This window comes from Callospermophilus lateralis, chromosome 5 (genome assembly GCF_048772815.1).
Source record: "Callospermophilus lateralis isolate mCalLat2 chromosome 5, mCalLat2.hap1, whole genome shotgun sequence".
Classification (NCBI taxonomy): Eukaryota; Metazoa; Chordata; class Mammalia; order Rodentia; family Sciuridae; genus Callospermophilus; species Callospermophilus lateralis.
The window spans coordinates 133208115-133280203 of NC_135309.1; positions in this window are offsets into that span (position 1 = coordinate 133208115).

The following is a 72089-nucleotide window of genomic DNA, read 5'->3' on the forward strand; positions in this document are numbered from 1 at the left end:
AAATTTAAGAAAACATCTAATTCTCAATCACTCAATCTGTATTTACCATCATAGTTAACCAACCTGCTTTCTTCCTGATTTCTTCTGAGTTTTCACTTCTAATTTTTTTCATATTAACTATAAGTTTATAAATTGTCTTTAATCCTTTTTGAAAAAAGGCAGATTAATATGCACAGGGAAGTAAAAATATCCTTGTAGAATTTAATTTTAATATACCATTTTATTTATCAGCTTACCAAATTAAAAAAAAAAAAACCCTTCTCTATTCTGATTTATTTATAGGAGTATTGACTTTTATAATGTACATTAGGCCCAATTCAGGTAAATGGAACAAAAACTGCTGCAGTTAAGATCTTATGTATTTTAAGTTCACCGATATAATTGTGAAAAATGCTCAGGAAGGAGGGAGGTATAATGGGGAACATATTCTCTCAGGCATCATAACTGCTTCTAAAGGTTCTCACTAGACCAGTTTAGCTTGCATTAGAATCACCCCCAAAGACTTGTTAAAGCAGAAGGCTAGTGGAGCCTGAGGGTTGCATGAGTTCACAGCTGAGGGGATTCTATCCATTTGGAAACTTTCTTCTACTCTAATCCTCCTAGTGGCAAATGTTTGTTTTGGTTATTCTTGAATCCTCACTAAATCTGTCTCATATCTAGAAGATGCTTAATTCAGAACTATTAAAAAAATAATGAGTCTAACATTTTGTGATCATAATAATTCAAAAGGATTAGATTAAACCTCACTTATCATGAGGGTCAGAAACTGAAAAGGAATCTCTTAATGTCATCTCTCAGTTTAGCCTTTGACTTACGTAATCAGGGAATCTCAATTTTGCATGTGAAATAATCATCTTTCTTCAATGAAACCTATTATGTGTGTGTGTGTGTGTGTGTGTGTGTGTGTGTGTGTATATATATATATATATATATATATATATATATATATATATAACATCTCTTTTTTAAATGCAAGTAATCTGAATAGAATTGGATATTTTAGATTGGTACAACTAAGAGAAAGAATATGATTAATTTTTTTGCAATTTTCCATTGGTATATTGTTTGTAATTACAGTTTGACTGTTTGTCAAATGATAATTTCATTAATAGTTTTTATTTAAGTACTCATGGAGATATATTTTTTTCTTTAATTTTGCATGCTACTCTTACTAAAATAAAATTTTAAAACAAAACATAATTCCTTTTATACAAACCTAATCATAATTTTAACAAGGCAGATAAAGTTAATCAGAAGTTATTCCTTCATGGAAAGTTATTTTTCCACAATAATTAAGGTAATAATTGACTCACGCTAACAAAATTATTTCTGTTTATTTCTGACCACCCAGCTGTGTTACATTTTCTACATTTTCTTGCAGGTTTGGCTAAAATCACTAAATTCTTGGCAAATAAATGTGGCTGAAAAAGTTAAAAGCTCTCTCCAGGCCTGGTCCATGAGGACCTCCCAGAGGATCCACCAACCCTGTGTTTCCATCAGTTGGGGATGCACATGGCTTTCATGTCCTGGAGCTTGGTAGAAATAAAAGATTAGAAGAGGCTGTTCTCTGAATGACAACATGGTGCAGAATTATCAACCACTCCAACTAAAGTTTCACTAGGAATAAAACTTTTTTTTATTAAAAAATTAAATTGAGAGTTTGTGTGTTGGAGCTGCTAGTATTTCTTCAAATAATATAAAAATTAGGACCTTGAAATGGGCTCTGGTCCTCATGTTCTGAAGTACTTAAATTTTGGTAGGATTATCACCAGTAGTAATTAAAAAGGCAGACAAGTCATATAATAAGATGATTTGATGGGAAAGACAGGTGGAATTTGTAAAAAGTGTCTTCTGGAGGTGGGGCTATTCGTGGCTGCCTTCATAAAAATACTATGCAAATGAGATTAGCTCAGTATATCCTGATATTTAAGCAAGGATCAAAGGGACTAGAGGCTAGGGTGTTACAGTTTGTGAAGAATGAGTAAAATTGGATTCTTATAACTTGAAAATATTTTTAAATAAAATTTTATAAACATACTTCTTAAGCTGTGCTAGTTGGAAAAAAACAAATGTTTTATATTACCAAACAACTTGCCTTACATCTACACTCAACTCTTTGTTCTAGAACACCTCAATGTTTAGTACTAACCTGAGAGGGAACATGAGCAGAGAGATGAGATGTTAACAAAAGTCAGAGGGTTTAGATTTTGTCCAGGTAATAACTTGGTGGGTTTATGGTCATATTGAACTGATTAAAAACTAATCAATCAGAAATCTACTCATTTTGTGGAAAAATCTTCTTGCAAAGAAACAATAATCCCCAACTAAAATAGGGTTGACCCTTTGAGTCTCAATCAACCTTTGAATCCTTAGGCTTACACATGTAGGTAGCAGGTTATGAGAGTCACAAAGAACAGTTTATTCATCAGTTCTTATTCCAGATGGAACAGATGGAGGTTTTTTATTTGTTTGTTTGTTTGTTTGTTTGTTTGTTTTGTACTGGGGACTGAACTCAGGGGCACTTGGCCACTGAGCCACATCACCAGCCCTATCTTTTTCATATTTTATTTAGAGTCAGGTTCTCAATGAGTTGCTTAGTGCCTTACCATTGCTGAGACTGGCTTTGAACTCATGATTCTGCTGTCTCAGCCTCCCCAGATGTTGGGACTACAGACAAGCACCAGATGGAGTTTTACAATTAAAAAGTGAAGAAGTAATATGGAATCTCAGTGTAGTTTTATTTTGCATTTATCTAATTGCTACAGATATTGAACATTTTTTCATATATTTATTAATCATTCATATTTCTTCTTTTGAGAAGGGTCTGCTAAGCTCCTTTACCCACTTATTGATTTTTCTTTCTTTCTTTCTTTTTTTTTTTTTTTTTTGTGTTAAGCTTTTTGAGTTTTTTGTATATCCTGGAAATTAACACCCTGAGTTACAGGTGGCAAAGATTTTTCTCCCATTCTGTAGGCTCTCTCTTTACACTCTTGATTTTTTCTTTTGCTATGAAGAAGCTTTTTAGTTTGACGCCCTCCATTTATTGATTGTTTAATTTTATGTCTTGTGCTTTAGGAGTCCTGTTCATGTCAGTTCCTGTGCCTATATGTTGAACTGTTGGACCTACCTTTTCTTCTAGAAGGTAAAGGGTTCTTGGTCTAGTTCCTAAGCATTTGATTCACACAAAGTTGTTTTTTTTTTTTTTTTTTTTTTTTTTTTTTTTGTAGGGTGGGAGATAGGAATTGACTTTTATTGTACTACATATGAATTTTCAGTTTTCCCAGTACCATTTGTTGAAGAAGCTCTCTTTTCTCCAGTATGTGTTTTTGGAGACTTTTTCTAGTATGATTTGCATCCAGCTTTGTTTTTATACAGTCAAAATGACAATTATCAGGAATATAAGTAACCACAAATATTGGCAAGGATGTGGGGAAAAGGGAAAGCTTATACATTTCTGGTAGGAATGTGAATTAGTGCGACCATTCTGGAAAGCAGTACGGCGATTCCTCAAAGTTCTAGTAATGGAACCACTGATTGGCCCACTTATCACACTCTTTGGTATATACACAAAAGACTTAAAATCAGCATATCAAAGGGACAAAGCCACATCAATGTTTATAGCAGCTCAATTCACCAATAGCTAAACTATGGAACAAAACTAGATGCTCACTAACAGAAGAATGGATAAAGAAATTGTGATAGATAGAAAGAATGGAATATTATTCAGCCATAAATAATGTTTTCTCTGACATGTTGAAACTAAATCACAATAAAGTGGGAAAGAGGAAGAAGAGAAGCTCAGTAGATTAGACAAAGGGGAATAAAAGGAAGGGATGACGATGGGATTAGTAGAAACAGTAGAATAAATCTAACATAATTTTCCTATGAACACATATAAAAATACCAAACTGAACTCACCATCATGCTTACTCACAAGAATGGGGTCCTAATTAGATTAAGATATACCTTATGTTTGCATAATTTTATCGAAATAGATTCTACTGTCATTTAAACCTAAGAAGAAGCAAACTTTTTTTTTTTTTCCAAATGAAGGGACCATCATCTAGTAGGTAAAGTTAGATGACTTAAATGATTAATGGACCAGTGTGTTCCTCTCATTTGACAGATTATTTCTCTTACCCAGGAAAATTTAAATATTGGTATGCATTGGTAACTTCTGTTTGTCTTCCATTTTTCTTTCTCCCTCAGGGAACTGATGTTGTGGTTATCCTATCCCAGTTCTGCCCCTGAATTTTGATGTATGATGGATGTGATTCCCTTTCAGATATTTTTTTTTGTTAGTTTGATTGTTTGTTTGTTTTTTTAAGAAGTTCAGCAATCCTGGTGTTTTCACACTTAGTTATGTCTTTAGGGTGAGATGAGTGTGTTTTATGTGAATGATGAAGATTGGAAGAGTTATTTGAGGAGGAGAAAAGAAAACCTGTTGGAGATTAACTCACGCTTTAGTTAACACATGTTTGAGTTTTCCTAGGCACATAACTAGATTAATTTCCCAAATTTCTCTGAGTCAAGGGCAGTCATTGACCAATTCTGTTCAGTGAAATCTAAGTGAGCTAATATAAGTGATTAGCTCATTTCCAGGCATGACCATAAATTCTCTCTTGTGATCAATTCTCCATTTGCTCTACCATCTGGCAGATGAACACAGAAATAAAAAAAAAAAAAAAAAAAAAAAAAAAAAAAAAAAAAAAAAAAAAAAAACTATTGAAAACCTTAGAGGAAAATTGAATTATATGTAGAAGTAACTAATCACTAAATGAATATGGGACAAATGTCCTCTCTCATCATAAATGATGTTAGATAAGAAATAAAAGTATCTGTGTTAAGCCACTGAGATACAGAAATTTATCCTTACTGCAGTGAATGACAATTACTCTACAAAAAAAAAACAAGTGAGCTACAATTTGGTTAAGATTTCATTCTGGCTACTAACATTGACTTTATTGTAAAAAGAACCACACATTGAATGTTGTCAAAAGTGAGAAAAATGATTATGCTTAATCATTATTATAAAGCAACACTGGAAAAATCCTTCTAGGTAACAAGGCTTGTGCCTTATAATTTTAAATGGGTATATGTTTTGATACAACAGTTGCAATTCTGGGACTATTTTTCCTAAGGAGAATTTGGAACAATAAATATAAACATAAGCATTTTATAACAGTGGAGCTTATACAGATGGAAAAGTACAAATCAAAAGGGGCCAGCTATATGTGTCTCAACATCTGCACACAAAGGAATGCAATATAATGGTTAAAAGGGTTTTGTGTATCTTCATGATGATTTATCCAAAGTGGTCTATAAATGAGGCACTTATGTGTGTAGTAACATGAATGGGATAAAGAAAAACAAAATATATTATTCTATTACTCTTTGAGTGATACAGACTACAAGCCAGAGCTTGAACAAGAAAATAGAATTATGCTGACTCTCATGACAAGGAGTTTCAGTGCCAAATGAGGACACATATGTAGGGAAGCTGGTTGCATGTGTTTTGGCCTTAAGAAGTAGATATTGAGGACAGGTCTTTTAACCTAGCTCAGATGGTCTGTGACAAGATGCTTCATTGTAGTTAAAGTTTTGACATTTTCAAAATTTCAATGTGGTATATCATATAGTATGTAAAAAGAATTTCATTCAATAATGGACATGAACTAGTTATTCACTGAGATTACTTGCTATAGTAATGCTTATTCTTTTGATGAGCAATTGCTGCTTTCATTATTAACATGCACAATGCTTTGTGCTAATTTATTATTTGTAAAACACGGTTACAAAGCTCTATATGTAGCATGTTTCCATTTTTTAAAACTTAGGTGAATGAGGTGGATAAAAAGAGGTTTTACAGAACACTTTTCCATTTGGATATGAGATTTATGGGTGAGTTCAAATTTGTTCTTTTTAAAATTTTAAATGCAAGTATATTTGTATGCACAAAAGAAACAAATGGTATACATTGAGATTAGATAGCCAACTTTTTATAAAAATCATGTTCCTAAATCACATGAAATAGAAGTACTACAATAAACTTTAAAATATACAAATTCAATACTATGAGGTTAATATTATGCTGTTAAAAATGTCACAACATAAAAATAGAACAAATAAAAATATTATTAGGAACTTAGTAGGTAAAGCTTTCATCTGTAGAAGAAGGACCATGACTATTGCCACCTGCCTGGGTTATTTCTCTAATGAGAGTGAGAAAGTTAATATTGTGGGGTCAGTTCCTACTATGTACCTGGAAGTCACTGTGCTTGACAGCATATGTCCATTTTCTCATTTAAATATTATAGTTGTTCAAAGAGGGAGAATAACACTCATTTTATCCACAAAAAAATTAAGGGCCATAAACAATGAGCAACTTAATCACAATCGTGTCATTGGAAAGCAAAGCAGTCAATGCAATAAAATAAATAATAGCTTTATGTAAAATGCAAACATGATAAATGTAGTCTTATACCTAAAAGGCATTCCATGTAAACCCTTTCTTGCAGAACAAAGTAAAAATTTAAATTTAAATGTAAAAACCTTGAATTTGTACTGACAGTTTTAAAATTTTCAAAACTTTTTAGCAATACATATATTCCAAGGAATTCAAATAGGGAATAAAATATATGCCTTGACTTTTTTTTTGGGGGGGGGACACCAGGGATTGAACTCTGGGGCATTTAACCACTGAGCCACATCAATGAGTTTTATTCAGTGCCTCGCTGTTGTTGAGACTGGCGTTGAACTTTCCATCCTCCTGCCTCAACTTCCAGAGCTTCTGAGATTACAAACATGTGCCACCCTACCTGGCTGAGTTGACTTTTTATACAAATTCTCCATTCACTTATGCTTTAAAATATTATTCATGTGGTGAATAATAATATTTTATGTGGTGCTGAGGATTGAACCCAGGTCCTTGCACATGGAGCCGAGCTCTCTACCACTGAGCCATAACCCCAGCACCCAAAACAAGCCCTAGTACTATGCATAATTAGAATAAGCTAATAAAAAATGAAACAAAATTTTAAAAAGGTTGGAATTGTACATGCAAGTACACAGTTGACAAATATGCACACAGTAAAAATATATTCCCCCTAAACGCAGCATGAGCCAGGATCCTATTTTAGAAAATTGTCAAACAAATTTTCATATTTAGGGTAATCCCTATGTGTATTATCTCTCTCTAATTCTCTTTCTCATTTTTTACCTAATGTCTAACTGCCCCATGATCAACAAACGCAAACTTGTTTAGGTGAATAAAAATGAGGAAATAACTCAGAAGTTACACACACACACACACACACACACACACACACACACACCACTAATACCCTAAATAGAGAACCAACAAATATAAAGCCTCAGCCCTAGTAGGCACTTAAGTATGTTAAATTAGGAGCTGAGCTTCAAAACAACAAATACCATACACATACACTGTGGTGAATGCAAATTGAGTAATTTTAAACAAGAGGAACTATTTTTAAAAGCCCTAAAATGAAGAGTAATTGCACACATTTAGATTACCATCAAATTTATAGGATTTAGCTTTCAAGTGAATTAAGCATTGAGGAAGGATGGATTTATTTGACAGTTTGTTAAAGAGCTCCTCTGAATTGCAATATTTGGGGTTGATATACACGTGTACAAGACCAACTACTTTGAAAATGAAGTGCTGTAAAAAATGTCAAGAGATCAATTTAGTGTAATCATTGCTCTGGACTTAAGCACTGTGGAATGAACTATAGTAAATTATTGAAGTGTCTCATTTTGAAGGGTACATTAAATAGCATTTAATTATATCTGTTCAAAACATGAAGGAATTTTTACTGCAACATCCAAAATATCTAAATTTAGATAGAAAAATCTGTTTGAAACAGTTTTGTATGCTCACAGAGAGACACTGAACATCTCAGAAACTTTCTGAATAAAGATACCATTAACTCTCAAAAGGAATACTTTCTCTTTAGTGGCTTATCTATTGCTAATCTTACCTCTAAGTTCTTATTGACTGTCTGCTCTAATTGTTGACATCTTAAACAATTTCTATTTACTCTTAGTTAGCATGTTGCCTATAGCTCTGTAGGGAGCCCCTTCCAATTCACATACTTAATTACTTCCATCTCTCCTGGGAAGTGTTACTCTGGCAGAAGGAAAAAGAAAGAGTTTACTACATGGTGCCATAAACTAGACAATGATAGTATACTAGGGATGTGAAAGAAGAAGGAAGAAAAATTATCTGAAACTTGGAAATGTGACACATGAACAATAACATGTCCTTGTAATGCCTTATTATTGTAGAATATTTGATGATTATCTAAATATCTTGAAGAATATCCTTTTGTCTTGTGCATTGCCTACTATTGATTTAGTAAATGTCAATATTTCTTTAAGTTATACAATAACTTATACATTTTTTTTTTTTGGTCAGGCCAAATGCAAATTGTTTTGCCCTGTAGAAAAGATACCATCCAGCATTATGGTTTTATTGTCCTGAAACACACCAGTTTTGTATCTAAGCGAATAGCTTCCTCTAGTCTTACATTCATGTTCAGGTTCATGTGCCCAAATCACCTATACTATCCTGTTCATTCCTTCATTGATTGATTTAATCACATTTTAGACATGCCCATTCTGAATTCTATGACAGTCATGATGCACTTCTCTCTTGCATGTAGATGAAGGTAAGTGATGTTTTCAGTATTTTAAAAATTAAACTCATGTTATACGCTTACTAATTTGCAATACATTTTGAAAATCTCAAGTTAGGTCATACCATAAACACTATTATTAGATTTCTTAACAACATGTTATCACTGTGGATTATCTCCACATTTGATTCCTTTCATTAGTATAGTATGATCAAAAGTCATATATGCATCACATTACATAAATCAAACAGTATTATGTTAATCAACTCTTGAGAACACAAGGGCATACTCAAAATAATTGCTCATAATTTATATGTTTGGTCTACTTTGGATCTATTTCTTCTTATTTCACCTAGAACATATTCTAAGTATAGAAATATCCCATGATTTCCATATGCAATTATAAGTAGTATTAAGTTAAATAAACATTGAATAATAAGACCCTGTTAATTACCAAACATATGCAAAAAACAAATTTGTTGTGGTCACTTTATTTAAAAAAAAATTACATCAGAAACTAATCTTCCTGGAATAAATAAACAAAGTGAATTATATGTGATAAAAATTCTATACACATTTTGAGAATTATAAATATTGAGTACTCCATGAAATGGAGTAACAGTTTGGATTATTGGTATAAATTATATAAACCTAAATTATATATGGAATATATAAAAACTTATTTCAATATTTTAAATTAGATTAAAAATTAGATTTGAATGTAAACTCCATAAGGTGTCTATACTTTGGAAAAATAGCATTAATATATATTCTTTGGAATAGGAATGAAAATAGAAAAAACTTTGAACAAAGTAACAAGAAGTGTTTGATTTAATATGTAATCACTGTTATCCTTCTATCACTATAACATGCTATTATCTTAAAATCAGTGCCCTAAGTCAACACCAAAAAGACACATATGTATGACCATGAAGTCTATTTTAGTATTCATAAGTCTTCCTTAATACAAGAAACAAAGGAGAATGTGAAATGTAACTGTAATATAACATTAGCAGTTATAAACATTACATCAGAAGCATATAATTATTTTTGTAAAACTACAATCATATTTATTTGCCCAGAGTGTTATCAAGTTGACAACAGGAATAACATGCTATTGAATGCATTTAATCCTTTGAAAGAAAATGTGTGCTTTGGCTTTTGGAAAAAGTTCATCATTTTTAATATAGGAAATAATGCATTAAATATATTTGGCTTAAAATATGCTACAGATGGCCCCAAAAGCAAATTCTAAATCCTCAATAGTTTGTAGTATCCCATCTTTGGTATTGCTTGGAGACTGCATTTTAAATAAGTTCTTCAGGTGATTGTTAAGAATGCTTGCATTCCATCCTTGTATAATTATATCAAGGATTCTTCTGTCATATAAAACTAAAATATATATTTAATAGTGCTTGGACACTGATGTCTGGAAAATTACTTTAGAACCTGTGGTATTCAGGCATGTGTTAAAAAATAACTGAAACAAAGACTGAGTTCAGACTGTGGAAAGCTCTGCTAGACCACTCTGAGTGAAGTGTTCAAGTCACTTACAAAATTAGCCAGTAGTCAGTACTCTGCAACCAGGTCACGAGCAACAGGTCTCCATACAATAACTATTTGTGAATTAATTATTGCACAAATCATTTCATTTTTATTAGGTATTAATGATTTATTTAATTTCTTTGTATGAGTTCTGCACTTGCATTTCTAAAGATTAAGGAAAAGTATTATAATAATTTTGTCCAGTCTACATTTTCAAAGTTGTTTCTTCTTTCATAATTATAAGTATTTACTATTTGTAGATAGAAGTACAGTTTGGATACATTGAGATTCAAACATCTATCTTTACTATCTGTTTTTTTTTGGGGGGGGAGGGGGAATAGGTTATTTTGTTTATCTAAGAATTTCATATAATTAAAAATTATATTTTATGTTTATGTCATATAGTGAATATAAATATTATATTTTAAATAGTATTGATGGTTGAAAATGTCAAGAATACTGGAATCTGGAAAAAAAAGAATCAGGGCTGAATGTTCTGTTTTTATAGCCAAATACATATTCTGGTTGAGCTTTTTCTTCTAAATGCAAAAAATAAACCTCAAATTTTAAATACATAGAATAGAGTTTTCAGAAGAAATGTGCTTACTCTTTAAAATATTAAATAATTCCATTGCTTTGTATTATGCTATGTTATTATAATACTTGATATTAAGCTACTATTCATGACATCTTTGTTTAAATTTCGTTTGACTTTTTGAAACATGGTTTAAGGAATGAAATTTGTTCTATGTGCTTTATAGGCCATAAAGTGTTTATTTCTTTTCAATATGTGATTATTTTTATGTGCAGTAAAGCATGGGTTGTCAGTTGAATATGTTGAAATGTATAATCTTTAAAGTTTTTATGGAGAATTCTTTGAATAGCACATCTTTCTCCATATATTTTCAACTGACAGTCAATGGGAATTCAAAATTATAGCTACAGTTGGAATCCATGTTCTACTAAAAAGTCTGAAAATAAATTCTGGGGTAAGGTCGCCTGTTTCAGGTCATCTCTTGCAATAAAAGACTGTTAACAAAATTGTTTTCGGTAAAGCTTTGATGATTCTGGCAGTTAAGCCTCTGAGGTAAGCTTAAGACTTATTAACGGAACAAAATGAAAACAGTGAAAAGTGAGTTAAACAACCCTGAAAGAAATTAACAATGTGGAAAAGTTAATAAATACTCCCTAACATAGCAATATTTTCCCCTTGAAGTTACTTCTTATTTTAACTTGAAATCTATCACTTTGTTTTTACCTGATAGAATTTTCCTCATAAAATATTTAAATAATAAGGATCATGCCTTTCATCCTTTAGTAAATATTTCATTTTTAAAAAATTGGTTTAATCACCTATCTCTTTGTCTCTGTTTGTGCAATAACAGTAACCAAACATACTAAATCAAGGTCATTAGATAGCAACATTTAGGGACAACCAACCATTGAACACAGACTGGGGACATCTAGTTAATTGGTTAAGTATAATTAATACTTCACATTATCAAGACATTATACATGCTTCTATGTCACTTCGGTATTTTGAGATGTCACAGCAGTTCCAATACAATAATAAAGTGTCACTGAAGAGCTATAAATGTATAATACCTCTGTCTGGTTTATCTACTGTATACCATATTAAAGGTGATCAGAGAACACTTTTAAAATGCATTCTGGTTCTGGAATACCTATGTTCAAACTCAAGATCTATATCTGACTTCCTACCTGGCTGAGAACAAGTAACAAAGTCACAGAGTCCTTCAACTTCACTTATTAAATGCATATATAATAGCATGTATTTTGGAAAGTTGTTGTGAATGATTATTACAAAATCATAATGGCATGGAGCTCACTTTTCTCAGAGTACTAGTTATTATCAAGCAAATAAGATGTACATATAATAGGATACCCATGAGTGGAAAGTAAGTCTGTAATGTGATTTCATACCAAGAATAGCATATTTGGTTTATGTTAGAATAAACACATTAGTTAAGAAAATTTACTAGTATATATTGCTTACAAATTAATTGTCAAACAAAGATAGAATATTTAACTCAAGAACAGGAACACTGAGATTAGAATACTTGGGCTCATATCCTATTCTTATACAATATGGCCCTGTTGTGTTCAGCATGCAAAAATCTTTAATCTCTGTTTATGTATATTTAAAATAAACCTCCTCTTGCATACTTGCTGTGAAGTACTTGATATAAAGCAAATATAACAGATTTTGAGCAGAGTGAATATTCAATGAAGGAGAGCATCTTTTATTGGTGTTCTTGTTATTATTAATGAATGATTTCATGTAATATTCAAAATGGTTTTAACCTAGAATTTTATGAGTTATTAACAGACTCATTTGGCATATTGAAACATGATCAGAAAGCTAATAGAACCATCACTGACTTGCCATGGTTTGCATCTGTAATGTCTACCAAAGACTTGTGTGTTGAAGAGTCAATCCCCTGTGTAGCAATATTCAGAGGTGGGCCTTTGGGCAAGTAATTTGATCACAAGGACTCTAAACTCATTAATGGATTAATCCATGGAGAGATTCATAGAAGGATGATATTATTAGGAGGTGGTGGAAGCTATATGAACTCAGGCCTAGTTGGTAGAAATGGGTCACTTGGGGCATGCCTTGGAAGGATATATTTGGTTCTTGTCCTTTTCCACTCTTTCTCTGTCTCTCTCCAGCTACCAGGAGGTGAGCAACAGTGCTCCACCATGCCCTCACCACCATTATGCTCTGCCTTGCCAAAGATCCATAGCAATGGAGTAAACTGAACAGGGAAAGAAACTCCTGAAGCCTTTCTGAAAACTTCCTTAAATTGTTTTTCTCAAGCATTTTATCACAGTGATGAAAAGTCAAGTAATACATCAGCCAATTGGAATTTGATCTCACATCTATTTGGCCCCAGAAGAATTCTCATTCCTTTACAACCACAGATCTAGGGAATCACAGAGGTGCTGGAGACCTTTTCAATGAGTCTGAAAGATCAAAGGTATTTCCATTATACTATATGACATTCCATCACTTTTCACTTTGAAAACGTACACTGGCGTTTTACTGAGTCTATGGGACAGGCAATATTGCAACAGAGCAAAAGCACAAGAGATGTGTGAAATGAGTTGCTTTCATATAATTCAAGTTAAAACAACAACAACAACAACAGCAACAAAAAGCATATCTGCAAAAATTTAAACCCATTCCACTCATTTTACTATATTTTTTTGTTCCTGAAATATGGGTATTTTCTATGAGTATGTTAGCATGCTAATGCACAATGAATTGTTACTTTATGGAAAGTTAATAATGTTTATTACTTCTTTCTTTTAATTTCTGGTATGAAATTAAAATTAAATGATTGAAAGATGTAATCCACCAAAACAAAACCTCTTTAGGGGCCTCAATAAATTTAAAAGTGTCTGAGATCAACAAGTTAGAGGAACAGGCAACTATGGCATTTTAATCTAATAATGATACAGATAGCAAGATATTTCAATTATTTTTTCCAATCATGTTTTTTTCTTAAGAATTAAAATGAAAGAACAACAACATCAAAAACCAAATCCTAACTCATATACCTTGAGGTATCTATTCCCTCAATTTTCATTACCTATGACTGGGCCAGAGTGGGAATTTGAATTAAGCTGGCTAATCATAGTCTTTTCTGGAAATCCACACCTTAGATTCCAATGAAGAAAAAACATTAGATGGCTGTCAATATTTAAAATAAAATTTCTTCTATTATATAGTTTAGCATTGGTGATTTGGTAGGTCAAGCCAGAAGCAAGCAAAAATTATATAGGAGTATGGATTGCATGAATAGGCAAAGTAGGCAGGAAAGAAAAAGAGAGAAAAAGACATGATACAAATATTTCAATCACCAAGTAGGAAGAAGCAATCTCAATTTCTGAAATATAGCTCTAATCGCCAAGAGTCAATTAAAGTTTATTCCCTGATTAAAAACTTTCTAGAGAATTCTGTTTCTTCCCCAATGCTTTAGAAATGTGTGTTACTCTAGAATATATCTATTTTCATTGAAATAAAATATTCCTAGAGCAGGGTTTGTGCATGTGTGTGTGTGTGAGTGTGTGTGTGTGTGTGTGTGTGTGTGTGTGTACTAGGAATTGTATTCAGGGGTGCTCTACTAATAAGCTACCTCCTCAGTTCTTTTATTTTATTTTGTTTTGGAGAAGTTAATGCTAAGGGAAGTTAGCCAAACCTGATAAATCAAATGCCAATTGTTTTCTCTGATATAAGGAAGCTGACTCATGGTGGGGTAGGGAGGGGGGAGGGAGGGAAAGGGAGGAGGAAGGGGATTAGCAAGGATGGTGGAATGTGATGGACATCATTACTCAAAGTATAAAGACACAAATTGGGTGTCAACCTACTTTATATACAAACAGAGATATGAAAAATTGTGGTATGTATGTGTAATAAGAATTGTAACGCAAAAAAAGCAAAGTACATGTATAAAGACATGAATTGGCATGAACATACTTTATACAGAAAAATATGAAAAATTGTGCTCTATACAATTCCCAGTACACACACACACACTCACACACACACATTACAATAAGAATTGTAATGTGGTTGTGTATTTTAAAAAATAAAAAAATACTGGCATAAAAAAATAATAATAAAATAGTATCATATTAAGTTTCCCACACTGGCCTCCTGCCACAGCCTCCTGTGCAGCTGGGATTTGCATGTACCACTTCATTCAATTTTTATAATAATTTTTAAAAACGTACTTCAGTGATATTTATAAAATGAAAGGACATAGTCCTGATCAGCTCAGAAATTATATATTTCTAGTAGTCTCACAACATCTTACACATTCCCTTTAATTCACTTGCTTTCTACAAAAGAAATAGAAACACTGTTCTACTTACTTTATGTATCTTCATAGATTAACACGGCTTTATATGAATTGGAAGTAATGAACTCATATGATATGTAATTCTGGTGCAAGGCTTCTGTTACTTGATATTATTATGTCTATGAGATTTATCCATTCTACAGGGAATGCAATAGTTGATCTTCTCACAGCTATATAAAATTGCATTGATGTGTGTGCCAATATTTGTTTATGCAAAAAACTCTTCATATATTGAATTGTACACAGTTTTGGGCTATAATGAAAAATATCTCTATAAATATTTATGTATTTGTCTTTGCATGCACACATTATATATACACACATCTTTTTGAGTTTGAAACACTGCACAGAAATAAAAAGATTATCATATTTTCAGTTTGTAATGACTGTTTTTTAAGAACTCTATATATTCTGAATTGATTGTTTAGCAATATCTATTGATATAGATATGTATCTCCTATGGTTTATTTTCCTCTATTCTCATGATGTGTTTTATAAACAGAATTATTATTGTTAAATTAGTCCAATTTATTAACATTTAATACAATGGTTAGTGATTTCTGTGTTTCTCCCACAACCAAAATAATGGTAATATTCTTATGTATTTTCTTCAAACTTGTGTTGTGTAATATTCACTTTAGATCTATAATTAATTTAGAACTTACTTTCTTGTATGTTATGAGGCGAGGGTTCAGATCAGTTTTGTTTTTGTGGATTGAATGTTCAGCTGATTTAGAATCATTATTAAGGAGTCTGGACTTACCCTTATTGCAGGGTGTGGGCACCACCTGATTCACAAGTAAATGGCAACAAAAGTACAGGTGGATTCCAGTTTCTTCCCTCTGTTCCAATGTTCTGTTAGTCTATTCTTGGCTCCAAGAATCCTGTGTAGCGGGATTCTCATATATCTTACATTAGATTTATTACCAAATGCAGAATGCTTTATGATATTGATATAAATGCTTTTTAAATTTTAAATTTCTAATTTGGGGACAATGCAGTATAAAAAATACAATCTTTGTGTTTTAGCCTCCCACAAGACTAATTGTTAAAATTATTTATGAATTTTAATGATTATCAGTACATCCTTTTGAGTTGTTTATGTCTGTAGTCATCCAGCCTTTGATAATACTTTTTTATTTCATCTTTGCCAATCTTTACACTGACAATTTCTATTTGTTCTTGATTTCTAGAGGGATGTTATCATATTTTACCAATATATTTGCTTTCAAAATCCTCCACTCCTTAGTTTATACCCTAAGGACTTAAAATCAGCATACTGAAGTGATGCAGCCATATCAATGTTTATAGTAGCTCAATTCACCATGGATAAATTAATGAACTAACCTAGATATCCATCAACAAATGAATGGATAAAAAAATGTGGTATACATACACAATGGAATATTACTAAGTCTTAAAGAAGAATGAAATTATGGCATTTGCAGGTAAATGAATGGAGTTGGAGAATATCAAGCTAAGTGAAATAAGCCAGTCCCCTAAAACCAAACACCAAATGTTTTCTCTGGTATGTAGATGCTGATCCATAATGGAGCAGGGTAGAGAAGACTGGAGGAAATTTGGATTGGGTAGAGGGGAGTGAAGGGAGTGAAAAGAATGTATGGGTGTGAACGATGGTGGATGAGATGGACATTATTACCCTGTGTACCTGTATGATTGCACAAATGGTGTGGCTCTGCCTTTTGTATAGCCAGAGAAATGAGAAGTTGTGATCCATTTGTGTACAATGAGTTGAAATGCGTTCTGCTGTCATGTATAACTAATTAGTACAAATTAAATATCTAGCTTTTATTTTTACCATTTTAAATATTTTCTTCAACTATTGGGAAAAAATTCAATTTTCCTATATGTCTTATAAAAAATAAAATTTATTAAGTTTTAAACTTAAGCAACCATATGTTTCTGAAAATAAGTCCACTTTCTTATTTTATATATTGCTTGTTTCATAGTGGTCATGTTTTTAGAAATTTTGAATTCATTATCAAGGGAAACACTGGCTTATGATTTTGTATTTTTGGAATATCACTTGAGCTCAGCACACTATATTCCTGTTTTTTGCTCTCCATAAGAATATGTCTTAAAATGCTTTTATTTCAAATTTAATTATTTGGAAGAATCCATGAGTGGCAACACCAGGTCTTGGGTTTTCATTATAGAAAGGTTTTCATAGTATCTGATTTTTAAAATCAAAGGGTCTTTAGTAGAACATGGGGATCTAAGAATTTATATTGATTTTTAAAAAACCTTAATACATTACATTACCACGCCAAAAATTTGGGTGTGATTTTTTTTAAAGTGCACATATGAAACATTACTATCACATAATAAGGAACCATAAACAGATTGAGTCCAAAATGCTGTCTTTGAACCAGAAAAGCATTGAAAGTGGTATTAGTTAAATATGTAGATATTTAAAAAGATAAAACCAAAGTTGCAATGCAAAATGTGGTTGTTAATGAGAAATGGTGAATTGGCTAAGATCTAAGAGTATTCAAAGGATTAATTTCTGATGCAAAAATTTAACATAAACTTGGGTCCTGGCTACCACATGGGTATAATATTTTATACTTCTGGAGCTTAGAAATTGGAAATGAGGTTAAAGTCATTATGTTGGCAGAGCCATGCTCCTCTGAAGGCTCCAGGGAGAATCTATTTCCTCACCACTTCCAACTTCTAGATGCATTCTGCCTCTCTTGGTGCATGGTCCCTTCCCTCATCTCAAAGCTCATTATTTCTCTATCTACTATAACACCTCCTCTGACTCTAATTTTCCTTCTTCTCTCTTATGCCAACTCTTACTATTACACTGTGCCTATCTACATAACAAGGATGATCTTCCCATCTCAGGATCTTTAATCACATCTGTGTAGTGCATTTTTTCAGGTAACGTACTTATAATTTCCACAGATTAGGATGTATACATCTTTTTTTGCGGGGTGGGGGGAGGAGGGAGGAGGCATTCAGTCTGCCATAATGATCCTGTTAAATATATAACCATTTAGTGACTAAGTTCAGTCCAGAGATGTTTAGTTTGTTGAGAGATGGTATAGTTTTGACACTACACATAATATGTGACCATCTCACACTAAACAAACTCAGGATAGCATTAGTCTAGAATATCATTTTTATATTAAATGTAATGCAGATTAGAATATTTTCCCAGAATAACCACTGCAGTATTCTTTATAGATAGAATTATGTAGAAAATTAATTTCAAGCTCTAGTTTCTGAGTATAGAATCAGAAAAGAATGAAGTTTTATTTTCATAACAGAAAACTTTACCATTAATTGTTGAACTGTCAATTGTCACAAAATTATAAGCCATTTTTAGTAAAACTACAATATTCAGGATTTGTTATGCAATGTTTCTTTTTCCTTGTGAACTTCTGCATTTTACTGTCATTGATTTTGGGATCTGCTTTCTCTATCACTCTATTTACTCATCCCCTTTTCATACAACCCAGTTTTCAGTAGGGTTGCATGTACTAAACAAAGAAACTTTCTAACCCTGAGAGTGATAGCATGTCTCCTTTGTGAAATATGTGCTGATTTTATAGTTTCACTTTCTAAAGGCAGTATAATTTCATAATTCTTGGCTGGAGTGGCAGGGAAGTGGGAGTAGGTTTGATACATTAATGGGAAATTTTATTGAATCAAAAGTTCATGAGAAAGAATATGGTGCTCCTACTTTCTTTTGAAAATAAACAAGGAGAGAAAAGAATTACAGTAGATGGGGTAGAGAGAGAACATGGGAGGGGAGGGGAGGGGGGATAGTAGAGGATAGGAAAGGTAGCAGAATACAACAGTTACTAATAGGGCATTATGTAAAAATGTGGATGTGTAACCGATGTGATTCTGCAATCTGTATTTGGGGTAAAAATCGGAGTTCATAACCCACTTGAATCTAATGTATGAAATATGATATGTCAAGAGCTTTGTAATGTTTTGAACAACCAATAAAATAAATTAAAAAAAAAAGAAAATCAGTTGTGCGAGCTAGAGCCATTAAATCAGAATGAGTGTTGGTTTAATTATAAGTCCCAAAATGAACAATAATCTCAAGAAAAAAAAAACTTTTGAATCAATTTAAGTAAAAACTCAGAAAACAAAACAATCTCAAATTGATCATTCTTCCCTTAGGAGATAATGAGCTCCCTGTGACTTAAACATTAACTGGATTATATTTGGCACAGGTTAATAGAGAGGTTTCCAGCATCAGATTGGTGTCAGGTCTATCTCATCCTTGAATTTCTCCCAAAGCCCAGTTACTCTACTTTCAGAATATATATATCAAATTTGCATAGTTAAAAAATTTCCAGCCTTAGCAGAGCTGATTTCCCTGTTTTACTTAAGCTTGCTTTCTAAATGACTGACGCATTCCACTGACCAAGAAAAGAGAATGTAATCAGGTACTCCATTTTCAAAATCATTAGGAACAAAATAAGAAAGAGTGACTATTAGAGGAAACAAAGATAAAATGAGGAGTTGATGCTGATGAGATTCCTTAAAAGGTATTGTCCGGCTTACATTAGTAGTCTTAATGAAACCAGTATTCTTTTGGCTCCATTGATTATGGTTTGCATATAAGATCCCCCAAAAGCTCATGTGTAGGACAATGCAAGAAGGTTTAGAGTAGAAATGATTGAGTTATGAGAGCCCTAGCCAAATCAGTGAATTAATCCCTTGATAGGACTGAGTGATACTGAAGGTGGGTAGGGTGTAGTTAGAGGAGGCAGGTCACTGGGGATGTGCCTCTGGAGTATATATTTTGTATCTGGTAAGTACAGCTCTCTCCCTGTGCTTCCTGATCACCATGTAAGCCACTTCCCTGCATCACACTCTTCCACCAGTTGTTCTATCTCACCTGGAATCCCCCGGGAATGGGGCCGGCTGTCTAGAAACTCAGACCTCTGAAACCATGAGCCTTTAAATAATCTTTCCTTCTCTATAATTGTTCTGCTCAAGTCTTTTAGTCTCAGTGGCATAAAAGGTGACTAGAGCAGCATTTCTAGCTAATTTCTCTGTGCTCATAGTCCTAGCACTTTGTGTGAGTAGTAATTAGATGGATATCAGAAATAAGAAAAAGGTAAAATAAAATCTAGATTTAAATTGTAAATTTAAAACAATGTTAGTTAAGGTTAGAAATAAATAGGGATTCACTTTATTCAAAAGAAACATTAAAATGCACCACCACCTTATCTAAAATAACCATAAAGGTAGAATTCAACTTTCTTGTGAATAGAAAGAACATGGGACCATCTTTGAAGTTTACTAACTTATGTCACTTTACCTTCAGTAGGGAAATTAATGCAGATCTATATAATACATACTACTTTTTATTATAGTAAGATAATTAATAATAATAAAATTTATTTTTAATTTTTCAATCTGTTATAAGCACACAAGCATTTACCTAAGGCACAATCCTTGTTAAGCTACCACCCCTAAAATTATCAATTGTCTAAAATTTTTATTGTTAGATTTAGTTGTTTAAGCTAATAAATAATCTCCAGTGATGTTTGATCCTCCTATGAGAGACTCTGTTTTTTATGTGCCGATGTGGTCCTCAGACACTTGGTACTGACAACCTGTAATCACTGTATACGGGGTATAAATTTTGAGATGTGACTTCAAGGAAACTTTCACTTTGCCTTCCTTTGGGTTGTTCACTCTGGTAGAAGATAGCTGTCACATCTTAAAGGTACTTAAGTAGTCCCAGATATTAACTGAGACTTCCTGACAACCACAAACAGTATGTGAGTGAGTTTGACTTCAAGACCCAGTGAAGATTTTAGAAGCCTGAACTTCCTGTCATATTTCCTGACAATGAGCTTGCAAGAATCCCTGAGCCACCAGATGTCATGGTGAATGCTTCTAATCCCCACGACTCTGGAGATGGAGACAGGACTGCAAGTTGGAGATCAACCTCAGCAAGTTAGAGAGGTCCTAAGCAACTTAGCAATCCTCTATCTCAAAATAAAAATAAATAAACAAATAAATTTTAAAAGCTGGGGATGTGGCTCAATGGTTATATATATATATTATTCAGTTAAGCTGCTTCTGATATCTTGACCCAGAAATGATGTGGGATGTTAAGTGCTGAGACCTATTTAAAATGAGATGTTTTAGAGTAAATGTTTACAAGTGCAGTTGTCTGGATGTGTCCTGTTAAATATCGTATGTTGAAACTTAATGACCAATGTGATGATTTTAGGAGGGGGCAAGGTGATTTTGTCATGAGGGTTGAGACCTTATGCTTTAGTTAGTACCTTTTACAAAAAAAGCCTTAGAGAGGAAAGTATCCTTGGCCCTTCTGTCACATAAGACTCTGCTAGAAGGTGCTGTCTAAGAATGAGAAAGGGAGCCCTCCCCAACACTATCTATCAGTATTTTGATTATAGATTTGACATTCTCCAGAACTGTGAGAAATAAATTTCTGTTGTATATAAGCTACTCAGTTCATTATAGTTTTTAGAGCAACCTGAGCAGAGTAGGACATGTAGAAATAGTAAACTGGTAGAATAGAAATATATGTTCGTGTCAATAAATATTTGTATAAATTATGTTAATCCAAATGCTAAAATAAGTATCATAGAAAAAAGTCTTCCCTTATAGCCTTTGCATGTATACAAACTAATCCTAGGAATACTAAATTACGGAATCAATCCACAGTGGGAGTCAAAAGGACAGGCCAAATCACATTCAGAATCCCTTATGCTGGCTCAATTTAATAACAATTTTAAAAAGCATGCTTAGATTGTAAGCAGAGGTGGATTATACACATGCACACGTGCATACACACAATTTAAGAATAATGTTATAGCAGATTCAATGAAAAATTGGAAAAGAGACAACAATAAGGAAGTTCAATCTTGTTTAATCTTACTGATTAGTAGAGAGACTTTATTTAAGGAAGATTTTCTGAAGTTAATGTGATCTTCCAACACATGTTGGTGGTTGTTTTCTTCAGTTAAATTCTGCTAGAGAGTAATTATTGTTAAAATATGGTAGAGAATGACTTCAAGTGGAAAACACATTTAGTCTCTTTTGGAATTTTACTGATTGCCTCATACTATAAAACCTTAAACTGCTCTAATAAGGAAGAGAGGTGAGAGAAAAAAAAAAAAAAAGTTTTGTTGTGTCAGTAACTTTATTCATGAACTCTCGGTATTGATTTGCATGTATCTGTTTCCTTTGTATTTAAAAAATATTTATTTTAATATAGATGATTATATTTATTTTAAAGTAATAAATTTTACCTTTATGTTATAAAAAAAGAGATGCAAGTGAATCTTAATCATCTTAAAACAGAATAATAATCAGAATAATAATCAGGAATTACTGGAAGGAATTCACAGACATTTTTAAATTAGATTTTATTATTACTAACTTCCTCATTGAAGCTAAAGATTGTCAGATTTGAGTTATGGGTATGATTTTTAAAATAACAATTTATAATTTGGATTCACTTACAAAAGTTATGTTTTCATACAAAAACTGTTTTTTTTCTGAAAAATACAGTAGATACTTTAATGCTATATAAATATTTAATGACATTTAATATGAAAAATGACATGTTAAATAATTGGCATATTAAGAAAATTAAAAATTATTATTTCACTGAGATTGAATAATTGACTGGCCACCTCCAAAATCTGATGGATTAAAAAATGTAACTTGTGTTTTTAATTATTAAAATATACACATGCTTAAATTTCCACAATAGTAACTCATTCATTTGATTTCTATAAATATACCTTTCATTATTAGAGGAAATGAGAAACCATAGATGTATTATAAGCTGGAAAAAAATCATTGTAATTTTTGTGTTGCTCTACTGTTTTTCCAGGTGAATTCCCATTTATCTCTGCAACTGTTTTTACAAGCATTTGGGGGTTAGAAAGTCAGTAACATTTGACCCCTCAACATTTCTATCTTCTTTCAGACTTGTCCAATATTAGTGAACAGCAAAGAGTAATCTATCACTATGTCACACTTGCCTGAAAATTTTCTTAGGGGCTCAAGAAGAGTGATGAAGTTAGTCTTTAGGCTCTAAAAGTTCTGGAAGGTGAATTTTTCTTTTTCATATACATAAACAGATACTTTCATCACTGGTTAAGAGTTGCATATGGATCTTTGTTCTCAATCATCAACATTTACCATTTAAGTAACCTACTGAATACCCCAATTTAATGGAATCTTGGATCACAATAGTCTCAGAAAACGCAATCTCTGTAGAAGACACTTCAGTCTAAGCCGACTTTATGTTCACTGCTACTGTGAAGGTATGTGGTTCATCTTGTCAGCAATATCCAGCAGAAGTTTATGATCATCGTGCTGATGACAGAATAGAACCCAGACATTCTTTGAAAAGGAATTTTATGCTACAGATAGATTTTTGTTGGAATGTCTTGAAATCTGGTATGGGCTCCACAATTTTTTTTTTTTGAAAGGAGTCTAAGAAGAAGCCATAAATACTGAGCTTGATCTTTTGTAAGGCTGTAAATTTTATAAAGGAGTAGCTTTTCTGAGTGAAGCTTTGGGCATTCTTGTATCTGTCTTTGCTCTAAAATCCTGATTCTTAAAGATCAAGGGGCCTGAGAGTTAAAAATGGCACAGCTCTAAACCTCCCAGCAGTTCCAAATGACCCAGCCATTTCACATCCAGGCACTGATCCAGAGACATGAATACTTCATTTCACAAAAACACTGGAATACAGGTGTTGAGAGCAGGGTTATTTGTTACATAATGAATCTGGAAACCATTTGAATGTCTTTCCACATGTGCTTAACCAAACCATGCACGGTACATTTGAACCAGGGAAAACTGCTTTGTAATAAGAAAGTAGGACTATGATAGACAAACAGGACATTTTCATGAATCTCCAGGAAATTACATTGAATGAACAAAAGCCAAACCCAAAGATTTACACTTATATTTTATATTATTCCATTTATATAATATTAATGAAATGACAAAAATATGAGAGGAGATGAAGAACAGTAGTTTCCAGGAATCAGGGAGTTTGAGATGAAGGTAAGCATGGATATGAAAGAGAAATGGGAAGCTTCCACATAGGGAAGAAATCTTTTTTAAAATAACATGTGGTAGACTGAGAAAAGGTCCCCAAATGATTTACATGCTCCAGTCCATAAAACCTCTAAATGTTACACTACTTAGAGGAAAAAAAAAAAGGCCTTTGCAGATATCTTTAATGATATTAAAATGAAGAGATCACCATGAGTTCTTTGGTTGAATCCTAAACTTTTACAGATGATCTTATAAAAGGGATATAGGGGGAGATAACACACAGGAAAGATGAGGCACATGATCATGGAGGCAGAGATTGGCATGAAATGATGTCGGAAACCAAAAAGTCACAGAACAGATTCTCCCCTATAATAAAATTAGGAACTGTAATTCCTTAAATGAAATGATGAAGTAAAGATACTAGAAAATACATTTGCTTTATAGGCATTGGCAGATTATTCATTTATGAAGAGTTCATTAAATAATTAAAAATAAACAAAAAATAAATGGGAAAAATGTTTAAACACAGTAACCTCATATGTGAACATATTCTTAACAATCAATAAACATAAGTAAAAATAATTAAATTCATTAGACACCAGGAAAATGTGAGTAAAAACCACAATGTATAATACACACACATACACACACACACACACACACACATACATATACATATAGGTATATATAATCTAAATCTAAATCTAAATACAGATATGTTTTCTGGTATCAATGATCAAACTCAGGGGTTCTTAATAATGAACCACATACTCAGTCCTTTTTGTTTTTTTAATTTGATACAGGGTCTTGATAAGTTATTAAGTTGCTTAGGGCATTGCCAAGTTGCTGAAGCTGGCTTTGAACTTGTGATCCTCCTGCCTTAGTCTCCTGTGCTGCTGGGATTAGAGGCATACATGACTATGCCTGGTTATTTTGCAATATCTAAAAAACCTAGATGTATACATGATCTGTAAGTCAATAATTACATTTATACATATGTGTCCAAAATTAATTGAGAACCCACATCTACATAAAACACATATTTACATATGTTTTAGGCCCCAATATTCATAATAATTCCAAACTGGAAACACCTCAAGTATTTTGCTTGAATGATAATTCAAATAAAGTTTCAGAGCAACAATAGTGAAATCATTGGATTCATATGCACCACTATAGATGAATCACTCTAAAATAATGTTAGGTGAACTAAACAATAAAAATAGTATATCATGCATATTTTTATCTATTTGGAGTTCAATATATGAAACTAGATATCACAGACTGATTACCTTGCAGGGGATGGGCAGAAATTGGTAAAGGTAAGACATTATTCTGACATTTTGATGCAGTTCTGTTTATCAGCATGTAAAGAACATTAGTGATTTTATGGAATAAATGTCATTAAGTTACACATAGAATTTCTGTTGTTTTCTACATGTGCAGCATTCTTTATAAAATGTGTTTATGTGCTTATTCTTCTGAATGGTATGTATTTACAGCATATATATAAGGAAGATTATACTGAATTTCTATGCATGAGAATTATTTTCTCTGTGCTATTTCGTACTTTATTATAGAGAACATGTTATATCTTCATACTTATTTAGAGTGTATTACCTTAAGAAAAGTTTTTCAGTGTTTTGCTTCTTTTAAAAATATAAATCATCCAAAATATGTGGTTGGATGATTTTTCTATTTTTACATGCATTCAATCATTCATGTCATAAATTTATCACACTGATTGATAAAAACACATAAGAAATAATTATTTTATATAAATGTCTGAATATTTCATAATGAATGCAACTATTATTTATAATTATTATGTACCAATAACGTTTTTTAAAGAAGAGAATGATCTCTCTAGCTTCCTTCCCTCCTTCCCCAATCCCTTGTTTCTACTATGGAAGGACAACGTAATGAGAAGGTTATGACAACATAACATTAAGACAACATAATGAGAGTCCTCACTACAACACAAACATGGGAGCAAGCTGATCTTGGAATTCCAGCCTCCAAAACTGGGAAAAATAAATTTCATTTTAAAAAGCAAAACCAATAATAATATGTAGGAAACACAGTAAACATTTCAGAATGCACTCTATAAAAATAATCAAGGATATGTGTAAATACACAGATTTAGGGGGGATTCATCTCCTTCTGCCTGTGGAAATTTAGACAAATGATTACCAGGAAAAGATCAGTTAAATAAAACAGGTGTATTTTTGTAAAGGAATAGTAGAAAACCAATAAAATTATGCAACTGATGAACAATTAATTATGTGAAAAGAACTAGAAACCGTTCAAATAAAGCAGCATATCAAAAACAATACTCCCAGAAGAAAACATAGGGGAGCAGTTTAGCCTTGTGTTTGACAATGATTTCTTGAATGTGACACCAAAAGCACAAGCAACAAAAGCAAAATGAGACAAGTGGGACTACACCATAAAAGCTTCTGTACAACACATTTAACATGGGACAGAGTGAAAATATTACCTATGAAAAAGAAGAAAATATTTGCAAACCTTTTATCTGGCAATGAAATAATTTTTGAAATAGAAACACCTAAATTCAATAGCAAATATACAAGTAACCAGATTAAGAGATGAGCAAAAGACTTGAATAATTTCTCACAGAAGCTATAAAGGAACAAAAGGTGTAAAAATATACTCAGGGGCTAGATTTGTGGCTCAGTGGTAGAGTGCTTTCCTGGCATGGGTGAGGCCCTGAGTTCAATCCTCAGAACCACATATAAATAAATAAATAAATAAAAGATCCATTGCCAATTAAATACATTTATTTAAATACACACACACACACACACACACACACATTCATATACTTAGGATCACTAATCATCAGTGAAATGCAAATCAAAATCAAAATGAAATGTCACTTGTTACCATGGTGTTAGTTTCCTCTGTCTATAATAAACTGCCTGGGACAATTAACTTATATAATATAAAGAAACTGTTTGTTTTGATTTCCAGTTTCAGAGGTTCCAGTCCATGATTGGTGGACTCATTTATTTTAGGCTTCTGGTGTGAATGCTGCAAGCAAGGAGCAGGTGGTGACACAGACTGCCCATCTTATGCCCAGGAAGCAAAGGAATAATAGAGAAAGAGACCAGAACTCCACAATCACCTTCTAACTCCCAAAGGCTCCATATCTATCCTTCAATCCAAGCATTTAATGCATGGAAATTTGTGAGACATTCACTATCCAAACTGTAGAATATAGCTATAAGAAAGAAAGAGCTAAAAAAAGAAAGAAAGAAAAGAAAGGAAGGAAGTATATGTTAGCAAGAAAGTGGAGAAACTGAAACACTGGGTTCACTGTTGCTGGAAATGTCGATAGTGTAGCTTCTATGGAAGTCACACAGGATTTCCTCAAAAAGTAATAATGAAACCACCAGTGATACAATAACCTTTGGAATCAAGCTTAAAGTGGATTTATAACTACCTACCTTCCTTAAATGAAAGTAATATATATATATATATATATATATATATATATATATATATATATATATAGCAAATTAGAATCTGATATCCAAACTTTCAATAAATTTTCCAATAATAGCATTGTTATTAGATAATTAACACTCTAGAGTTATTTACTATTTTAGAATAGCTCGTATGTGAAACAACCTAAATGTCTATTGAAGGATGAGAAGATAAAGAAAAGGTGGCATGCACAGAGCAGTAGAAGGCTGCTTGGCTGTGGAAACAGAAAAAATCATGCTGTATGCAAAGACACATGAACCTCTAGAGATCTTGCTAGGTGACACAAGCCAGTTCCAGGAAAAAAAATACAGTGATTCCACTTATAGGGAGTCTAAAGCAGTTAAACACCGAAATAGCACATAGAATGGTACTTGCCAGGAGCTTGGAGAAAAGGAAAAAAGGGTCTCCATTCACTGGGTATGAAGTTACAGTTATGTAATATTACTAAATTCTAGAGAATTGCTGTTCTTCACTGTGCCTACAGCGAAAAATATGATACTGTACATTTTAAAAATTGTCTTGAGGGTACATCTAGATATTTCTTACATTAAGCATTCTTACTACAATAGTAATAATAAAGGATAAAACAGATATAGAAAATCCTTAAAAATGGGTTATATGTGGTGTGAATCCACTTAAATATGCATAACTTAAAACGTATGCATGGATGTATATTAATTTTTAATGATGATAAAACATTAAAATTTTTATTATGATTGATTGCTCTTTTTATTTTGTTTGTTTATCTGTTCTCCTGAGTTTTGAAATTAAATTTAAGTAATACAATTTTATAAGGTTTTATGTTTTTAGTGGAAGCCTGCATTTTCTCCCCTTTGAGAATTATACATGAAAATTTAAAAATATCAATAAAGACTTTGTATTAGAGGAAAATCCAAAAAATATCATATAACTGGAGAAATCAACAGAATTTTGTATTCAAGTACAGTAGGATAAAATACTTATATTTGGATTTTCTTCTGTCTTGGGAAATTTACTTAGCTTCTGTGAAAATTTTATTCTCTCTTCCACAAAATCTGGAATTTAGTAAGCATATTATTGGATGGTGTTACAAATTGTTGCTTCTATTATTATTATTTTCTTTATTTTTAAAATAGTAGAGAAACCTTTGGAATCAAGCTTAAAGTGGATTTATAACTACCTTCCTTAAATGAAAGTAAATTCTTTAAACATTTAAAACTGCATATTTTATTTTTATTTTAAATATGTTGATCATTGCAACAAAAGTATTTCAATAATTTTGAATTTTAATAGCAATAATGGAAACTATATGATTTCGCATTTTCCTTTTTGTTACATTATTATCTCTTCTGTTGACTCTTTACAAGACATTATTCTTCATCTTACAATGAGCCAAGATAAAATCCTTCAATTTATCTATTTATATTTGAATCTCCTACATTAATTGCATTTGCAGCAAAATGAGCATTGGAGGATAAGTGTTAAATTTCTGGCTTGGGTAATTTCAAGCTACACAAGGTCTAAACTTATCGCTGAGTTTTAAACAAATAAATATTGAAGTATGTGATATGCCTTAGAAGTTTATTTAAAATTTTCCAAACATAAATTTTTATAGAAACATTAAATATATATGAAACATAAACTCCTAGTAGAAATGCAGATGCTGAATATAAAATGCAGACACTTAATTAATAAAATGTGAGACTCAAAATGATCCCTGTTTACATTTTCTGTAGTTAACATGTCATTTTGTGAAACAAATAATAACTACCCATTATCACTCAATCATTAAGTAAATGCTTCATTCACATATGATAATTAAAATATAACATTATATAGATTTAGATCCCAAAAACTTTTTCAAAAATAAAGTCAATAAACTTAAAATAACCTTAATTGAATATTTAATTTGTCTGTCTCAAAATAATATTATGGTACTCTAAATTTCTTCTACTCATATCATTGATTTAAATTGTTCTACTAATACTTTTTGGTTTCAAGCAAAATATGCACAAAGAGACATCACCATGTCTATTTACTTCTAGTCCTCAGAAAAATATCAGATCATTACTGACTTCTATTTTTATGTGGTCCTTCTATGCAATGAAGTTAAAAAAAAAAACAATCTGTAGGACTTTTCATGTGGCAAAACATATATGAAAATAGGATGTAAGTATCATATTGGTCTCAAACACATACACACATTTTCCAGTCATTTCTCCATCAAGATAGTAAATATTTATTTCATATAATAAGTGTGTCCTGGACTTAGTGACTCATTTCTAATAACGGAACACAGCAGAATTAATGGCTCAGGACTTCTGAAATGGTCATAAAAAGACTGCAGCCGTCTTCACTTGTGTCTCCTTTCAAAGAACCAGGCATTCTCAGGGATGCCAGCTGCCATTGCAGGAGCTGCCTTACAGAGCAGCTGGGGTGGTGAAGAGAAGCAGACCTCAGTTCAGGGCCAGCCAGTAACTGAAGCAGGCATGCAATCACAGGAGTAATGGGTCAGTGAACTTGGAGACTCTGCTATTTCTTAAGAGGAAGGCAGCCACAGTCAACTACAACCTTGGAAGAGACTTTGAGTAAGAATTATGCATCCAAACCACTCCTGGTTCCTGTCTAAACTTCCAAAAAATGTGCAACATAATACATGATTTGTATGTTGCTAAGTTAGGAAAAGCTAATAAAGATAGAAAGAACATATAACTTGAAAACAACTGTCTGGATGTCTAGGTGCTGATGTGTGTTAAAACTCTCATAACAACTAGTTCCCATTCTGTAATTGGGTGTTCTACCTTTACACATTGCTGGACAATTGTGTCTTATTAAGAAAATGGACTTGAAAATAATATAAAAGTGATACATATTACGTTTTTTCACATGATCACCATTATTATTGAGTTATTACTTTAAATAATTCCTTCTTGTGATATACAGTCAACAATTAAAAATAAATAAATAATTTAATTGAAATAATTATTTTATATCTGTAAAATAATTTTTCCAACCAGGGTTTGTTTTCTAAAATTTGAATATGTCTTTTAAAACTATAGAAAAATGAGACAAGTTAAGAAAAATAGAAAGATGTAAATCTAAGCACAGAATGGTAAACATCTACACAACATCATAAAACATGAAACATTTTTTAAGTTGGAAATTTTTTTAAAAAGTGCTAATTTTTAATTCTTTTTATTTTCAGCATTGCAAAACTAGATAAAAAGATTTATTTTATAGGTGATCAACCTCACGCTTTGGAATATCACACTCTTTTTCTGCCAAATAATGCTTATAAAAGAGTGTGCTCCATTATCTCCTAACTTGTAAATGGCTTTGAAAATTAAGGTTAAAATTAGGTCATGTGCTGGGTGAGGTGACACATGCCTGTAATCCTAGTGGCTCAGGAGGCGGAGGCAGAATGACCATGAGTTCAAAGCCAGTCTCAACCAAAGTGAGGCAATAATCCACTTAGGGAGATCCTGTCTCTAAATAAAATGCAAAATAGGGCTGGGAATGTGTCTCAGTAGTCGAGTACCCTGAGTTCAATCCCTGGCACACACACCCCTGCAAAAAGGTTATGTGTTTAAGTATAAACAGAACAGAAGAAAACGCTGTTTTGGTAGTTAACATTCAAATGATATATCAGGGAAATTTTTGGAACTTGTTTTTTTTTTTGGAACATGTTGTCAGAGATTTACTCCCCATGACAGTTTTCTTATAATCTTAAAAAATAAAAACAACAACAACAAAAAAACCCCAAGACAGGGTGCTTTTTCCTAAAGGCTGTACATTTAAGTACTCTGAGCAGCATTTTACAGTATGTGCACAGAACTCAACCAGGTATCTGAAGGAGATTTCACTTGTGTCTAAGAAAGAAACCAAGAATATCCCCATTTCATCCTGTTACTCCTAGGGCATGCTATTCCTCCCTAAGTGCATGCTGACAAAATATTCTGTGTTCTGAGAGAAGTTAAGTGTCTTTCTAAGTATCTCTTGTCACATTCTGCATAAGATAGAAAGGAATGACACTTGGAATCTTTTTGTGCTTGGTAATTTAATGTTTCCATGGCATAAGAAGTTCTGTCCCATGAAGACACATGTGAAGACTGGGAATTTAGAGAAACACTTGAGCATATGACATGTAAGGGTACAATGTGTGCCTACCTTAGGAAAGTGTTAACAAAGGCTCTTCATACATAAGTTTATGGTGAAACAATCGAAACCCATCACTACTCTAGGTTTAACCCCATCTCTGTGAATTAACTAGATATTATAAGATCAGTTACTTTTGCCCATTTTTTTCTCATATGAAAAATAAATATTGAATTTAGGATTTTGAGGTACCTTCTTATAGTCAATTACATCTTATACTGATAAGGAATTGATTTCATAGTGATCCAACACATGCTTTTGTGAATTTACAAAAATTCATCTTCATATTGTGAGGGTAGAGGTAATATCTACAGGTAAGCCAGCTCTCAGTCTTATGAGATTAATGGTCAACATTAATGGTCACACCAGAAAATTAGGAGTTAAAAAATGAGCCAGTCTTCACGGCTATAGAATTAAGAAAACATACCAAGAAGCAGAAGGTTGGGAAGTCAGCTCAGTCTTCTGAGACTATGTGGTCAGTAGAAATGGTAAGACGCCAGTTCCAGACAAGACAAGGTCACCATTATCAAATCCACTGAGACAGGGTAGTCTGTCTGTTTTGAGCATAATATTGGAACTTTCCCAGATAATAAGTGGCAAACTTCAGGAAAGGGGAAAAGGGAGGAAAAAATGCATGACTAGGATAGTCACTGAAGTAACCAGTAGTTACAATTTATATATATGCATAATAAAAGACACCCTAAAGTGGAGATCTAAGATGGTAATGAGAAATGCATCACCTGACAAGGCCTGATGAAGACAAGCACAGGGGCAATTAAAACCCCACCTCTCCCTGTAATGACATCAGGAGACCCAGTTCCTGTGTACCATGCAGACGCCATAAAAAACTGTACACCTTTGTCCTTTGAGTCAGCTTGTGATTTCTTTCCCACACATGCTGTCTCCCTTCTGCTCCAGCATATGGATAGACTCTTGTTCCTGTGCCAATGTGCTTTTATCTGATTTTTCTGATACCACAAGAACTCATTGAGCCAGTAACAGGGAAAGGAGGTTTTTAATTCCTTTGAGAATATGTTGACAATTGTGTATTTGTATTCTTCAATTTTCAGATATAAGACAATGACCACAAAACCAAATACAGTCTTAAAAACAAGTCTGAGAGATAACCACGGGATTTATAATAATCTTGTAACTGCAAATGATTTCTTGCTCGGAGATGTTTCTTTGTACTGATAAAGGTTCTCAATGTATATTTTGAGAGCTTTTTAAAAGAACTTGTTAAAGGTGAGACTGGAGAATGTCTAGAAGAGTACTGTGAAGAATTTGAAATGTGAAGAAGAAAAATGGGGAGTACAAGCATTTCAATTTACAAGTTAGAAATTGGAAACTGTTTCCCAAAGAAGAAGCTGGATAAATAATAGCCAGTTTGTATAATAATCCTGGTACTACATTTTAATTACATTTTGATTTAGGTAGAATCTTGCAGGTTGACTTTGTTTTTTAACCACATGAATTAAGCTGGTTTTATTGGGAAATATGTTTCAGATTCAAGCAGTGGCTTATAAATTGACTTGTAGAGCATAACTTGTTTGCAATTTGGAAATGCTTACAATTTTTTTTTAACGTTTGTTGATATTTCATTGAAATATAAGACAAGAAATGTGATTACTGAGCTATATTTTTATAGAACTATATCAAATTTATAAGAATTAGGAACATTTTCTATGTATATTCATGATTTATAGTTTATTATTAATAGCCTTTGAATATTTTCTTTCAAAATATCCTTTGAAATCTTTCTTATATAAGGTATGAGGTTTTGTATTATTATTTCTATTATCCTTACTAAGTTATTTTTTTTGTTTGTGTGTATGTGTGTGGTGCTGGATATTGAACCCAGAGCCTTGTGCATGTGAGACAAAGCTCTCTACCAACTGAGCTATATACCTAGTCCTCCCTTATTAAACTTTTTAAAAATATTGTATATGTGTGTCAATTCAAAATAAGTTGGCATGGAACAATTGGTTCACAGGTCATAACACATTAAAATTCACATGACTGCTGAATTATCTCAAATGAAAAGTAGCAGAAAATAAAGGAGAAACTGACAACTTTCAACTATATTTATGTAATATTTATAGCAACTGGTAATATTCAAAAGCATTTTCAAAATGTTGAAAATCTCAAGATTTGAGAACTCAAACTAGTCCATTTTCAATAATATCATTTGTATTTTATAAAAAGTATTTTCTAAAACTACTTATCTATGAGGAATATCAAAGTACATTCCATAACAATTTACATACTCTTCAGCAATATGCATTTTCAGAAATCAAACTTTAATTTAATAATCCATAGAAATAGTTCAAAAACTATTCAATATTAATCATCTAATCATATAAAAAATAAAAACAATGTTGATAGTACTCAGTGAAAGAGCTTACAGAAACTTATGGAACATAGTGCATATTCCATGCAAGTGGACACAACAGAAAAACTGAAAATGTAATTTATCTAGAGGTAATCTTCTTCCCATGCTCTTTCTCCCTATCCCATTTTGAGTCACCCACCCCCTCCCCTTATATCAGAGAAGACATTAGGCATTTGTTTTTTGGGATTGGCTAACTTCACTTAGCATAATCTGCTCTAATGCCATACATTTCCCTGCAAATGCCATGATCTTATTATTTTTTAGTGCTGAGTAATATTCCATTGTGTATAAATGCCACATATTTTTATCCATTCATTCACTGAAGGGCATCTAGGTTGGCTCAAAAAAAAAAAAAAAGAATAGCATTACCTTAGATTAGGTAGAGAGAAGTGAGGGGAGGGGAGGGGAGGGGAGGGGATGGGGGGCTAGGAAACATAGTAGAATGAAACAGACATTATTATTACTGTGTGTATATATGTAACTGCATGAACAATATGATTCTGCAACCTGTACACTCAGAAAAATGAGAAATTATATCCCCATCTGATTCAAATGTATGATATATCAAAGTCATTGTACTGTCATATATAACTAATTAAAACAAAAAAATTTTAAAAAAGAAAATGTAATTTAGCTCTAGTGCTCATATTTTTAAATTTGAGAACTTTCTACCATGTGATCCTTCCCATTCATGTGTAATATGTGTTAAACTTGAAATTTCATGTAAAATATATATTGTAGATTTAAGATTTATTACAATAACTATAGTACATGTACACTTGCATTATTGAAATAAATGAATGATTTACCATATCAAAAATATTTTTCATTAACTTAAACAGAACAATATTAGCAGAAACCAATATTGTGGTTTTAATTTTTTTGTTGTTGTTTATTTGTTTGTTTTGTTGTATGTGCGGGTGGTTCTGGAAATTAATATCCCACCATTATGTACAACTATAAAGTGCCAAGATAAATGTGGGAAAAATATGGTACATATAAAAATAATCAGGGCTTTGCAAACATTAGGAAAATGTTCTACCACTGAACTACATACCCACTCCAAATGAGAAGATCTATACCATCAGAAAATACTAATTACAACACTTGTATCTAGGCTTTTAAAACTGCACTTGAGAACAACAAAATGAACCACCCACACTATCCAAGATCTCAACTTTTTGTGAAAGATAGATTGAAATGCTACTCAAGTTTGCATACTTCTGGGAAACATTTATAACAGTAACCCAGCTTATCCACTTATTCAAATTGACATGACATTTTGTAAAAAGAAAATATGGTGATTGATGCATTTTCATAGATAAATTATTAAAGATAAAAATTTTACAACATAAATATAGCAATTATTTGATCTAGAGAAGAGCAAGTAGATTAAATTCACAACCAAAGCACATGAATTATATCTGCAAAACAATTTAGTCTGTGTGTCTGTCTCACTCTCTCTAGACTGTCATATGTACAAACTATTAAAATCTGTTAATCAAAATGCAGCGAGACATGATTTTATAGGTAAATAAAGGTCAATGAAAAGGGAATTTCCAACTGCCAGTGACTAAGTTAAAATAATGAAAGTTTTTCTACCATACTATAACCATGATTAAAAGAGAACATGATTGCAGAAAATTAAACACTGTCTCAAAGAAAGACTCTTGTTTTTGTTTATCTTTATAGTCACCTTTCCTTCAATAGGATCCTTATAATATTAACAATTTAAGATTTTGTCATAAATCTATAGTTATGTATATGACAAATGCTATCCACTACACCCAAATCTATAGAATGGCAAATTATATTTTGCTTTGGGTAAAAATCATAATATTATAAATATTTAAATGTTATTATAAATCTAAAGAATATCATAATGATAAATACATTTTTTGACTTTTCTAGGCTATTTCTAAGATTTTTCTTAAATTCTTAGCCATGACAAAAAAATTATCTGAATAATTTATAAAAGCATGTTCATGAGATGAGTGGCTTTAAAGCATTATAGCATCACAGAAGGTTTATGTCATGAATTTTATTAGTAAATATAAAGAGTCCAAATATTAAATTGCTTATTTGAACTTTATTAATATAATTTCAGCCAATTTTTGGATATTTATAAGCAACATTTTCAACTTTGGACTCAAAATCACATACTTAGTATCCATGTTTATGTACTTTAACATTTTCCAATTTTCTGAGACTGGTTTTGAACTTGACATCCTCCTGCCTAAAGCTGCTGGGATTTATAGGCTGCGCCACCATGCCCAGCTATGTACCTATCTTAACTACAATTTAAAAAATTGTTTCAGCCAGGCATGGTGGTGTACACCTGTAATCTCAGTGACTCCAGAGACTGAAGCAGAAGGTTCTCAAGTTTGAATCCTGCCTGGTAACCTTAGCAAGATCCTGAATCAAAAATTAAAATAATAAATAATGACAACAATAATAATAATAATGACAATAATCATCATCATCATCATTATCATAGCTCAGTGGTAGAGTATCCCTGGTTTCAATCCCCTGTATTGAGGTAAAAAAAATACATGAAACTTTTCCAAGTTAAGCAACACATAGATAAACTAATGAAATATGTGAGGTCACATCCATGCTTGATTAAATAAAGCAAAAATAAAAACTTCAAAAAAAAGAGAAAAGTTAATCAAAAATTTCTAATACATGATCTGCCTTTATTATTTGTCAATTATGTTTTATAGCAATATCAAAAAGCTAGCTTTTTCTTTATGCTTGTCTTGGTTAAGAAATTAAAAAATATTATTTCAGAACTCTTATTTACTATCATTCTGAGAATGCTAGTAGAATCATTTATAAAAAGTAATCAGGAAGACCTGATTACTCATTTAACCTGTTTTTATATGGGGGAAAGGTCTGTAGGACTGATATAATTAAATGTTCAATCAAAGGTGATATTCTAACATTTCAGGGCAATTTTATTTTGATGTATCCTAATGTTGACAATGACAAGTTTCTTATCCATAGACTTGATAAATTTATTCTCATTTAATTAAAATTTTATGGTACGAAGACATTTTATATACTCTTAATAATATTTTAAGCTATGAGAAATCAGAAGAGAAATATATTAAGAAAATGTAGGTATGTGAATGCATGACCAATGTGATTCTGCAACCTGTATACTCAGAAAAATGACATATTATATCCCATCTGATTCAAACGTATGATATGTCAAGGTCATTGTACTGTCATGTGTAACTAATTAAAAAAAATAAAATAAATAAAATTTTGACCAGTAAAAAAAGAAAGAAAATGTAGAAAGAAATACTTGAGTTTGAAACAGTCATGAAATATTAATATTTTCCAAAGTTAAATAGTGTTCTTCTAAAAATAATTTAGATAGTTTTATGAACTTTGTTTTCTGACAATTGTAGGGTATTGAAATATTGAATAGAAATTATATAATGTATCCATGCTTTCCCAGGTTTTGATAGCTCTACCTATCACCAAGTGCTATCCATTGCAAGCAAAAGACATTGACAAACTGTGGTCACTCATGTGGCATAATTTTATCTGAGCTGAGATTTCCAATTCTTCTGTGTATACCGTATTGGAAGAATAATCATTTACAGTAATAAATTTAATTATATTTTATAAGGCCTGAAAACTATCATGAAATCTAATACTGAAATCTGCTAACTAGAGCACAGATTTCCCTAAATCCAAAATGGAATAAAAATATTAGCTTCTGGTTATGAGTTTGAATATGTCTATGAAGAGACAGATCCATATAGTGGATAAGAGCCAAGCCTTTGCAGTCTAGTGGTCAGACAAGGTTCATAACCCAAGTCAGCCACGTGTAAGTTGCATACTGTCCAGATATTCACAGCACATCTACTATCCGCAGGGGCATCAGCTTTATTTACTAAAAATGAGAATATTAGTTGTGCAGAGAAATGGGTATTTTTCCCGTTCTTGGAGGAATAAAGGAGGAATAAAACACACTGGGATGACATCTTTCCTAGTGAACTGTAACCCAAATGAAGCAATAACTCCAAAATCTTTTGTTTTCTTCTAAAATGTTTCAGCTACCTAAATAAATAAGTCCATAGAGCTATTCAAATGTAAGTAAAACAATGTAAGTGGTTTCTTATATCCCTGTTGTATACCATCGTTTTGTTAATAATTAAGGATGCATTAGAAATTTGATGTAAAAAAATTATCTAATAGTTGAAATGGAAAAATGTGCATAATCTATCTGTCTGTCTATCTATCTATCTATCTATCTATCTATTTCTGACCTTTGTAATTATTCTTATTTTCTACTCTCAATTACTGCAGGTTTGTAGAAAATAATACTTGCAAAAAAAGAAATAATTATAGATTTACCTGGTACATGTTTGTCTTTGTTTCACTTAAACTATCATTGTAACAGAAGACAGAACTTCAGCTCCAAATGTATGAATCCATACAAGAGCTAGCAGTATATATGCCACCCTTTTATATATTGAGTGACAGTAAATATAGAATCACTTCAGTCAACAAAATAAACTGAGTATGACATAAGGTGACTTGTACCCTCCTTTGACTTTATTCTGGACATAATTGCTGCACTTTAAATGCAAAATATGCATGTTGAACAGTATGCCATTTCCCTCTTTCTTACAAGTGAACATAGATAATTTCAATCTTTTAGTTTTTCTTGCTGTGGCAAATATCCTTCTGGGGTCCACTAAATAGATTTTCTCTTCTGCTAATGTATCAGTTAACCTTCAAAATGTCGGTGATTTATTTTATTCTCAGGAAATAAATCAGGCCCAGTGTTGTTCGATAACTGTGGCCAAAATGGGATGTAATAAGGAGGAAATGTAAAAAGAGATGCTTGCAAATTGCTGTTATTTACAATTATTGAGGAATTATGACATACTATGAAATATATCCCAGTGAACTAAAACCAAATTAGTCAACAAAACCACAATAATTCTTTAAAAGTGTTTCAGCTACCAAAATAAAAACAAACTTTTATAGGTTTAGATTACCCTAGCATACAAACAATCACATTTTTCTTAAAAACACAGCAACAGTAGTCTGAGCTACATTAAGCTCTACATTATCAACTTATTTTGTGGGAATTTATTTGTTTTCAATCTTCAGATTATGACCATTCCCTCGTACATCTCGTTGATGTAAGTTCAAATGATATGGGTTCACAAATGGATATCATCAGAAATATATCTAGGCAATCAATCAATATTTTTTAATAATTAATAAACCATATAAGTGCTGTGGGAAAAGAACTACAAGACAAATAAGTACATAAGAAAGTATTGCAGTACAAAAGACAAATTAAAAATAAAACCACTTCTGAAAGCATTTCATGAGATAATAAAAAACATTTTTCTAAGGCTCATTATGAGTCCTAGATATTGTAGAAGAAAAAGATTCCTTCTAGAAAAAGACCATTTTGGATTTTACAGTTTCTGAGGCACAGAGAAAGCAGATATTGATTCAATAACAAACAAAGTTTTCTAAATTATGGAAAAGAATGAAAGAATATGAAGAATGATTAAATTTACCTGGAGACGGGCATTCATCCCATTAGAACTGGTATTTGGAAAGGTCAGAAGGTGCCACCTTGAAGTAGGGAAAATCTCACCCTAGGTAGACATTCCCCAATGCCTACAAGCTTTAGCAGGTCTGGATGGCACTATGATTGCCACTGAAATAGCAAGGGGAAGAAGTAGAGCCTCAAGACCTAAGTGGCTGCCAGCTTCAAGCCTAACTGGTTACATTCTTATCCCCAAACAGCAAGAAGCCATAGTATTTGATAGCTGAATTCCATGATTAGGTTGTCATTCTAATTAAAAATCTCTCTTCTTTCTATGAAGCAAGAACAGGGAGGGTTATGAGTCCAAATTTAACAGTATGGTAATTTGAAAGAAGTTGCTGATGCTACAGATGGAGAGAGGGAGCATATTCCAGACAGAGACCACTGGGGTATAGCTGCTGTATTATCCCCTCACGCTTCTCAATTCCAGTTGCTAAACTTCCAACACCCAATTGGATAGTATTTGTGGATGTGGCTTTGGAACATAATTAAGGAGAGTCTCAAAGGGGTCTCTCTTGATGGCATTAGTCTCCTTATTAGAAGAGGAAAAGACACCACACCTCACTCTCCCTGAGGATAGGAGAGAAGGCAGCCATAAGTAGGACCCTTAGCAGGAACCAAATCTTCCAACATTGTTTTCTTGAACTTATCAGCCTTGAGAACAATGAGAAATAAATGCATTTTTAAGCCACCAGTATTTTGTTATAATAAAGTTAAGTCAATATCCATAAAAGAGATGAACTAAATTCTAAGTTAAGGAGTGAGTTGCTATTTTTAGATATCTAGCTAGAGCAATGAATGCCTTAAAGAAAGGGAACCAGCCAGGAAGACCCTACATTCCCTTTGGTGAAGGGGGAATGGTAAACACACATTCACTTGTGGTCCAGTGGGACTGTAGCTGCTGATGAGATAGTAAGTAGTGGTGTCAGTGAAGCAGCTAGATTTACAGCTCTGGAAATCAGAGGAGGCATCTGACTTAAAGCTACTCTTTGAGAGTCATCGATTCTAGATAATAATTAAAGACATGTGTAAGAGTGCTCAGGAAGAAAGCACAGAGGAAGAAAAAGGAAAGCCCTGAATTGTCTAGCTATTAATGACCAACAGCACTTAAAAGCTTTGTAAAAGCACAGGCAATTGCAACACAGTCTCAGAGGAAGACGAGGGTTTCATCAATGTCACATGAGGTTTCCTTGAAGAAGGTGTATAGATACAGGAGAGTATAAGACTCTGAAAGATTAAGGGAGATAAAAACTGAAGAGTGTCCATGGATGTCTGTAGCCCAAAAGACACAGTCAACTGTAATGGGATTATTATATTGAGATATTAGAGTGCAATGGGGAATCTTAACACTAAAAAATCAAGCACTTTTCTGATTACAAGTAAATTTAAAAACATGTGGTCATTTCTCTATTTTAACATCTCCTGTTTATGCCACAATTGTTAATCTATTTGAAAGTGAGAAAAGAAGTGTTGGATTATTTTGCTAATAACCTGTTCTGTGTTAATGTATAATTAACAGAAGATACACTCAGATAATATGTGCAAAGAATGATAAAACACTGCACAAAGGCAGAAATATCTGAGCTTGGACTGAAGAAGAGCAGCATCACAAGAAACTGCAGAAGCAGGAGGGAAAGTGAAAGTGCTTATTCAGAAGTCACCACAACAGGAGAGTGTACAAGTTTCAGATGGCAAGAAGGCACAGGGGACACAGGGCAACTGAAAGCCAATGCTGGACCAGACCTTGAGGAAGGAGCTGGGTCTGGATGCTCTCTGGGCTCTTAGACACCATCCAGGGGAACTGGACACTCTTTGTGATGGTGAAGAGCCTTGAAGCCTTGACACATTTAGTCAGGAAAGTCACAGGAAGAATATGTTTTATGGAAAAAAAATGCTTTGTACTCATCACTATAGAGAGAAAGCATGAAGAAAATAATAAAGAGATGTAATATATATATATATACGTATATATGAGTGTATATATATGTATATATATATTTGTAGTTGACACAATACCTTTATCTATCTATCTATCTATCTATCTATCTATCTATCTATCTATCTATTTATTTATATGTGGTGCTGAGGATCAAACCCAGGGTTTCTTATGAGCGAGGCGAGTGCTCTACCGCTGAACTACAACCTCAGCCTGGCTATGCAATAATTTTAAAGTAATGATTTATATAGAAAGGAGGTACACAGGATATTTTGTTTTTTTTTTTCCCAGAAAAGATTCAGGCCCTCATATTAGTATAAATTTAATGAGATAAGATGAATAAAATGCTGCGTTTGTCAAACAGCCTTTCTTATACCATCACTGGTTCTAGAAAAAAGAGAAAAAATACAATGTTTCATGTTTCAGTTGAAAGGGAAATGGAGAGAATGGAGGGGAGAATAGGAAAGGGAAAGAGAGTGGAATGAATATGACATAATTTTCCCACGTTCATATATGAAAACAACACAGTGAGTGAATCCTACCATTATAAATATCCATTAAACACAGAATCCCACCATTATAAACATCCATTAAATACATTCATTCCATGCTTTGATAATTATATAAAAATGGACTTATGCTGTCATGTATAACTAAAAAGAACCAGTAAAGAGAAAGAAAAATGAAAATTTTGTGGTTTTGAGAAGGGATTGAGGAAAAAGAGAAAAAAGATACTAAGGATGGATTTTGAATTTTCAGTGACCTTGATTTGCCTGGATCCTTTGATTTCATATATATATGAATACATTATACATTATACATACATTATATATTATATATATAATAAATGTCATACACACACACACACACACACACACACACACACACACACTCTGTCAGAGTTACCAACTGCACCTAAATTAGAGAATTTTTATGTATTAATGGAAATGCTAAAAGATATTCAGGAGGTTAGGAGCAAGTCCTTGTAAGAGAGGGTGATTGTAAGAGGAACTTTGATGCTGAGTGAAGATGGAGAGGTCAGCCTCAACTCAAAAGAGTCATTTGGAGCAACATTCTAATATTTTTCTTCTCAATATGAGTAAGTATGCCATCACTGATGATTCTTTCCCTTGCTCATCAGAGTAGGGAAAAAAGAGTTAGAAGATGGATAGGAATTAGGGCTATTGTAAGAATATTTTAAAAAAAGCAAAAACTATTTCATGTGCAATGGAAAAAGTATGGTTAATATGATAGAAGGGCAATCTCATATTCTTTCCTTCTATAAAATAAAATTTTCAACTTACTGAGAATGCTACAATCACATAAGAGATACCAGACTTATATCAAAAGCTCATTTAATCTCATTTAATGCCTTAGTGAGGAAACAAAATAGATGTCTAAGCATTTAAAAATAGATGCAAATAGCATAAAATTTTATTTGCAGTATTGCCGCAGTCTTTTGCTGGGCACAAATCACGAGTCTCCACACAGCTTGTAGATTCAAACAGCAATTCTTTATTCCCGAACTCACACCGGCCGTCTACAAACACGTTCTGGGGGAATCCACGTTCTCTTTCCAAAAATCCACTCCTGCCTAAATCCACACCGCATGGGCTTCTGTCTCTCAAAAAATACTGTTTGACCCTAAGCACTCAAGAGGAACTCAGCAGCAGGATACGCCCTATTCCAAAAGAGGAACACCCTAATCTCCTATTACTAAACTGCCCTATTCTAAAGGGGAAACACCCTACTCTCCTATTATGCTAAACTGCCCTATTCTAAAGGGGAAACACCCTACTCTCCTATTATGCTAAACTGCCCTATTCTAAAGGGGGAACACCCTAAACACGGATCCTGCCCTGGTCCTTGAGCAAGGTCACCTTTCAGAAGTCCTTCCACTAGACAGCATGGGAGTAAGCTGGCAAGGAATTTGTCATACCTACTTGGCTGATGGCTCCCAGCATCTCCCCCCTTCTGATTAATTAAACAACAAGTAATGTGGCTTAAGGACCGTGCCTGGTAGGTTGTCCAGTTCAACATATGGCTCTTACCCGTCATTGGAAAACTGACCTTTAGGTAACTGACCTTTAGGCGTCAGCCTCCTGTCTTAGGTTGATACCATTGCAACTGGATCATACCCATCACTGACTACCGGTCCAGCATACAGCCATACTTGTGGATAGGTCTATGCACCAGTGGGGGGGTGAGGTTCTTTGCCTCACCTCTGTTGGCCCCCAAATTTGGCCTTGGTGCCAGTGGGGGAGTGAGGTTAATGTGGCTTAAGGACCGCGCCTGGTAGGTTGTCCAATTCAACATATGGCTCTTACCCGTCATCGGAAAACTGACCTTTAGGTAACTGACCTTTAGGCGTCAGCCTCCTGTCTTAGGTTGATACCATTGCAATTGGATCATACCCGTCACTGACTGCCGGTCCAGCATATAGCCATTGGCCCCCAAATTTAGACCATCACTAGCAGAAGGGAGGAGGATACAGAAATGCCACGACACCAAGCCAATTGACAGTTCCTTTGGAAAAATTGCATCATTGGTGACACCATCAGCAAAGATCACTGGTGACACCATCAGCAAAGATATGCCAGCATTACCACAATTTGCTGCACTAAACGTAGTTACATAGTCCAGGCAAGTTCTGTAAGCAGTTCAAAGGGGAGGAATCTATCAATCTGTCCGTCTCCTCCCAAAGTCCGTTTCCTCCCAAAGTAAGTTGACTCCTTGATTGAGCATACTTGTTGAGTTATATTCATTGGGATGAAGATAGGAATTCTGGCAATGATGCTAAAAAGACATTAACCTGAAAAGAATTATTAAATATAATGAAAAGGAAAGGTGAAAGTAAACAAACAGATCTGTTATCCTCCTTAAAAAAAATTCTTAACAGCTGTTTACCTGATTTAAATTAGTAAACAAGCAGATCTGTTAACCACCTTTAAAAACAATCCTTAACAGCTGTTTACCTAATTTAAATTAAGCCATTTAAATCACGTGAATAAAAAAAAATAATAATTTGGATCCATTTTCTCATGAGCGCTCCTCATATATGAAATATGAAATATGGACATACGCACACACAGACATATAACACAAAACACAAATGTGCAAACAAACGTACAACACATAAGATAATAATAAAGGCCTTGTAGCTTTACCTAGGTGAAATCTCCATTGCAATGTTTAAAAACTCCACAGTCAAAAAATAAAACTGATCAGAAAAACATTAACCTAGGTTTGTATGAGCTCAAAAAATAAAAATAGAACCTTATGATGTGGGAAAAATGCAATAATAAAATAGATATTGAAAAAAGCATCCTGGTTAATCACAGTCGCAGATGTAAGAATGGCCAAGCTGGAGTTCTGGATATCAGCTGTTATGGATTTGAGTCAAATTATCTTCTTTTTGATCTGTAGAAATCGTTTTGGTTAGTCTTTCTGGAATCCAAATCGGCTGCTGTTCTCCCTGTGGAAACACACAAACAGAGCCCCGACTCCAGACAATCACTGGGTCTGGACCTTTCCATTGTCCTGTTAGAATATCTTTCCAAAGAACTTTAGGCTTATGCACATTTTTTGGATACATATGCCTTTCCGCAGCACTAAGTCCTGATGAATCCAAATTTAAAAAGTTTAGAGTAAAAAGTGTTATTTTAAGTTTATCTTTGGGGGATATATACCCCTTTCCAATTCCCTCTTTTTGTTTTAGTAAGTACGTTTTAATAGTTTGATGAGCTCTTTCAACTATGCCTTGTCCCTGTGGATTGTATGGAATTCCTGTTATATGAGTAATACCAAATGATGAGCAAAATTGTTTAAAAGAGGTAGAGGTATAGCCAGGACCGTTATCAGTTTTTAACTGTTTAGGAACGCCCACAGTGGCAAAATTTTGTAAGCAATGAGCTATAACATCTTTAGTTTTTTCTCCGGCATGAAGGGAGCCCATCAAAAATCCGGAAGAAGTATCAACTGTAACATGTAAATATTTTAATTTTCCAAATTCTGACAAGTGTGTGACGTCCATCTGCCAAATATGGTTAGGTATCAGTCCTCTAGGATTGACTCCAAGATTAACTTGTGGTAAAAAGGTCACACAATTTTGACATTGTTTTATTATATGTCTGGCTTGTTCCTTAGTTATTTTAAAACGCTTTTGTAAAGTATTAGCATTAACATGGAATTTTTTATGAAAATTCGTAGCTTCTTCTAGTGTAGAGAAAATATGTATGTCATGTGTAGTTTTATCTGCTAAATCATTGCCCAAACTAAGGGCTCCAGGCAATCCTGTATGTGCTCTAATATGTCCTATAAAGAATGGATCTTTTCTGTCCCAGATTAGACTTTGTATAGTGGAAAACAAAGAGAAAACAGTAGAAGAAGGGGAAATCCTACCAGCATCTTCAAGAGATACTATAGCATTAACTACATACTGACTATCAGAAAATAAATTAAATACAGAATCTTTAAACATTAAAAAAGCTTGTAATACTGCATTAAGCTCTACCTTTTGAGCTGATTGTTTGGGTACTAAAAATGTAAAAGTTTGATCAGGGGTAACTACTGCTGCTGTACCATTATTTGACCCATCAGTGAATATATTTGGAGCATTCATGATAGGGGTTTTTCTTGTCATTTTTGGAAAAACTACAGGATGCTTAGACCAAAAAGACAACAAAGGATTAGATGGTAAGTGATTATCAAATGAAACATTAGATTTACACATGATTATTGCCCAAGTATTTAACTCATTAGCTAACTCATCAATTTGATCCATAGTATATGGAGTAATAATTTTATTGGGAGAAATTCCAAACACTCCCTTTGCTGCTTTTATTCCTTTGAGTATTAATTGTCCTACAGCCTCAGGATACCTAGTAAGAATAGTGTTAGGAGAATAAGATAAATGTATCCACAATAATGGACCTTCTTGCCAAAATACTCCTGTAGGAATATTTTTTGTTGGTAGTACAATAAATAATAAAGGCAAACTTATATCAATTCTATCCAAATGTATATTTTCCATATATGTTTCAATAATTTTCAATGCCTTTCTTGCTTCAGGAGTTAACATGCGAGGTGAGTTTGGATCTGATGGACCTTTTAGAATATCAAATAAAGGTCCCAACTCTCCTGTTGGTATGCCTAGATAAGGCCTTATCCAATTTATGTCTCCCAATAACTTTTGAAAGTCATTAAGTGACTTGAGTTGATCTACTCGTATTTGAATTTTTGGTGGACGGACCATGGTTGAGGATAATAGAACTCCTAAATAATTAATTGGAAAATTTAATTGTACTTTATCTATTGCTATCTCTAGATTATAATTTTTTAATAAGTTTGTAAGTGTGGCATAACATTCCAGCAATATGTTTTTATCTTTATGTGCCAATAATACATCATCCATATAGTGAAATATTTGTAGTTCAGGATTTTGATTTCTAAGTGGCTGGATTGCTTTATTAACATATATTTGACACATAGTTGGACTGTTAGCCATCCCTTGAGGGAGTACTTTCCATTCATATCTCTGATCAGGACCTTCATGATTTAATGCAGGGATAGTAAATGCAAAACGTGGACTATCCTCGGGATGAATTGGAATTGAAAAAAAAACAGTCTTTAATATCTATGGCTAAAACATGCCAGGTTTTTGGCAAAGCAGACAATTGAGGAATCCCTGATTGAGCAGGTCCCATAATAACCATCTCATTATTAATGGCTCTTAAATCTTGCAATAATCTCCATTTACCAGATTTCTTTTTAATGACAAAAATGGGAGTATTATGGGGAGATATGGAAGGTTGTATATGTCCTTCCGCTAATTGTTGTTTGACCAGATCATGGGCTACTTGTATCTTTTCTTTAGTCAGGGGCCACTGAGGAACCCACACTGGTCTTTCTGATTTCCAAGTAATTTTGATTGTCTCAGTGGCCCTTTCTGAAAATCCAACCCATGTCTGTCTGTTCCTTGATCTATTTGAATTGGTGCTGCTATACCTTGTCCTTGTTTTCCTAATCTTTTTTCTTTCCTAAAACCTTGTCTAGCCCTAGTAGTGGGGGCATTAGGATTGATGTTATTTGTTAACGTCAAACCTAATTGATCTAGGACATCTCGTCCCCATAAATTTATAGGAAGATGATCCAATACATAGGGCTGTATAGTTCCCTCACAACCTTCAGGATCCTTCCAATCTAATATCATTGCACTTCTATGGGGATTAGTAGCCACTCCTAGGCCTCGAAGCGTTTGAGTGGCTTGTTGTAATGGCCAATGTTTTGGCCATTCCTTACTAGATATGATGCTAAGGTCTGCACCTGTGTCCAGTAGCCCATTAAAGTCGTGTCCTTGAATATTTAGTTTTAACATTGGGCGAGAATCTAAATTTAAAGACAACATAGCCCAATCTACACCTGTGGAGCCTAATCCCCTGGAACCTCTTTCTACACTATGACTAGGAAATTTATTATGTAGGCTGGGTATTATTAACAACTGTGCTATTCTGTCTCCAGGTGAAATTACTGATATACCTCTTGGAGAACTAGCTATAATTTTTATTTCACCTACATAATCGGGATCAATTACCCCGGGACTTATCATAAGTCCTTTTAATGTAGATGAACTACGTCCCAATAATAAGCCTACTGTCCCTTGGGGAAGAGGTCCTTTTATTCCTGTGGGAATGATTTGAATTCCCATCTCTGGAGTTAGTACTGCTCTGGCAGAGGCGCAGATGTCCAACCCTGCGCTCCCTCGGGTTTGTCTGATGAGGGATTTAATGGACAATGTGTCCTGGGCACTACTCTGATGGTGTTGCTGGGTTCCTCCACTGCCCCGTATATTTGTGGTTGTGGGCCCCGGAGCATTGGGCCCGGCTGTCCGTTTTTTGGCAACGGAGCCTGATGCCTTTCTCCACGGTATCGTGGGTAAATACCTGGTCCTTTTCCGTTTTTTGGTAAGGGAGTACCCTCTATGGTAGTTTGAGAACGGCATTCATTAGCCCAATGTCTCCCTCTACGGCATCGTGGGCAAATACCCGGTATTCTATTTCTTTGATACCTAGTTTTGTTAAATCCTCCTCCTATGGGGCAACTCCTTTTAAAATGTCCTGTTTGTTCACAATCATAGCATGTTTTTGGCCTGGTATCTAAAGCCTGTTGTACTGCAGCTGCCAAGACTTGCCCTTGTTCATTAATATCTCTACATAATTTAATATATGTGTTTAAATCTTCATGTCTCCATGGTCTAATAACCTCTCTGCAGCAACGATTTGCTTGGTCATAAGCTAGTTGTTTTATTAATGGCATTGCTTGTTCCGTATCCCCAAAAATTTTGGCAGCCGTTTGAATTAGCCTATCTACAAAGTCAGCGTAAGGTTCATTAGCTCTCTGTATTACCTTAGATAGCTGACCTTGTAAATCTCCATGTCCTTGTAAAGTCTTCCATGCCCTAACTGCGTCTGCAGCAATTTGTGCATATATAGCAGGATCATATTCAATTTGTTGCCGCTGACCCTCATAAGGTCCTTTTCCTAGCAACATTTCTAAATTTCTTTGAGGGTAACCGGCTGCTGCATTTCTCCTAGCTGTCTCTGCACAAAATTCCTCATTGGCAACCTTCCATAACAAATATTGTCCTCCATTTAGCACAGATTTACACATGCTAGCCCAATCTGCTGGCGTCATGTCCAAGTTAGTAATAGACTCGACCATGCTCACCGTGAAGGGAGCTTGGGGACCATAGGTTGTTACAGCCTCTTTTAACTGCTTCACTGTTTTAAAATCTAAAGCACGGTGAATTCGCTGCCCTCCTGCCTGTTCAAGTACAGGACATGCTAATCTTTGAGGTCCTGTCTCAGGATCCCATTTATCAACTACGGGGTTTGAGGGCCACTCAGCTGTCTCTATCGGTGGGGCTGTTGGTTGAATTAAACCCTCTTGTGATAAAACGGAGTTAGTAACAGCCTCCTGTTGTGGCCTTTTTCCTAACAACCCCTTTTCCTTTAAATTTTCTTCCTCTGTCTGACTAGCTGGAGAGACCTTCTCTTTTGCTTGATCTAATACGTCTTTCACCATGTTCTGAACCTTTAACAATTTACTTAACATCTTTTCAGTTTGTTTTAATCTACTATAAAGATAACGCAACCCAATAAGATAACACAAAACAAAACCGAAACTGAATGAAGCAAAAACAGAATAAAAAATCGTTGTATCAATTTTCTCTTCCTCAGGGCCGACAAACTTCAAACCTTTAGTCAACCATTTTTTCCAGTTTGCCTGAGAAATTTCTAGGGATAGGCAGCTTGAAAGAAAAACAAAATAAATCAAAAGAAGAACACATTGTTTTCTGAAATGGTCACCCATTCTCTCGCCTTCCCTCAGGGGCGAGCAATTTCACTTACCTTCAAGTTTCAGACGTTCCCCGTACGGGCCACCAAATGCCGCAGTCTTTTGCTGGGCACAAATCACGAGTCTCCACACAGCTTGTAGATTCAAACAGCAATTCTTTATTCCCGAACTCACACCGGCCGTCTACAAACACGTTCTGGGGGAATCCACGTTCTCTTTCCAAAAATCCACTCCTGCCTAAATCCACACCGCATGGGCTTCTGTCTCTCAAAAAATACTGTTTGACCCTAAGCACTCAAGAGGAACTCAGCAGCAGGATACGCCCTATTCCAAAAGAGGAACACCCTAATCTCCTATTACTAAACTGCCCTATTCTAAAGGGGAAACACCCTACTCTCCTATTATGCTAAACTGCCCTATTCTAAAGGGGAAACACCCTACTCTCCTATTATGCTAAACTGCCCTATTCTAAAGGGGGAACACCCTAAACACGGATCCTGCCCTGGTCCTTGAGCAAGGTCACCTTTCAGAAGTCCTTCCACTAGACAGCATGGGAGTAAGCTGGCAAGGAATTTGTCATACCTACTTGGCTGATGGCTCCCAGCACAGTATGATGGGGGGGGAAACTCTATGATACATATGCTTTGTAAGATAAAAAAAACCTGTTGATGTCTCATATACTATACAGCAAAAACACCACACATAACTTTAACATATTTTATGGTAGAAAAAAAGGGGAAAAATCATCATTTTATACATGCTTTACAGTAATGTAAAATGTCTGGATCCAAATTCACATATAAAGCTACATGCAGTCCTGAGAGTCTTGTGACCCCTATGCTCAACTTTAAAAAATATAAAGACCAATTAGACTAATATGTCAGGCCATCAAATGTGTGCTGATTTTTATATTTTGATCATTCTACATATATGTATATGTTTGTGAATATACAGTCACACAATTTTTTACACATCTATACACATATAATCTATGCATGTATGTATATATTATATATATAATAAGTAATGTATACTCTATACATAAATACTTATATTACTATATATAGAATACACTTCATATGATTATATATATATATTATATATATATATATATATATATATAATATATATATATATATATTTTTTTTTTTGAATGCTCTAACAAATGTGAGGTTTCCATCAGGGATGTTGTACAAAGGTAATTAGCCATAAGTTGTCACATTGTCTTCAAAATATAGTAATGTGCATATATGTGTATATATATATATATATATATATATATATATATATATATATATTACTATATTTCTGGATTATTTGTTTGTGATTATTATTGACAAAAGTAATTTCATATGATTAAAGTAATTACAGAGACCAAAAATAAAATTTTGTGTGTATTTGAGCAACTAGCAATATAAATTCTTTAGAATCTAACAGTAACTTTTTTCCAAAGAAGTAAAACAAAAAAACAGGTCCAGTTTCATGAGAATTGGAGATAATATCTCTGGAAATAAACAAATGCATAAGATTGGGTTTCCGGAACCAAATTAATAATTTGATAATAGAAGAAAGAAGATCACTTAATTTTTCATGTTGACATTTTTGAAACAGTTTTTTTAAACTACTGATCATTGTAATTTTTTTTCAACTTAACAATTAAAATACAAGACTATGTAAACAATATGGTAGAGTTCTGCAAGGAAAGATGTATTTGGGCTTAGAAGATACATTATAAACTCCTTTACTGGTAAAGGGAGCTTTGATGTTGCACTAAAGCATACTGCTTTCTTTTAAGGAATATGTAAAAATGGCATTTTTGTCCATGCCTGCCTTTGATTTTCTTGCCCCTACAGAGACTCCTCCAGTAATTTTCTGCTAAAAGATACTATACCTTTCTTGTTTTTTCCCATATCATTTATCAGTTGTCTTCTTTTCTCTAGCTCCATCCTTCATCAGTGCTTTAAATTCTTTCTTCTGCTTGCCAAGTTTGAGATCATAGGTTGTTTTGCTTTCATTTGTCTGCACACATGATTAGTTTTAGTTGCCCTCTTTCCTATTTGTCAATTAAATTTGACCTTTTTTTAAGAAGTTCAATTTGGCCAAAATATTGTCTTTATTTTCTGCTCTTTTTGTTCCAAAAAAAAATTGCTTCTTGAAATTTGAAATGGTAAATACCTCAATCTTTTAAAATATAAAACCATTTGTCAGAATTAAAGTTCAAGGCTTGGTCTCTCATTCAAATAGGTCATTTCCTGGAATGAACCGCATAGAGAACGTTTTAACATCTGCTGGTCAATGTGAAGATGAAGTCCAGCATGGCAGTGGGGAGGGTCAGCCAGAAAGAATCTACACAGACAGGAAGCTGGTACTTCGTGAAGGAAAAGATCCAGCTTGATCAATATTGGCTGCACACAATTCCTTTATTTAATATGAAAAAGATTAGCCATAAGTTGTCATATTGTCTTCAAAATTCTTATAGAATATAAAAATCATTAAATTCTAAGATGTAAGCAATCTTTGAATTGCAATACAAACTCCCTCTTGGACAAATTACCTTTGTACAACATCCCTGATAGAAACCTCACATTTGTTAGAGCATTCAAAAATTTCACTAGGAGATATTGCATAGTAAAGACTCTGCCCAAAGACTAGATTGTAGTTATAACACAATAAACATATACTTTCTATTTTAATCCATTAATAGACGTATGTTTAACTTCCCTGTCTAACAAAATCAGGTAACAAAATTACCTCATTTTATTCCCCAAATTGCTGCTTTCATCATTATGAAGCTCTGTAATGACATAGATGTGTTCATGCTAAATCCTTCAAATTTCCCAGGCCATCACACCACATGTTCACTTTCAGCCTGATCTTCCAGCTTCCACCTTGTCCTTTCCTACTTTCTATCCTTAACACAGAACCCTCAGAAATCATTTTACCATAAAGCATATAGTATAGCTTCTGGATTTAAAACCATCAAGTTATGTATTCTGGTCTACGGAATACCATGGGATATTGCTTCTATTTTTTTTTTTTTTTTTTTTTACCTCCTTTCTTGCTCCAGTCCTTTCCCCTCTGCCTAGAATATGTTTTTCCTCAACATCTCCCTGGACTATGCTCAAATTCAATTTCTTGTTCAATCCTCACCTTTTCAGAGAGGCATCTCTGAGTCTTGGTATTTAAATCTATAGACTTCAGTCCCTCAATGATTGCTGCACCAATCTCCATTCCCCTATTCTTTCATTTATTTTTACCCCATACACAAATCTATGGTACACAAAATGCTATAAACCATATTATTTGTCTGTTGTTTATCCAGCTACAAAGTAAGATCCATGACCTGTGAGTGCTGAGGTCTCTGCCCCTGTGTCATATGTATAGCTCACATTCCTAAAACAGTACCTGAAATTCTGTAGGTAAAAACAATTGTTGGGGATTCAACCCAGGGCCTGCTGCATGTAGGGCAAGCACTCTATCAACTGAGCTATATCCCCAGCCGAAAACAGTTTTTATTTTTTTATGTCATGATTTCACATTTACTCTTTTGCCTTGTTTACTAACATGTAGCAATCCTTAAAGTTTGTGAAGGGCCTCTAATTCTTTTATTTTTGTTATCTGCCATATGAAATGAATCTAACAACTTTGGTTAATAGGATATCTTACACACACAATTTAAACAGAATTTGTTATTAGGAATTCTATTTCTCATAGCCAAGACGAAGTAAAGAGTTGTACATGTTAATAAAGGCACATGTTAATAAAGATGACACTGACCTCTAAATAATCTTTTGACGAATCTTCTATTGAAATAGTTATAATTAATGATCACTAAATCCACACTTATTTAAATTGTCCCCAGATTATTTTGAGAAAATTTATCCAGTACATATATGAATGCAACAGGTATCATTTAGAAACATTGTATTACTGGTCCCATGATAGAATATCACTGTCAATGAATTCAACTGATTCATGGTAACTTGTAAAAACTGTTTGTCTTTTTTTATAATTACAGCTTTATGTTTATACATAGCAGTTGGGTTTATACCAACATTGTTTGTCCTTTTTAAGATTTCAGAAATAAGCTGTGTACAGGAGGGAACTTTGGGTATATATTAATTAAGATTGTTTTTTCTATGTACATAAGAATTGAATGTGTTTGTTTGTTGAATATCATACTGGAGTCAGGCATGGTGGCTCCAGTTAATAATTCCAGTGACTTGGGATGTTGAAGCAGGAGGATTGTAAATTTTAGAGTAACCTGGGCAACTGAACATGACCTAAAATAAAGTAAAATAAAATAATGATCCAGGTAGAGTACACCTGGGTTCAATATTTATTAGCAGAAAAAAAAAGAAAGAAAGAATAGAAAAAAAAATGTGAAAAAAATATACAGGTCTTTTTATCATATTCTAATTTGTTAATTTCTTTTTCTTGGCAGTTAAGACTTTAAAATCATACGTAATATGTCCCTTTAAATTCATGGATGGCAAAATTTAAACTAATTTAAGCACCTAGAGGTCTCAGTTTCCTAGCTCATTTTGACCTTAAGAACACAGAGGAGACATTAAATTTAGAGTAAAGCTACCTGGTTTTGTATTCTTGGGTCCACACTTAGTGGCTCTGGGACTTGGAGAATATTGCTTCCTGTCTCTGAGGTACAACTCTGTCTGTAAAAAGGCAGCAAAGATCTCTATTTACTTCATCTCTCATGGGTCAACAAGAGGTAATGGAGGCAGATGTACATTAATACCCATCATGGTATGGCAAGGGCTTTTCTCTGCAAGCTTTTTGAAGGAAGGGCACTATATTATTTATTGTCACATTTCCTCAGGACCTAGAAGAGTGCTGTACAAGATAATACTTTTAAAGTGTGTGCTTAACTAGATTGTATCATATTATGTGGTAGACATTCCATTTTTATTATTTAGTTTGATGTCACTCAATAAATTTGAGCTAAGCTTATGAAGAGAAATTTCTAATAAAATCCTAAGGGGCAAGTAACAATAAATCACTTGGTAACTTAAAAGGGCCTAGTGAGCGCTGGGAGAAGGAGTTGCATAAACCTACCTGAGACTTGAATAACCTGTAATTCTAAAAGAAAGTGAAAAACATTAGAATTCTCTAAAATGACGTTTGTCTTAATATTCTAGAATCATCTTTCAAGTAATACGGATTTTATGTACTGATGAAGATTTGTATGTGTATGATGGCAGACACACTCTATCAAATTGTGTCAGCATCAATCACGATCTCTGACTGTAACTGAGCAATTAAGGAGATGAGTTAACTTCCAATATGACAATAATTTCACTGTAGCAAATTAACGTGCTATTGGAAAATGGAAGTATGAATTTATCTTTACAAAATGGTTTAGTATTTGATGATTAGATTTTAGTGCATTTTGTCATCAGAGTTGATTTTTTATTTCCTATGTAAGATATGAGGCTTTAAAACAGTTCTCTTACACAAAATTGTTGGGAAAATTCAGGCAACATACAAGGTGCCACAGAGATTTCTATGTAAACACATAAATGTAATCTGTCATGAACTGTGCTTAGGTTATATAAAATTGACAGATTAACACAGAAACTATACTTGCTAATTAGAATGTTACTAGGTGCACTAAGTATTCCAATAGAAATAAATTGAAAAAAAAATTTGTCTGATAATGAACAAATACATATAAATAAATGGATATGAGCAATTTTAGCATTGTTTTATAATTACCTTATCAAAATTAGAACATTCTTCAAAAAGTATAAAATGATCCCAAAAGCACCAAGTAAGGTAAGTCAGAGTTAAGTAAGGGAGGATATTTCCATACTGCAAGGAATACTACATTTAGTCTGTATTCATGGTTCCTGACACAGAGCTTCTAAAACCCCCAGAATTTCCTGAATGATGGAGGTGATAGGACCATCCTTTGATATTCATAACAAAGCTTCTTCTACTACACCTGAGTTTTGTGCTCAGAACCCTCCACACTTGCCATGTGCACCCCGCTTCATCTGGCTATTAACTTGCATTCTTTATAATATCCTTTATAAGATGATTTGTAATCAAAAGATAAGTATCTACATAGTGTTCTCCGAATTCTCTGACTTTTGGGCTAAGTACTGAACTTAAGGAAGGGTGTAACTCCTGATTTGGGGAGATAAACAGGTAACCCTGAGATTCCCTACTTGTGATAGGGTAGACACAGCCCAAGCCTGTGAGGGCTATACTCATTTTGAATAGTTTACAGTCAAAATTGAATTAAATTGTAGAATTCCCAGTTGCTTTTTGCAAATAATTGCAGAATTGCTTAGTTTTGAATACTGACACATTTGATGTAAAAAATATTGTGACTAGAAACAGTTCATAAAAGTATTATAAAAGGTTTATTTCTTTATTGTGGTAAACCAGTAATCCTATTTAATAGTTATGTTTGTCAAATTGGGGGAAGAAAGGATATTCATTTGTGTTTTGAAAATGTGTCTGAAATTCTGGTTTGGGGGAACAAACAAATTGTGGCATAATCATAAAGAAAAGGAGATGTATGTTGATGTGTGCCACTGTTGCACACTCCTGTAATCCCAGCAACTCAAGAGGCTGAGGCAGGAGGATTACAATTTTGAGACCAGCCTGGACAATTTAGTGAGACCTGAAGTAATTTATCAAGACACAGCCTCAAAATTAAATAAACAAATATATAAATAAATAAATGAATTGGAGATGTAGCTCAGTGGTAGAGCACCTCTGCATACCATCCCCAGTACCTTATACCAAACAAACAAAAATAAAAACAAAAAACAAAAGCAAAAAAGAAAAGATTATTCCAGCATGAAATTACCATGGATTTTCTGGGTCATGTTTTCAATTTCAAAAGTGAAAACTCATAACAAATATGAAACAAGAAATTGATCAATAAAAGATCAACAAAATTAAAGGGTCTGTATCATTGTTAGTTCTCTTTTAGTTTTATTTCATTGAGGAAAATGATTCCTGTATAGTAAAAAAAGAATAAACCCATCATATCTGGTATAGTTCATATTTGTACATTGCTTTGTGGTTCCAGTTTTACTTTAAATTTTTCTAAGCAATTGCAGACACAACATTAGATAATATTGTTTTTGCAGTACTACATTATTTTTAGTGTTATAACACATTTTTTTTGAAAAATTGTTCTCAAATATTGCAATAATGAAACTTGAAAGTTGCAATTCATTATATCTTATAGAAAATTGTATTTTGCCTTTGATTGTTATTACATAATTGAGAGTTTAAGAATTTGCAAGCAAACTAGTCATTTAACTTCATCTATTTTGAACAAGAAATGACAAAAGAGATGACAGTTCATTGTGTATATCATAGTGTATAAGAAGGACTTGTTTGGATACACAAAGGCACCAGTTTGGGTCACAGTTATTAATTTAGTATCATTGCTGTCACTAATACTACCTCCTCTAAAATCATCACTTTATATTCATACAAATTTATAATCATTAAATCACACAGATGTGAAGATACATAACCTTTCTTTGCACCCTTCTGAAGTCAAGGAATAAAGGACAGAGGAGTAAACATGTACTGACATGCATGTGTGTGTGTGCTCATACAGAACCACAGGGAGATTTAGTACCAGATTTAAAAAAAGAAATATATATATATATATATATATATATATATATATATATATAATTTCAAAGCAACAGACAAATCATTTAATAAATGTTGTGACAACTTGTTTTCCATATGGGAAAAAAAAAATAGTTCATTACTTCAAGCCTGATACAAAAATAAATCTGTTGACACACAAATTTAGATGCACACTCAAAAAAGTGAGCTTGGAAGAACCAATATTATTTTCGTTGAAGCCAAAAAGACCATTGTAATTATGAGCCAGAAGTGACAAATAAAAAGGTTCACAAAATCAGTTGTAAAAATTTTAAAATAGGGCACATAAAAAAAAAAGTAACTTCAAAATAGAAGACAGGAGAGAAATATTTAGAACCCATATCTAGGGAAAATTTTTAAAATATATTAAAACAAACAAAATTCTTGTAAACATAAGGGAAAATTAGAACTCACTTTAAAAAATGCCAAGGATATAAATAAGGATTTCATCACAAAGAAAATACAAAATTTTATACAGAGATATGTAACCTTGTTCAATTAAATATTAAAATTGAATAGTTCATGGTAGTTTTCAGTTGATAAATCAGCAAGATAATTTTACAACTATTTTGATAATAAAGTGTGAGTGGAGAAATTCTTATAAAAGTTCCTCAGTTTTTTAAATTAAAAAAAAAAATGGTAACAGGTTTGGAACCCAAGGGTGCTTAAGCACTTGAAACATCCCCAGACCTTTTTTATTTTTTAAAACTTGGAGACAGTATAACTACATTGTTTAGGGCCTCCATAAGTGGTGAGGATGGCTTTGAGCTTGGGATTCTCTGGCCTTCTCTGGCCTCATCTTCCCCAGTTGCTTGGATTACAGGACTATACCACCACACTCATCAAATTTTCTCAATTTTATCTTCTCCTACGGTAACCATCAAGAGCTAAATCACATAATTACAGGCTGTTTAGAATTCTCAGTGATATTTTAGAGTTTCAAAGATTTCGAAATACAAAACATTTTAGGATCTCTGGGCTAGTGCAAAGGTATGTCCCATTTAATATTAGTTTTGGAGAATGATGATACCAAACTCAGGTCATTTCTGAGAATATGAGGATGAATGTGGTTGGAAGATGGAGGATTTTGCTGAATTAGTTTCATGGATGAACTATTTTTCTCTCATTGAATTGTCAGAACTAATCTCAGTTTATAGGGAAAGTTCTTTTTTTTTTTCATTCAGAGCAATTAATCTTATGTTCTTAGTACAAAACAAAACAAAACAAAACAAAACAAAAAAATGGTCACTGGAAATAATCTAACAGAAGAGTGTAAACAGCAGTGCATGCTTCACATACATCCTGCTCTAGCTAGGTCAACAGAAGCAGTCTTCATATTTTTCTCCAACAGGTTGTGATATGGTTAAATGAGCTTGAAATTACTATAAAATGGAGCTTTAAAAAATGATCAAAATGTTCACAAAAATGCTAAATATAGAAAGATGAAACTTTTTTTCTGTGAAAGAATTTCGTGGATATTACAGAAGATCAAGCCTGTCAAATGCTATCATGCAGCTTAATATTGTATCTTTGATCCTGTCAGATCTATGTTTTTGACATGAAAATCAACCTAAGCCTCCTCCTTCTATCCTGTCGGCTTGTGACAGAACAATGTAAAAGCACTGAGATGCTATACACTTTGGTGAATTTATTTTTCATCTTTCTTCTCTACCTGGGGATTGTTCTTTCATCCCTGGAAATTTATTTAAACTCTGTCTTTAATTTTACTAGTGTTTGAGCCATTTGTTTCACCATTATTCTCCTGAGAATACATGAATAATTATTAAAGAACCTAAGAATGGAACAGAAAAATCATATGTCTTCCTTTTGGTACCATGCCCAAAATTTTCCTGAATTTTAATATATGGTTGAGCTAGTGTAGTGTGAAAAAATTCACTTACTCTAAAACTAGCTGCATATTGCGATATTTTATGTCACTGTACAATATTTTTTACCACAAATTTTAAAAATTTATTTTTCACGTCAGTTTGAATGTGAATTATCTGACACTCCTCCAGAAGTAATCTCTGTATCACCTACATGAATCTGGTCACTCTACAATAACTGGGAGAAACAAGGTGCAGCAGAAGTGAGATTGTGACTTGCAAGATTAGGACAGAGCAGATTATGTAACTTCCATTCTGTTCTCTGATCCCTGAACCACCATGTCAATTCTAGGGTTGCCACGTTGTAAGGAAGCCTGAGTCACAGGCAGAGATTGTGAATGTACACTTCTATGGACAAATACAGTTAAACTAAGCTTCAAGCTTTCCCAGTCCCAACCCCAGGCATGCAAGTGAGAAAACCTCCGTATCATTTAAGCAGCCAAACAATTATGTAACTATCAGTCCTTCATATCTTCCCTTATGAGCCTCCAGAAAACAGGGAGCAGAGATAAGCTATTCCTTATGTGCCCTGTTTCCTGATACACAGTGAATTTGACCACACAAAGAATATTGCTTTATACCAATAAGCATGGACTGGTTTGTTACACATCAATAGACACCCAGGAGAAATTATTTTCCTTAAATATATTTGTCACTTATGTATTGGTTGAATTTTCTTTTGCTTTTTAGGGCACCTCCAAATTCACACATGTACCAGAAATATGAATAAATGTGTGATTTTAGACTGTGGAATCTCATGAAAATATAAGAACACAACCTTATGGAGTGGTTAAGGAAAAAAAAACAGAAAATCTTTCTTTCCTCTCTTTCTTAAATCCTTATCTCTAACTCAGGCAAAGGAACTGAGCTGAATAATATATAAATAAACAATGCAGTTATTTATAAAGTCCTAAATATCATGCTGAAGGCCTTAAAAATCTGCAACCATACTTAAAGGATTTCCTATTATAACACCATGTACTCTTCTCAAAAGGATAGCTTGCAAAGATTCATATTTAGGCTGCAAAATTCTGACAACTGCCTACAGCAATTGTTCACCTTTTGAGGAAAAAAGGCTGCAGATCAAGTGCCATACCATCCTCCAGTGAAATGCAGAACCTGTGAGAGTCATATTGTGTGCTGAACAGGCAAGAAGAGTGTGTCTCATTGTAAAACTGTGACACAATTACTTTCTTGAGGCATTGCCATAGTTGGTTTACATTTTATTCTGTAGAGTATAACAGGCATACAATGAGCAAAGCTATGAATGCAATGGGTTCCAACCATGAGTTTGTAACACTTATTAACAGAATATACATAAATATATTTGAGAAGATATGTATAGATGTGGGGTGTTTTCAGAAGCATGTTCTTTTGACACAAAAATCTTTCTCCAAAATCAGTAACTCTGTCCTCTCTTCCCCTGCTCAGTTTCACTATCTCTCCTTAAAAAAAAAAAAAAAAAAAAAGTATGATCTATTTTTAGTTCCTCGTCCTTTCTCAATTCTTAGGATTCCCAGCACTTGCATTTGACAGATAGGACATTAGCAATCATTTTATACAAGGTTAAAATTCTGCCAACTATAGAAGGCCAATGAGCAATGTAAATGATGATAGCGAGCAGGATGGATAGGAAGGCACACAAAGTGGAGGCAATGGAAAGACATAGAGTACACAAGGCATCTAGAAACATGCATATTTAACTATTCAAGTGGGACATCACCTGAACGCTCCCAAATACTCCCAAATATTCCCAAAAGGCTTTTAAAATATACTCTGCTTGATGAAGCTTCAGGCTCAGAGATTCAATAAATCTTTCCTTTAGATTTCATTTGTAATGTATTTTAAATACTTTTAAAACTAAAATAAAGATAAAATGTCAATTTAATTATGTCTTATAGGGAGCTTTAACACATGGAAAGTCACTGTGTGGTTCAGTTAGCTCATTTTTGTGTAGATCTTGAAATCAACTTCTATGATTCCTATTTAACTGAAGAATATTCTGAATTTTCTAAGGAGTTCTTAAAACACAGAAGACATGTAATTACTTATCTTTGGTTATCAAGATTTTTTTTTCAAATTTGTAGAAGGAAAGTAAATAAATCAAAAGAAGATTGAAATTAATATATAGCTAACATTTTTATTCATAAATTCCAGTATTCACTTCTTTATCAATCAAAACCACTTCATCTTTTTAATTGATTTATGGGTAGCAAAACTGACTTCCAATGTGATTTAATTGCTTGTGGTGGATGTAAAGGGCATGTATTTTCTATGTAGAATTTTTCAAATTTTTTTGGTAAGGTATGATGTTTCCTTCCACTGCTAAAATGTAAAACAGGTTTCTAATTACCAATTCTATTTATTTTACTTTCTTTTTAAGAATCTATAACTAGGGATTTCAGATTTTGATGCTGAGAAATCAAATTTCTAATTATAAAACATATAAAAATGTCAGTGTCATATTTATATAAGCCAGATTTAAAAGAAGGAACCAAATAGCTAAGGCACATTCTGATTAATCTAAATACTGTGTCATTATAAAGCATGAGTCAGGCAAACATGAATTTGGTTGTTGCCTGATTGTTTCAATCACTCAGCACAATTCTGGTCTTGGCAGTACTGAGAATTTTTACTGAGTAAGGTTTGGCGCCACGACTTCTTTTGATTACATAAGGATAACAAGAGCTAATGCTTATGAGTGCTGACCACATGGTCAATAGCTGTGAAGGGTTTGAGATTTTTATCCTGCTTGTAAGTGAAGCTAACCTGCTTATGAGGCTTTATACAGATGGTGATAAGATTTGAGATTCCTCTCAGAGGCAAAGGATATCATTACTCAGGACAGAGCAGATAGGCAGGGAGCTGCTGAAGTACTTGAGTGATGATCTAACAACTCATTACATTGTTACATGCTTTATGAGGTAACTTAACTCTACACATATGGTAGATTAAGTAGCTGTAGTCAAAGACCAAGGTGGTGGTGCTGACAGTTGAACTCTGGAGGGCAACAGTTTCAGGTGCTGAGTTCTTCCTCTCTATGTTATATTGATTTCTTAGATGCATAAATGTAGTGCCGGAGCCTTAGAAATAATAACAAAAATAATGTATCTTTACCATTAAAGATACATTATGTAGTATAAAAACCAACATATATGCAAAAAATGTGTATGACATATTATTTTAACAAAGGTACAATTTGATGAAAGGTGCCTCAAGTCAACTTTTGAAATATTGGAGTGTAATTTTTGGAAGACAATATATAATATTAAAAAGTTTCATTTCTTAGGAAAAAAATCTGAATCTAATGTTAGTAAACATATTGAGAGGCAGGGTGTCAATTTATCTCTAGAATCTGATCGGCCTATGTGATGTATACATCTAACTATTAAACTTGCAAATAAATTGAAAACTCTGTCCTGACTGGCCCAGGAGATGGTGTCTCTTTTAAAACTCTGCTTCATTGTGATTATGAGTCTTTAAACAGAAAATATAGCCACTAAGCCTACAAGAGATTTTTGTCTATTAAATCGATTGTATTTTATTGTGTTTATTTTGATGACATCTATTTATTTACACAACTTGCTCTTTGATCACACAGAGTTCTTAAAAACACAGTGGGCCAGGCCTTGTACTACGTGATCCATTGCCAGGACAAGCTGGAGCATTAACCAAACACTGTGAGAAGGACAAAAGATTCCCTTGACTACCTGCAAAGAATCCCCTGGCTTTTCATGGCTGCAGTCCAAAGACACTTACACTAAAATAAATTGCACCCAAAATATTTAAAATAAATATTACTAAAACAGAATTCTACAAAGTATGCTGCTTATCAACGTGTCCTTTGTTTTTACACTACTTGAAACTATTGATATAAATTAATTAGTTTGCAAACACTTAGATCTGGGCTTGGCACACAGACAGACATATAAAAGCTATATAAGTCTTTGTTAAACAAAATGAAAGATGACATTCCTACATATAGGCAAAGCTACTTACTTTTGTGTTTGATTTAGAAATTGCCAAACATTCAGATTTCTCTTGGGGAAAAAAAAAAAAAAGAACCATTGGCTTAAAGTTCTGTCAGAATTCAGAATGCAGTGTGACTGGATATATAATCTTCTCTGTGCATAAGGTTAGGATTTGTTTAAAGTAAGAATGAAAAATGGACGAGTAAGCAAATGAGATGCAGGGACAGATCTGGGCAGGCAGAGCCTATTGCCAGCACTGCAGAGAATCATTAGCTTGACTTAAACCTTGAACCTAAGGATCTATTAATAAATTGACTTATGTGTGCAAAGTGCAACTAAGCTCTTTGCATATATTACCTTGTTAAATGCCCTCCACGCTGTAAGTGGGGACTCTGAACCCACACACCACCAAACAAGTTAGTCATAAACCATCCCCTTATTGCATTAGAAAAGGCTAAAACATGTTTATTTTACTGTATCTTCATTTTTAGGAAAGCATGCAGGTGTTCTTCTCTCTTCCCTGTATAATAAAATTGAATGTGAAATTTCTTTGGAGTTCCTTCAATAATGTTAAAGTTTTTCATAATATTCCATAAACAATGGCTGAGACTTCTAATATACATTTCTGTTTAAGTTTTCTGTGATCAAAAGAAAAGAAAACTGGATTTGGATTATCTTTGTGACAATTAATTGTTGTAAATCATCATTTTCACCCTTCTCAGTATTAGAAAAATAAAAATTTTTCTTCAAAGTACTTAAGTCCGCATTGACATTGAAAATAGCCATGGGTGGCACACACACAATACTTCAAGCTTCATACACAGAAAAATGCTACTGCAAACAAACAAACAAACAAAAGACAGCAGACACAAAGAATGAGAGTTGCTCCTTAATATGAGCTAAAATATTTTTTTGTGCAAATGCTGAAAATCAATACAAAAGTAGAAATATCAACATAATAGAGATCCTAGGAGAACTAGCGTCAAGTTTTGGCAGGAAGTTTGCATATATGGGTGGTACCAGCAAGATTAGGCAGGGGGTTTTATGAACACTGTTGGATTGTTTTCATGCATTTATTGTTTGCCTTCTCAGTCAATTTTTAATTATGGTGAATATATATATATATATATATATATATATATATATATATTATAGTATACATATATTTTATATACATATTATGTATATGGTTATAAATATAAAATATGTATGTCTATATAAATATATATCCATTTTTGTGGTGCAGGGTGTCTCATCTTCTAACTGGGCTAGAGTTGGCATATACCACTTACCTAATAAAATAAATTAAAGAATAGTTGAGTATTTACAATAGTTCTCTCTATTGTTGTCTCATCCTGAAACCTGGAAATTGAGAAAACTGTATACTTAATCTATAACTTACAATGGCTTTCTATTCAAGAAGTGCCCTAACATATCAGAACCTTGAATCCTGGTGTACTAACATAATTTCCTGAATTTTATAGCCTAACTCTACCTCTCTTTAGAACTCACTCTTGGCAAATGGAATCAAGCCAACTTATTCTCATATGTTGACTATTCATAATCTATTCATAAATATTCATTGAAGGATTCTAATATCTCCTACAATTTACTGAAAATGAAAGTAAAATATCTTTCCGCGGCAGGGCTAATGCTGGTCAGTCTCCTCTTTATCCTGAGTAACAATGGTTGACTTAGAAACTGAGATGGAATCAATAGATTTAGGCTTATGAGATTGACAAGAGTAGAAGACTGGAATAGCAGCTAACTTTCCTATAAGAAAGTTTTCAGTGCTGGGAATGTGGTTAAAGCGGTAGCATGCACAGGGCCCTGGGTTCGATTCTTGGCACCACATAAGAAAAAAATAAATAAATAAACTAAAGATGTTGTGTCCACTGAGAACTAAAAAAATATAAATATTAAAAAAATTCTCTCTCTTAAAAAAAAGAAAGTTTTCATGTAAGCCAGGCATTTATTCAAAGCCCTTTGAATGATTAGCTCATTTATTCTTCAAAGAATCTTAAAAATGTTACATCCTCTAATTATCATCCACAGAATTTGGATGCAGAAAATGGCTCATACAAATATTAAATGCCTTATGAAAGGTCATAAGTACACTCCCCTGATAATTAATAATGTTGAATTTTTAAAATTTAAAAAAAAAACCTGTGCCAAATATATTAAAAAAATTACCACTATCAAATATTGCCTTCGGAAATAGTCAAGTATGATGAAACACACATGCATGCACATTCAAGAAGCAGAGCTAGACATAGGAATGAAGGGAAAGGTGGAAACAAAGCATCATTTGAAGATGGGGTATTCACTATTCCCTAAAAAAGAAAAAAAATGTCCATCCTTTGGCAAGGTGAAAAACAACAGAAAAGACCCTTCTACATTTTCTTTAGTAGCATTTTTCTTTCTACAATAATACCAATCAAGGAGGAAATATTGTCAGGTGGTTGCCATTGAGAGGCCCAATAGAGCTCTCAGGGATACATGTATGTGAGAAGAGAAATAAAAGCCTAAGATTGTAAGTGCAAAGAGTTCAGAGCAGCTCAATCACCCAAGCCCAAGTGTGCTGCCAAGGGAACAGACTGCCGGAAAGTCCATCACAAATCCTACAACTGAGCTTATAAAACTTGTGTTACATGAGATCCTTACTACATTTAAAGAAGGGAATGGGTGTTACTGTTTACAAATCTAAATGATGCAAAAATCACACAAATAATTAAAATATCCACACCCTTATGTCTTTGTTGTTAAATAACACATATCTAATTCAAAATACATTAAAAAAATACTAGGTCTTTAGTCCTTTCACATCCACAAAGGGAAATGTGATCAAGTCATGAACTGCATCTGGGCACAGGTAATTTAATCTATGTTGCATAGACGGGTTGGTTTTCACGTATTCCAATCTTTAAAATATTTAAGTAGAAAAAGACTATTAGTCAAACAATACCAGTGAACTCCCCTGGGTTATAGAATAAAAAAATCCGCTCTGATAATATAATGGTTAAAACTATTTAATAGAGGTACTTTGGATTAGACAGAGGGGAGTGATGGGATGGCAAGGGGTATGGAATTAAGGAGGACAGTGGAATTAATCAGACATTATTACCATATGTGTATATATGATTACATAGCTAGTATAATTGTATATCATGAAAACCAGAAGAAATGCATTCTACTGTCATGTATAACCAATTAGAACAGATTTAAAAAAATTTTTAAAAAAATTTGAAAATGTCTTCATTCATGTATTTGATTAATTAAATTATTCTTCTTGGTTCAAATACAGCATTCTTCAAATGATAACTTTATGTCTTACTAATCTCAGGTGTGATTTCATCTGTCAAAATAATGTCAATTTAGGTAAAATTCTAACATATCTAAAGCTAATTTTCCCCCACTATTTTACAATTCTTAAACAGAAAGAATAATTTGTCAATCCAATAATAAAATCTTATTTTCTCCTGAAATTATCATGCATTTTTGGTAATTGGAATAGTATTTTTCCCACAAATGTGGTTAACCTTCAGACTGAGATATTAGAGTGATTCCTCTTACCATCTAATGACATTATTATTTTTTTTTTAAATTTAAATGAAGGTAATGCTCACTTTAGACAGAAGACCTAAAATTGGTTGGAAATATGTAACTCAGTTGTAAGTCAGTTGCAGAAGTTGACCTCCTAATATTTGTTTGTTGGGAATATGCTTGAGAATTGATAAAAGTTTTACGCATAAAACTAGGAAAAATGACACATGACCATTTTTTGTTGTTGTTATTAAATGCAAAAGTAAAAGATAAGGATTCACATTCTTCCTTTACCCATGTCTTTTATGTATTTCTTTATTTTATATTAACTTATGTGGCCATTTATTTGTTTGTATACCTTTTCATCTGCTTTCTGACTATTCCCATATTTCTGTTTTTATCTAATTTTATTTTTCTTCCTTTCCCTCATTTTACTCTCTGTCCTCTGCTATATATCTTTAAAACAAGATCATCACTCTAAATTCTGTGTCTTCTTTATTTTTTATTTCACTATATTGGGACTTGAATTTATAGCATAAAAAATTATGGACTAAAAGAAGAATTATGGAATAGCATTTCCCAAACTGATATGAACATACTGTAGTTTCCTTATTTGGACTTCTGGTGTTCTGAGATCCAGTGAGCTGGCCCTGGAAGCTGAGAAAGTCCTCAGCACAAGAGCCTAGAGGCTGGGAGTACAAGAATGTCAGAATCATATAGACACAGAAAAGGATATTTTATGGTAGAATGAATCTGACCTAATTATTCTATGTATATATGGGATTATATAACACTGAAACTCAAATTCATTTCTACCACAGGCTACTAACTTAAAAAAAAAACTTTAAATAAAATAGCAGAAAGATTTGTAGAGTTAAGGGAGGAAACAGAGGACAGGGAAGGGAAGTACTAGGGACTGAATTAGAACAAATTTAATCTATGCATGTATGATTATGTTAAAATAAACTCACATATTATATGTAACTTAAAGAAGCAAATAAAAAGAAAAAGCCATTTCATAACCATATAGTTTTTTAAAATAATACTGGATCACATATTCTACAACCCCTTCAGATATATGTAAAGATGTCACTCCCAGTACCTGGGACTTCTCAATTTCTTGACTACCCCTTTTCAATGGTATTGTTCCATGCCTACCTCAACCCTTTTCTACAATGATACTTTGCCTTACTAATCGTTAAAACTTCCCTTTCTTCCATCTTTTAGTTTGCTAGCATAACTTTTTCCTGACTACATCCAATCTATGCAGTTCATTTCCATTATTATCTTAATTTCAACAAATATTTAGCCATCCATGAACATATAGTCTAATGATTTTTTCTGTTTCCATAGTACTCGTGTCTGTCATGTGCTTACTTTCCTCAGTATTCTATGTGCAGTTATTAAAAGTATTCCTTTATATACATATTTAAAACACTTGCTGAATTCTTTCTTCTTTGAACAATTAAATGAGCTGTTAAACTGAATTGTAATGCTGTGCTTTGTATATTTCATGCAAGTTAAAGTGACATGCAACTTAAAAAGAAATTTTGCTTGTTGCTCATTAAATGTATTGTCATTATGCTAAAATGGGCTCTTACTTTTGCTAGGATAATTCTGTTACATTCAATATCCTACTCTGCTGGCTAGCTATTTCACATTTTCTTCAACCTCCAATAATTCTTCCCCATTTTAACACCCAATAGATGATGAAAATTGCTGTTCAACCAAGATAAGAAACAATCAGAAGTGAAATATTATAAGCTATGTCATCACATTTGCCTACCTACGTAAATCTACTCCAGAATTATCTGCTTTGTATCTCTTTTACAAATATCAGTACATATATTTGTTCTGTGATAAATTTCATGAAATCTACTTGGGTATTAGATTCCATTTCACTTAAATTCTCAAAAAAATATCCCATTAATTATTCCCCATTAATCATTTATCATTATTCTTTTCTTCATTTCTTTGGATATTTCTACTAGTATATAAATGCACTCAACGTTCCCTCTCTAATTATTGTACTAAATATTTCATTTAAAGTGAACCTTCTGGAAAGTATTTCCTAAACTTACACTCTCTACTTTGTTTCCTTTTTTTTCTATTTCCTAATAACTTTAAATCAGCATTTGCTAATATAATTCCCATGAATGAGCTCTTGGCAAGACTAATAATTTTCACATTGTGAAATCTAATAGTCAGTTCTTAATCTCATTCTTCTTGCTTTTTAGCTTCCAAAACACTAGAATCCCCCGAATTTTCTCATCTTCCTAGTTTATCCTCTGAACCTCCTGGGATTTTTTTTCAATTCTAATTTTTATATATGAAAGTAGAATCCATCACATTTCATATTACACATATAGAGCATAATTATTCATATCTTGTTTATACAATGTATAGTCACACCATTTGTGTCTTCATACATGTACTTAGGGTAATGATATCTATCTCATTTCAGTATCTTTTTTACCCCATGCCCCCTCCCTTCCTCTCCTACCCTTTTGCCCTATCTAGAGTTTGTCTAATCCTCCCACACTCTCCTGACCACCCCATTGTGTATCATCCTCCTTATATCAGAGAAAACATTTGGCATTTGTTTTTTTGTGATTGGTTAATTCACTTAGCATTATGTTCTACAATTCCATTTATTTACCTGCAAATGTCATGATTTTATTCTCTTTTAATGCTGAATAATATTTCATTGTGTATATATGCCACATTTTTTTTTTATTCATTCATCTATTGAAGGGCATCTAGGTTGATTCCATTGTTTAGCTACTGTGAATTGTGCTCCTATAAACATTGATGTGGCTGTGTCCCTGTAGCATGCTGTTTTTAAATCTTTTGGGTGTAGACTGAGGAGTGGGATATCTAGGTCAAATGGTGGTTCCATTTCAGTTTTCTAAGGAATCCCCATACTGCTTTTCATATTGACTGTACCAATTTGCAATCCCACCAGAAATGTATGAGTGTGTTTTTCCCCCTACATCCTTACCAACACATTGTTGTTTGTACTTTTAATAGCTGCCATACTTAGCATTATCTTCTCCAATGCCATCCATTTACCTGAAAATGCCATGGTTTTATTCTTTTTTAATGCTGAGTAAAATTCCAAAGTGAAGTCAGCCAATCTCCCCAAAACAAATGTTTTCTCTGATATAAGGAGGTTGACTCAAAGTGGGTTTGGGAGGGAGAGCATGGGAGCAATAGATGAATTCTAGATAGGGAAAAGGGGTGGGAGTGAAATGGAGGAGACAGAGGATTAGCAAGGATGGTGGAATGTGATGGACATCATTATACAAAGTACATGTATAGAGACATGAATTGGGAGTCAACATACTTTATGCACAAAAAGAGATACAAAAATTGTGGTATATATGTGTATTAAGAATTGTAATGTAAAAAAAAAGAATAGGATTAGCTTGGATTAGTTAGATGGAAATGAAAGGTGGGGAAGGATATAGGAAAAAGAGAGATAGTAGAATGAAACCCACATTATTACTTTATGTATGTGACTGTATGACCAATGTGATTCTACAATATCTATAATCAGAAAAATGAGAAATTATAGCCCATCTATGTATGATATATCAACGTATATAAGTGCATTCTACTGTCATGTGTAAATAATTAAAACAAATAAAAAATTTTTAAAAAAGCTTTAGAGTTGACACTTTCACACACACACACACACACACACACACACACACACACACACAATAGCTGCCATACTGTCTAGAGTGAGATGAAGTCTTAGAGTAGTTCTGATTTGCATTTCTCTAATTGCTAGAGATGTTTAGCATTCTTTCAAATAAATGTTGAGTGATTATATATCATCTTCTGAGAAGTGTCTGTTTAGTTCCTTGGCCCATTTATTGATCGGGTTATTTGTTTTTTGGTGTTTAGATTTTTGAGTACTTTATATATCCTAAAGATTATTGCTTTAATCTGATGTGCCTGAAGTAAAAATTTGCTTCTAAAAGCTTCCTGTGTTTTGAAAGTACAATCTGGATTACTTTTTGAACCCCTTTAATTTTCTGTCATGTATGAAATGGATCCAATGTAGTCTTATGGCATAAAAAAATACACTCATCAATTACTACCCTGTTGAATTGATCCCTAGTGTGGTTCTAACCAGTGGAATAGATTGCAGTGTTTCAACTGTCATATCCCCTTGGGTGTCTAACAGAATCTTGTATTTTTATATTCCTCACCCCATTTCAAAGCCCACTTTTTTTGCCTTCTTCCTTGAGTAAGCCTTTAATTTTACTCTTCTAATTCTCATAGATAAGAATTTAGAGAGTGCAGAAAGTATATCTTTCACCATTAAATCCTAATATTAAGACAATGACTTGCACAAGTTGTTTTTCAGTGAATATGGTGAAAGAAAGAATGAGTGAATGCATAAGTGAACTCAGACAGTTTAGATTTTGGAGGATTTTTATATTTTGGACTATTTTTTCATCCTTCATGATGGTAGAAAGACCTAAGTCTGAGTTTGTATTTAAACACTTGAATGTTATTCAGATTAATAGACCTAAATATTCCCCTTTTAAACCACTCGTTTCCCATTTATTAAATGTTTCTTTTATAATTATGCTTAAGCCCTCACTTTCTAATAGGTGAGGTAAGGCCATTCATAGGTATGTGATTTCCTAAAAAAGTCTTGCTAACAGTGAGCCCTGAAGCATGCCAGAGAAAACACTTTGTAAATGCCTTTTTTTTAAAAAAAAAATTAATTTCATAATAAATAAAAAAAAGATTTTTTACAGGTGCAGAAAAGATGCACTGGCGATACTTTGTTAGGGGAAAACATGCTTTGTTGTGTGGATATAGGCAGATCTTAAATGAATTCTTCAACATTGCTATGTCGTCACACAGATTATTGCTTTTATTTGTAAGCATCATCTTCTTGCAAATTCTTAGGCCAGGTTTTCCACTGTGATATTTGATATTTAA